The 72089-nt window shown below is 36.6% G+C and overlaps 4 protein-coding genes across 10 annotated transcripts; 2 read left to right on the forward strand and 2 right to left on the reverse strand.

Annotated features, from left to right (window-relative positions):
* The first annotated feature begins 1959 nt into the window (after nucleotides 1-1959).
* LOC115990161 lies at nucleotides 1960-12656 on the forward strand. Its single transcript, XM_031114017.1, has 4 exons — nucleotides 1960-2564; nucleotides 6429-6944; nucleotides 10388-10903; nucleotides 11831-12656. The coding sequence occupies exons 1-4, from the start codon at nucleotides 2142-2144 to the stop codon at nucleotides 12347-12349; spliced, it is 1974 nt and encodes a 657-aa protein (XP_030969877.1). The 5' UTR covers nucleotides 1960-2141; the 3' UTR covers nucleotides 12350-12656.
* A 3084-nt stretch (nucleotides 12657-15740) lies between these two features.
* On the forward strand, nucleotides 15741-22719 carry LOC115992938 (hydroxyphenylpyruvate reductase-like). 7 transcript variants are annotated; one of them, XR_004092728.1, is made up of 5 exons: nucleotides 15754-16340; nucleotides 17705-18236; nucleotides 19826-19940; nucleotides 21733-21944; nucleotides 22261-22719. XR_004092728.1 is itself a non-coding variant. In XM_031117187.1 (3 exons), exons 1-2 carry the CDS (start codon nucleotides 15918-15920, stop codon nucleotides 18221-18223), a joined length of 942 nt encoding a protein of 313 aa, XP_030973047.1. In that variant the 5' UTR covers nucleotides 15754-15917; the 3' UTR covers nucleotides 18224-18236; nucleotides 22261-22717. The 7 variants fall into 7 exon arrangements, 2 of the variants coding, with proteins under 2 accessions (XP_030973047.1, XP_030973045.1); XR_004092727.1 differs by lacking the exon at nucleotides 21733-21944 and having other exon boundaries at nucleotides 15741-16340; nucleotides 22261-22717; XR_004092731.1 differs by lacking the exon at nucleotides 19826-19940.
* A 377-nt stretch (nucleotides 22720-23096) lies between these two features.
* Nucleotides 23097-24493, reverse strand: LOC115988866 (dynein light chain 1, cytoplasmic-like). Its single transcript, XM_031112492.1, has 2 exons — nucleotides 24109-24493; nucleotides 23097-23761 (listed from the first exon to the last, which is right to left on the reverse strand). The coding sequence occupies exons 1-2, from the start codon at nucleotides 24244-24246 to the stop codon at nucleotides 23606-23608; spliced, it is 294 nt and encodes a 97-aa protein (XP_030968352.1). The 5' UTR covers nucleotides 24247-24493; the 3' UTR covers nucleotides 23097-23605.
* A 30197-nt stretch (nucleotides 24494-54690) lies between these two features.
* Nucleotides 54691-55230, reverse strand: LOC115990162. The gene has a single exon (XM_031114018.1). It carries the CDS (start codon nucleotides 55228-55230, stop codon nucleotides 54691-54693), a length of 540 nt encoding a protein of 179 aa, XP_030969878.1.
* Between the last annotated feature and the right edge of the window lie 16859 nt (nucleotides 55231-72089).

The raw sequence follows: 72089 nt of genomic DNA on the forward strand, positions 1-72089 counted from the left end.
TCTTTTCCCTTTGTGCTTTGTCTAGCTTTCCATGGTTAGTGGTTCTGAGGTTAGGATAGCTTGCCCCTCAATTTCTTTCCTTTTTCCCCTGTCATTGCTCTGACGATCTGGGCGTTCCCTCTTTTGTCCTCTACGATCGTCTTCATTCCTTCCCTTATCTCCTGGCCTCTTTGCATCCCTTATGGTTGCTAATGCGTCTTCAGCATTCATATATTCTGTGCTTTCAAGAGCGTCTCTGCCATTGTCTTGGGACGATTCTTCGTGAGTGAAGCCACGAACTCTCTGGACCTCAGTCTCGCCTTGAAGGTCGTCAGCTGCACCTTGTCGTCAACTTCGTCTACCTCCAAGGTCTCCCGAGTGAAGCATTGTACATACGACCTCAGGGTTTCTTTCTATCGTTGTCTGATGGTGAGTAAATGGTCCGCTGGCCTCTTAGGGCGTTGTCCTCCAATGAAGTGGTGTAAAAAGGCATTACTCAGCTGCTTGAAGTTATCGACAGACAATGTTGGCAACTTGGTGAACCATTCTCTTGTCGCTCCTTTGAGGGTGGTGGGAAAGGAACAACACAGTATCTCGTCAGGTGGTTGTTGAAGGCCTAGCGTCATTTTGAAGGTGTTAAGGTGATCTTGGGGGTCTTTAAGCCCGTCAAACGGTTCAAGTTGGGGTAGTCGAAATTTCGACGACACCGGACACTCCAGGACTGCCGTAGTGAAGGGTGAGTTTGTTGCCCTGACTATTCTTTCCACACTTCGGTTTGTTTTCTCCTTGATTGCGTTCCTCAGTTTGTCCATCTCCTTCCTCATCTCTCGAATAAGATCCGAACTCTGTTCATCTAGGGTTGTAGGTCTTCGATGGTCACTTCTTCTATGGCTATCTCCTTCGTCCTCCAAGTTGCCTTTGGATCGATTTTCCTCCTGTTGAAGCCCTAGCTTCATTTCCTGATTTTGTCTAGTAAGCTCTTCAACGGTGGCCGCTAGGGCCTGGACTTGCTGAGCCAAGGCTACAGAATCTTGATTGCACTCCATCTAGATGTTACAGTTGATCGGAAACTACGTTTTCGAATCGGAATACGAAAATGTTTTTCCCACAGATGACGCCAAACTGATGAAGCGTGACTTCGTCAGTCGAATTGAACGTGCCCAGATGGATCCAAATTCTCGCCTGGATACTTGCGTAAATGAGAAGACTGCTCCTTTCAAGGTGGTCACCGGTGTGGTGCCCGCCACAACGTCTCCGATGCTCAAGTCAAAACAGGAAAATGCTTTGTAAGATGAAACAGAATATCAAGATAACAATGAGTGTCTATGTACCTTGTGTTGGCAATGTGAGGGCCTTATATATGTTGCCTTGGATTATAGCCGTTGGGGTTGATGTTGTGGTGTTAATGCCTTTCTTGGTATCACCTCCCGCTCAGTAATTGGGCTTCAATATGCTCTCAACGGTCTGTACAGCTGGTTTTGTAACCGTCTGAGGCATTATTGGCGGCATTGAATGGTCTTGTTATCCTCGTCGGTGACGTGGGCACCAGTTTGGGCTCGTCTTAGAGAATGACTTCGTCTGTATTATTGAGTTCGTCTGCAGTTGATTTCGTCAGTCCCATCATCTTGTAGTGATTTCATTATGGGAATTATGTAAGCAAGGGAGCGTATAAACTGAATAGCAAATGGTATAAATAAATTACAATTTTAGAGATGAAGAAGGAAACCCATGGAACAAGAAAATTCCAAATAATGTTTAGTTTTGGTATATGTTCAAGTTATCCCATAGGTCAGGTGAGGGATATTTTTTTGTTGCTGTTGTAATTTTCACCTTATTAAATTATGTTCGGTTCTCTTTTTTACCATAACGGAAAAAACGGCATTGTCACTTCCTTTTTTCATATACTGTTTAACTTATGAGACTGTGAAGGAAATTACAGTGCTCATTCCAACGACACCGTTTTAGATCAGACGTACTTGCACTCAACCAAAAAAAAAAAACAGGTCCTCCTTTGCCAAATATCAATTCCATTCTCTGGCTCACAACGCACGTTCAAACTCAGTAGTATTCCATTTCTGATTCTCTCTTTCCATCACAACACTACGCACTCCACCATCTTCAACCATTTTCCAAAACCCTCGAAACCCTAACCCTAGCACTTCATGGAATCCATTGGCGTACTCATGCCCATCCCGATGAACTCGTACCTGGAGCAAGAGCTCCAGAAACGCTACAACCTCTTCAAGCTCTGGACCGCTCCGCAGAAGCCGCAGTTCATCAAGGAGCACGCCGACTCGATCCGCGCCGTCGTCGGAAACGCCTCCGCCGGCGCCGATGCCGAGCTGATCGAGGCATTGCCGAGGCTGGAGATCGTGTCGAGCTTCAGCGTCGGAGTGGACAAGATCGACCTCGCGAAGTGCAGGGAGAAGGGGATTAGGGTTACGAACACCCCCGACGTGTTGACCGAAGACGTCGCCGACCTCGCCATCGGGCTCATATTGGCTGTGCTGAGGAGGCTGTGTGAGAGCGACCGGTATGTGAGGAGTGGGAAGTGGAAGAAGGGAGACTACAAGTTGACTACTAAGGTTTCTCTTCTTTGCTTTCATTTTTTGCTCTCTTTTTTGAGTTTGTTAAAACGCGCTAGCCACATCTAAGCGATAACCCAAAAAAATTAGCTACTATTAAGGTTTTTAGAATATAAGAATTGGTTGAAATTGAATTTATTTTATGTGTAATTATAAACAAATGATGTGGGGCTCATGCTAAATAAAGGAAGTTGACAAAGTAGCCCCATTTTAGTAATGTTTGCACTTGAGGAATTTGCTAGTCACATCTGCACGATATTCCAATACAGTTAAGGTTTCCTAGTGATGATATACTTATGTATGATGTGAGACTTGTCACATATCCATGTACTGATTAACCAGCTGAATTCACAAAGTGCCACATTTTAGGAATGTTTTTTTTCTAGAGGAATTTTGGTAAACATGACTCAGATATATGGAATCTTGCTATAATGAAAGAAGTGGAATAGTCGGGTTTTTGTGGAGAGCTCTCTAAACCAATTGCAGTCCTTGTTGATTCATATATATATATATATATATATATATATTTGATTGCTTTAGGTCTTGGGGTTTTAATCATTGTTTTTGCTTTTTTTAGATACATTGTGGTCATCACTGTGAACATGAACAAGCAAATTACTCAATGATATATGTATGATGTGAGACTCAGCATACATTCACGTAATGTTTAACAAACTAATAAATCCATTCATAAGGTACCACATTTTAGTAATGCTTCACAATCGTTTGTTGAAATGCTTGTTCTTGATGAATTTGCTCATTTTGTTTATGTTTGGTGGCTTAAAAAAAAAAAGAAAAATTGTGTGTGTGATGGTTTTGAAGCTTTTGGAAAGATTTAAATGGTTGAGTAATTGGTTTGGTTCTATTTGTAGTAGTTGTTGTTATTTGCTGGAAATGTGAATAGGATAGAGGGTTGAATTGGTTGCTGAAATGCTTGTTGTTGATGAGTGTGCAAATTTTGTTTATGTTTGGTGCCTGTTCTTTGTTGAATGTGTGTCTAATGGTTTTGAAGCTTTTGGAATGGTCGGCATGGTTGAGTGATTTTTATTTTTTGTTTGTACTAGTTGTTATATGCTGCAAGTGTGAATAGGATGCTGTATTTATCCCCCAAAAGAAAAAGTGTGAATAGGATGCAGAGGTTGAATTGGTAATGATTGTGAAAGATTGTGACTGTATATGCCTGACTTGTCGAACTGGAATTTTGATTTGGTTGTTCCTGAGCTCGATAATGCTGCAGTCAAAGGGCCAGGGGTGCTTACACTTACCCAAATCAGAACTAAATTCCAACATTCAAGGAAAAAAAGAGAAAACTAAGAAAACATTTTATATTAAAATTTTCAGCTATTGTTGGGGGTCGATCCTTATTGCTTCCCTGTTTGTTTCTTTAGTTTCACTAAAAAGAATCATTGTAGTGATTCATGAAGAAAGAAAGAAAATGTTATTGATGTGTTCGAGACAATTTTTTTATGTGGATTGAGTCGAACTGTATTAGAAGTTGGCCATTTTTTTTTGTTTCTATCTGAAAAAAGTAGAATTTGATTTTGGGAGGCTGCTTTGCCAAAAGAATTCATTTCAAGTAGTGAAGTGGAATTCTGATCACAGTTCTTTTGTCTGTACTGAACTATCTGTACCCCAGAAGATTGTCTAATCAACAGAGCCTTGAACCGTAAGCCTAGAAGTCAAGCTTCCCTTCCTCTCTCAAGCTTAATCAATATTGTCGGGTTAAAGTGGATGAGCCTTGGACTACATGTCTACATTTCATATCTTTTGTTGACAGATAGCTCTAGATTATGAGGTTGTCAATGGTCTTTACATATAAGAGATAGCAACAGAGAGACAGAGAGAGAAAGGGGGAGATAGAGATCATAAGGTGGTCTGTATATCCTTTTTGGTTTCATTGATAAGTGGTGTTTAATATTTTGATGTCTATTGGATACTTTTTGTGATTGCATTACTGGAGTCCAATGCTAGTTATGCTATTGATTACCTATTAAAGCATTTGGAAAAACTAGTTTAGGAGAAGAAGCATCCTATTATTCATTTGAATTATAAACATTTTATTCAATATAAGCAGATTTTATGCAATAATATTTGAACCAACCTCTTGGACTGTGAACAAGGTACATCTGTATTAATGGTCAACAGTCTGTTTCTCATTCTTGATTGTGCAGAAGTAATTGCTTTTGGGTTAAATTATGTATGTGGCTGACCTTGACTAATTTGTTGAAGATGCATAACCGGCCACAAAAATTTGGGACTAATGCTTTGTTGTTGTTGTTTTCTTTGTATAAACAGTGAAAAGTACTCAGTGATTTTATATCTTTTCAAGTTCTCTGCTAAAGTGCTAAAGACATTCATTAATTTAATAATGCATTAGGCAGAAGGTTTTTCAGGGGAGAGTGCAGGATGCTCAAACTGATTTATTAGGGTGGTTTCAAGTACAAACAAATAACTAGCTGCATTATAATTATGTGACAGAGACGAGTAAGTTATTGATATTTTGGGATTGCTTGCTGCCATTTTGCCTTGCATTATGATACCATAGCTGCTGAAAATTGGAGATGGCTGTGTGTGAAATGGTAGCCATATGTCTCCTACACATAGAATGAATGTATTAGTTGTATTAGCTAAAGTGAAGTGGTATACTACATAAGCTTAATGACTTTAAACCATCTACAAGTCATGTAAGTCAGATTGCAACCGTATGTCTGCTATGCATACAGTTAACAAGAACTTATGTTTGAAACTTCAGTGTATGTGTATATCTGAAAGTGCAAGATATTGTATTTCATCTTGGCTAAATTGCTCAACATTTGTTCTTTAACTCTGTCAACTGCTAAGCTTGGTTATGTATATTTGGCCAAGCTTGAGATTGTTTAATAAGAGTTTTGTGTTCTTGGAAATTAGCCTTATCACACTTTTTTGTCCATGTTAGAATTCAATCCGCCTGCACATAGATTATGAACAATAGCAATTACAACATAACTTAAACTTCACTAATCGATCCTTCTAACTCACTAAGATGCTGGCATCAAATAAACTTGTATTCTCATGTGTTTTTTGAAGGTTAGTTTCTTTAGGAGTTAGGCCAGCAGTATTGCATCAGCTTACTGTAAATTGTGAAGAGCCTCATTGAGTGGGATTGATGTTGTTCAAGCTCGGCTTGTTAAAGAATAAAGCTTGAAACTAGGTTGGCTGATATATATGCTATGGAACTAAATCTTGAGTATTCATGAATTTTGTAGTGCCTTTACGTCTTGGCTTCCTTTCTATATATATGACAAGATTATGCGTCTACAAATTTTTTATATGACCCCAAGCAAGCTATATAGATGGATTTAGTTTGTGCCCTCTTTGGTAAGAATTCAAGTCCTTTATCTAGGCATTTCATATTATGAAAGTACTTGAGTTCAACCTGTAGCATAGTGAAATTATAGATTGGAGCATGATATCGATGAGAGAAATTATCTAGGCACACACAACAAGAGGTTAATAGCTGCTGTTATAAAATATGCGTGATCAGTTTTGACTCTTTGAAGGCAGTTAGATGTTGATATAATGCACATAGACTACTCTTGAGTAAGACATCAAAATCAGATGGAAGTTTTGTAACTGTCTGGCAATTAAATGTCATATGTTGTATATCAGAAAGCGTACTTGCCATTTGGTGAGATCTGCTTGATACTAGTTGTATGTTATAACAAGTTAATTATGCCTGTCATATTATGCATGATTCTTCCTTATATATTCATTATATTGCTCTTGACCAAGGACTCTACAATTCTATTGCCTTTTTACTTTTTTTCACATGCACTTCCTTCCCTTTTCCTTTTAATAATATCCATTTATTTCTTTATTTTGAAGTTCTCTGGAAAAACAGTTGGTATTATCGGTTTGGGAAGAATTGGAATGGCAGTTGCCAAGAGAGCTGAAGCATTTAACTGCCCAATCTGTTACTATACAAGAACAGAAAAATCAGACATGAAGTACAAATACTATCCTAGTGTTGTTGAGTTAGCCTCCAACTGTCAAATTCTGGTTGTTGCTTGCCCACTGACAGAAGAAACCAGGCATATCGTCAATCGTGAAGTCATGAATGCATTGGGTCCAAAGGGTGTTCTTATCAACATTGGGAGGGGCCCTCACGTGGATGAACCAGAGCTGGTATCTGCATTGATTGAAGGCCGGTTAGGTGGGGCTGGTCTTGATGTGTATGAACATGAGCCTGAAGTACCTGAGGAACTCTTTGGTCTTGAAAATGTAGTCCTCTTGCCTCATGTTGGAAGTGCCACAGTGGAAACTCGAAAGGACATGGCTGACCTTGTGCTTGGAAACCTTGAGGCTCACTTTTCGAACAAACCCCTGTTAACTCCATTGGTATGATATCATTAAGGAATGTGAAGATTGGTTGGAAGCTCGCCTGCTGCGATCTTATATTTTCTTCAATTATGTAATTATTTTTTTCCAGAACTTGTCAAATGCATCTCAATGGAAGAAAAAACCTTAATAATGTTTCTGTTACATGCAAACATTATAATCCGTATGTTTCAATGCAGGGCAGAGCTTTCTGACATATAAACATGCCTCTCCGAATCTCTTCTCCTTGATTACTCTATTCTTATTTTAGCGAGGCTGTGTTTATTAGTCCAAAACCTTGATATAAAGGCGTTTACTAGAGCAAATGATGTCAGTTCCTTTCCAAATTGTTTTTGGGAGTGGATAAACGATATGTAAAGACTGAAGAGGAAGGAAGCCACCAAGGGGTTAGAAGAAGCTATGTATTGAAAGTTGCAAACAGGGCAACCAATTTTTGTTTGCAGCCATTGCTACCTAATTTTGTCCGGAAAAATAAAAGCATCCAAATACCTTCTAACTCTAGGCTTCTACATTCATGCAGATAACCGAAACTTTGCTTAAAACATCGTCACTGTCCATCCATTTTGCATAGCTCCTGTGAGGTGTGACTCAAAATATGTTTTTTTTTTTTTTACCTGTCCAGCATGAAACTGAAGATTCCTCTGCAGTCACGCATGACAGATTGTAGCTGACTAGACCACCTTTCACGTTGTAACCTTCTAATAAAAGATTAAAAGTTTTCCCCATTGGGGTGTCACATCATCCCACCTCTCTAATGGTGTCACTCAAATTTGTTTAAACTCTCCATCGCGTTTCTACTTTCTGCATAATAAACTTAGAGCATCCCCCATATATTATAGGTTTGGTGCGCTAATTAATATTACACTCTCCATCCCATTTTGTTGGACTTCTACTCTATTTTGATATTTTGTAAAATACATGTACCTCTTTGAAGCCAATGATAATTTTTCTTACTTTTCCCATAATTTATTTTCCATTAAAAAACTTATCATTTATTTATTCACTAAAAAAAGGTAGATAGTGCTAAACAAGTAAAAATTTTGGTGCCCATTTTTTTTTTACTTGAAGAATGTAAGATTATTTTCATGGCCTGTATAGTACCATTGTTAATTGTTCATAACATATTTTTTTGCGTAACATGTTTTACATCTTTAAAAATGAAAATAAATTAAAGTTAAATTAATATGTTTTTACTCTAAACTATCACCTCAATTACACTTACTCCCTAAACTATCAAAATTCACAATCAACCTCCTAATTTGAAAAAGGTATTACACTTAACTCTCTTACGACTGTTGTGCTACTAACTCAAACGAAAAATGTATACACATGATATTTGCTGTGCTACACTTAACTCCCTAGTCCCTTCCATCTATAATTCTATTAACTCAAAAAAAAAATGGATGCACATGATATTCATATGGTCTTGTCTGACCTCGACCCCTTTGGAAAGAGTCACTAAATTTGTTCTCGTTTAGGCGAAGAAAGTATAATTGTTTTACCAATAGTTGAGACCCAATCGGGAGATGTTTCAATTTATATTACTACTAATGTGATCTCAATTAGAGATAACCAAATTTTCTTATTTGCCGATTTATTCAACGCTAGCATGGAATCAGACTTGCTATAAACGTGGGGATTTTTATCTCCAAAGTAGGATATGTTTCTCAAATTAAAGCCATGAAACAATTAGTTGGAAAATCAAAATTGGAATTGACATAATTTGTAGAATTAGAATTTAGAAGTTAGTGGTACTTTGAAAGACCAAAATGCCCCGTTTGATTTGTGTTGTCCCTCTTTTAAAATATTTATTTAAAAAAAAAGAAATTTTAGTTTATTTCTTGGCTAAAGTACAAATTCCACCTCAAAAAATTTGGAGGTCTTTGGATTCTACACATTGAAGTTTCAGATTTAAATTTTAATTCCTTGAAATTATATTAAGTTTTCATTAACAACCCTTCCGTCCATATTTTCTATTCTCACAATCCCAAATTGTTTGGCCTAATTAGAAAAACCCAATTATTTAGGGAAATATCATTAACTACCTTATTTCTTTGAAAAAAGTTAGAAATTTCCTAAATTACCCTTAAACAATTTTGTTTTTCTTTGTTGAAGTTTTTTATTTATTTTTTATTTTTTTATTTTTTATAATTTGAATAAAGATGGCATGTATAGTGGATTTCAAAATTTAGGTTTTGAAATTATATTAAGTTTGCATTAACAACCCTTCCGTCCCTATTTTCTACTCCCTCTATCTCAAATTGTTTGACCTAGTTAAAAAAACCCAATTATTTAGGAAAATATCATTAACTACCTTATCTCTTTGAAAAAAGTTATAAATTCCCCAAATTACCCTTAAACAATTTTGTTTTTCTTTGTTGAAGGTTTTTTTTTTTTTTTTTTTTAAAATTTTAATTTGAATAAAGATGGAATGTAGGAATTTTTTTTCTAAATAACAATAAATATTAAAAAATTTAGTTAATTGTCAAGTTTCATAACAATGTTGAAAACTAGCATCTCGAGTGTCTAAAACGCGAGTTTCAAGATAAAAATCGAGTTTTTATAGACTTGATTTCCACAAATTGAATAAAAACGCCGCTATAGGTCTATAAAACGTCACTATAGGGCTTAAAAACGCCACTATAGGACTCCATAAACGTATACTTAAAAAAAATTTGCAGAAAAACGCCACTATAGGGATTTAAAACGTCACTGTAAGACTTAAAAACGCCACTATAGGTGAAATTTTTTTTGCATGAAACTCGAGTTTTAAAGACTCGAGATCTGCGTGGCATTTTCTCACTCGCAAAGCAAGTCTTTTGAACTCGAGTTCTAATAGGATCTCGAGTTTCTAAAACTCGAGATGCTATTTTCCTTTATTATTTCAAACGTTGTCTAACTAATTATATATAATCTTTTTGCACTACTATTTTGCACATTACCTCTGGAATGTAGAGTGGATTTCAAAATTTAGGTTTTTAATTTTTTTTAATTTAAAAAAAAAATGCTCTCACAAATAAATTAAGAGCATAAATGAAATGTTAGTAAATTAATGATATTTGACTTTTTAAGCATAACAAAATTTTAGAACATCTCAAAATAAAATACAAGCCAAACAATTTGAGATGAATGGAGTATTAAATATCACCTAAGCATACCACATATGTTTAGTTCCTTCAATAAAATATTATCGCATCATTTTCACTACGCCACTTGGTCCTAGCGTTTTCCCATTTTAGCTACCAATGACGTAAAAATTAGAAAAAGTAAAACATCATTCACCAATGACACTGTTTTGATCTCAATCCATAATAACGATCCTCCTCAACATAGGAACGATCTCAATCCACTGTTTTGGTCCTAGCGTGTGTTGCAAAACCATAGGAACGATCTCAATCCACCAATGACACTGTTTTAAAATCAGACCTCATTGCTATTAAAAAACACAAATCCTTCTAAAAAACTCGTTCGATTCTCTTGCTCACAGCTCACAATCACAAATACACCATTTCCAAAACCTTGAGAAACCCAAATCCTTAATGGAATCCATTGACGTATTGATGCTGTGCCCGATGATCTCGTACCTGGAGCAAGAGCTCCAGAGTCGCTACAATGTGCTCAAGCTCTGGACGGCCCAGGAGAAGTCACAGTTCATCAAGGACCACTCCGCCACCATCCGGGCCATCGTCGGAGACGGAGGCCACGGCGCCGACGCCGAGATGATCGAGGCGCTGCCGAGGCTGGAGATCCTGTCGAGCAACAGCGTCGGCGTGGACAAGATCGACCTCGAGAAGTGCAGGGAGAAGGGGATCAGGGTTACGTACACCCCCGACGTGTTGACCGATGAAGTCGCCGACCTCGCCATTGGGCTCATATTGGCTGTGCTGAGGAGGCTCTGCGAGAGCGATCGGTACGTGAGGAGTGGGAAGTGGAAGAAAGGGGACTTCAAGTTGACTACTAAGGTTTGTGTTTTTTGTGTTTTTGTTTTTGAAAACTTTTGAATTTGATCTCTTTTTAAGGAAGTTTTTAATGTTATAATAATGAGTTTATGACATGCAATTATGGTTTTTCGAGTATAAGAATTGGTTGCAATTAAAACATGTGCAGAATATCCCAAAAACAAATAGTCAGAATTAAGGATTTTACCATGTAAGAATTCGTTACAATTAAGGTTTCTTCTAAATATAAGAATTGTGAATTGATTGTGATTAAAGTTGTTTTTTTTTTTTTTTTTTTGTTTTTGTTTTTGTTTTTTGTTTTTTGTTTTTTTTTTTTGTAATTATAAATAAATGATGTGAGACTTAGTAATGATATGAGACTTTTAGCCATAAAAATGGTTACAATTTGGGTATTTTTTGTAATGATATGCTTATGTATGATGTGAGATTAAGCATAGATACACGTAATGCTTAACAAACTAAATTCACAAAGTACCTTTTCTTTTCTTTTTTTATTACTAAAAAAAAGGAGAAAAGAATGTTCTTGAGGAATTTGCTTGTTCAAATGAATGCTCTTGAGGAATTTGCTAGACACATTTACATGGTATCCCATAAGAATTGGTTAAGTTTTTGATAACGACAAATGAATGATGTGGGACTCAGCATACTTATCCACACCAAAAAAAAAAAAATAGAAAAGGAAGTCCGATCTGGCAATTAAAACATCCTATGATGTATATCAGAAAATGCAATTGCCATTTTGTTTGATCTGCTTGATACTAGTTGTAATCCGGCCTGTCATATTATGCATGATGCTTCCTCATATATTCATTATATTGCCGTGGATTAAGATTTCCACATATCTGTTCATTTTTTTCTCATCCCTTTTTCACATGCATTTCTATCCTTTTTCTTTTAATAATATCCATTTCTTAATTTCTTTATTTGAAGTTCACTGGAAAAACAGTTGGTATTATCGGTTTGGGAAGAATTGGGATGGCAATTGCCAAGAGAGCTGAAGCATTTAACTGCCCAATCTGTTACTATTCAAGAACAGAAAAACCAGACACAAAGTACAAATACTATCCAAGTGTGCTTGAATTAGCCTCAAACTGTCAAATTCTGGTTGTTGCTTGCTCGCTGACAGCAGAAACCCGGCACATTGTCAATCGTGAAGTCATGAATGCATTGGGTCCGAAGGGTGTTCTCATCAACATCGGGAGGGGCCCTCACGTCGACGAACCAGAGCTGGTATCTGCATTGGTTGAAGGCCGGTTAGGTGGGGCTGGTCTTGATGTGTATGAACATGAGCCTGAAGTACCTGAGGAACTCTTTGGTCTTGAAAATGTAGTCCTCTTGCCTCACGTTGGAACTGCCACAGTGGAAACTCGGAAGGCCATGGCTGACCTTGTGGTTGGAAATTTGGAGGCTCACTTTTCGAATAAACCCCTATTAACTCCACTGGTTTGATATCGTTAAGGGATGTGAAGATTGGTTGGAAGCTTGCCTTCTGCAATCTTATATTTACTTCAATTGTGGAATTCACTGTTTCCAGAACTTGTCAAATGCATCTGGATGGAAGAAAAAACTTTAATAATGTTTCTGTCACATGTAAACATTAGAGTCTATCTTTCAACGAAGGGCTTAGGTTCTTGATGATTGAAATCAGGTAGGCAATATTGCACCATGTGCAATTGCTCTCAATGTTTGAGATTGAGAGTTAAAAAAACAATTTTCAATCTCAAAATTTTAATAAAAAGAGTTCAAATTTGGCAAGGATAATGTGTAAAACTCTTGTTTCACACTATCCTATAAAAAATTGTCACGTTAGTTTTTTACTTAAAACTCAAACCACTACACCTAATAGCACTATATCAGTCTTTTACTTGAGACTTTTTTTTTTGATAATATGATAAAAATTCTACTTTAGCCTAATAAAAAAAAAAAAAAAATATATATATATATATATGTGTGTGTGTGTGTGTGTGTGTGTGTGTGTGTGTGTCTCCCTTGGGAGACTTGAACCCCGGTCCTCCCCCTTTACTCCCCACAAACACTTATATTTGTGGAACGACTACTGCATCAAGAGTGTTCGGTGGTTTTACTTAAAACTTGAAATATGGTATTTATTAAGATGTTATCTTATGGGATCAAATGTATTTATGTTTTAGAAATATGATGATGTGACATGTCCTTATTAGATAGTGTAAACCAAAGGGTTTACACTAAGTTCTTACAGAATTTAATCTCATAAAACAAAGTTAGAAAAAATAAAAAAGAGAAATTTAAAAGTGAAGAAGTAAAAAAAATAAAATAAAATTGTGAGAGAAAAGAGAATAATTGCACATTGACAATACTGGATCCTAAAAATGTGCCTCTCTCTCTCTCTCTCTCTCTCTCTCTCTCTCTCTATAACTCTAATTTTCTTCCTTTCGTGTGTGTGTATATGTATGTATGTATGTATGTATATGTATATGTATATGTATATCTTGGGGCTGTGTTTCTATGGTCCAAAACTTTGATTAAAGCAGTTAGCAGAGGACGTGATGTCTTTTCCTTCCAAATTGTTTTGGGGATTGGATACATGATATGGGAAGAGGAAATGCATGGTAATTTGCAAAGAGTGCAACCAATTTTTTTGTTTGCAACCATTTCTACCTAGTTTTGTCAAGAAAAATAATCATCCAAATACATTCTAGCTCTAGACTTCTACATTCTTGCGGATAGCCAAAATTTTGCTCATAACATCTTCATCATGCACCCATTTGGCATAGCTCCTATTGAGAGGTGGAGATGGTGATTAGGTGTAGCTCAAAATAAGACTCCCCCCTCCCCCTCCCAATTCTTTTAATTATTTTCACATGAATTTATTATATTTTTACATATATTTATTACTTTTTATTCACCACTCACGGAAAATTTATGAAAAAGTTGTGTTTATAAATTTTCTCAAAAAAAAAAAAAAAAAAAAAAAAAAAAAAAGAGCTATGAACTTTTTGGAGCAATAACTGTCCCTACCTATAACAAAATAATCAATAACACCTAAACCCAGCCAGTCTACTATCTATAGTAGTGAAGGAAATGACAGTCTAGTTCAAGTTGTATTTGCCTAGAGGACACAACCAGGCTGAACCAGCTACACCATCTTCAATCCTATTCAGCCAGTGGAAGCCTGTGTTCTGAAATATTTTTATGATGTCTAATCTTTCAAAAGCTTGAAACTAGATTCAATTATCTGCAAAGGGCTTCGAAGATCACCTCAAATAACAATTGCAATGAAACCAATTTCCTGATGTAGGTAAGATTGGATCTGCGAGTTATTTTAGGACTACAACTTTTATGTCACAATTTTAACGTGGCATATTATAAGTGGCTGCCTATTATTTTCATGTCAACCAACTATTTTTTCTCCACCTTTCATAGCCAGTCACATCTTGGTTGAGGTAAAAATTGTTGCATAAAAGTTGTGTCCATAGATTTTTGCTTTGGTGCTCCCTCAATATGAATCAATAACTTTCCCTTGTTAAATAGTAAGAGCGTTTATTGATTAAAAACTAACTAGCATTTACCCAAAATCCCACTCTCCCTGTAGTAATTGCCTATAAGTAAACCCTTAATTTAAGACGCAAATGGTTTTGATTTGAGCCCTGAAATGGTTCACCTAGTCCTAGAGTAACTGAGCTAGCATTTATTTCCAAATTCCAATATAAATCATTTTCTGCTCCGGAAACTATTTCAACGAAATAGAGGGTGCATTTAAATAAAAAACTCATAAAGTATAGCATAAAGAGAAGTGCTATATTTATAATATTTTCACAACAAATTATAAATACAACATTTTCACAACAAAAAATAATCTATCACTTAGAATTTGTTATAAAAGTGTTGTGAAAAAGAGATTTACACTTACAAAATTGCCACTAACTGGCCTCACTAGTTCATACTGTTAAAGAAAATTCAGATAAGGGAAATTCCTATATCAGCAAGAGTGCTGATAAGGAAAATTCTCACATCAATAAGAATATATCGTGTAACAACAATATATCTGGTATTTGTGGCAGTGCAAAAATATCTTGGGATTAAGTTAATCAAATAGACAACTTAGAGACCACTTCATTTAAGGAAATATAGCTCATCTCAGCAATCTCATCAAAGGAAAATCTATCTTGTTAAATCTCTTATTAACATATGTAATCCCATGACACTAGAACTCTACCTTGTATAGATTTTGAGAATCTTGTATATATCTTACAATGTACGGCATTGAAATTCAATCAGCATTAAACAATTATTTTCGGCATTCCTCTTTTGTTATTTTAACTAAATGTAGTTAAAAACTTAAAATAGATAATTTAATTTAAGGTATTTTGAAAAGTAAATATGTAAAAATAAAAAGAAAGCAGTTTTCAAAGTAAGGCAAAATTTTTTACATGAATACTCTAAATTATCAATCACCATAGTAAAAATCAAGTCAGATATAAATTGCCTCGAGAAATAATAGATGAAAATCGTCGAAGTCACAAACCATTTTTCAAACTGTCAATGTGATAGGTGATTATTATTATTATTATTAATGAATGTGGTAGCTGATTATTTTTTTTTTTGATAAAAATGTGATTTAGTAGTGGGCCCAATAAGAAATAATAAGAATTTGCAACATCGTTTGTTCTTAAAAATATTATAAAATAATAATTTGTTACTATGTCATATTATAGTGGCTTTTTGGTATTAGTATTTAAATAACAGTTTTTACTTTTTAATATTTAAACAACAATAACACTTTTGACACTTATTTTTATAACACCCATACACATATTTACACAACATTAAAAACTAATCAACAATACCAGAAATTCCAACCAAACTATCCACTCAATGCAATCTTGGCAATGTCATTTTTACCCTGCCACTTTCACAGCCACTACCAACCACCGTCAAACCAAACACCAACTGTATATATTAACCGAAATTCAAATCCCAAATCCCCCTCAAAACCCTAAACCCTAACCCTAATTCCCAAATCCACAATTCACTTCCAATGGACTCCATTACCGTCCTAATGACCAGCCCAATGTCCGATTACCTCGAAACACAACTCAGAGACCGGTTCAACCTCGTCAAGCTCTGGACCTATTCCTCAAAAACCGATTTTTTCAAGCACAATTCCCATTCAATCCGAGCAGTAGTCGGAAACACCAAAATTGGCGCCGACGCCGAACTCATCGACTCGTTGCCAGAGCTGGAGATTGTCTCGAGTTACAGTGTTGGGTTGGACAAGATTGATCTGAGGAAATGTCAGGAAAAGGGGATTAGGGTCACAAACACGCCGGATGTGTTGACGGATGATGTTGCAGACGTGGCGATGGGGTTGATGTTGGCGGTTACGAGGAGGGTTTGCGAGTGTGACCGGTTTGTGAGACGTGGGTTGTGGCCGAAAGGCAATTTCAGATTGACTAATAAGGTTAAAACTTTTTGTTATTTATGTATTCATTCTTGGTTTTAATTGTTTTATTAGGGTTTCAGTTTTAATGAACAATTGGCATTTAACAATGAAATTGAATTCTGTGTGATATAGAAATCTTTAATATTTGGGAAATTACAAATTACACTTCTAAAGTTTTGGGGTGTTTGGATTTTACAATCTAAAGTTTCAGAATTTGAATTTTATCCCTTGAAGTTTGGGATGTTTGAATATTACATCTTGATGTTTCAGATTTTACCTCCTAAAGTTTGGAGTGTTTGGATTTATACTCCAAATTCAAGGTGTAAATTCTAAATACCTCTAAAATTTAGAAGTAAAATCCAAATTCTAAAACTCAGATGTAAAATCTGTAAAATCCAAATTTTAAAACTTCAAGGTATAAACTTCAAATACTCCAAAATTTAGGGGTGAAATTTGCAATTTACCCTTAATATTTCATAATTGTTGCAATTTTCAAGGACTAACTTTTCCATCAATCTCATTACTTAGGAATGAAAATGTTTAATACTCTTAAATTAATTGTTCCATAATTAAGATTTTAATTATAAATGGAATTACCAAATTTTGTGGAATTTAGTCTCCAGGATTTGCTTGTTAGCTATATATCTTCGATAGGGAGGAGGTAGTGTGAAGCGTTTTTTTATATTTTATTTTATTTTTTTTAAATTCTCTCTTATCCATGATTTTAATATGGACACTGGATATGATGTAGCATAGTTTTATGTTAATTGAGAGAGAGAGAAAGAGAGAGAGAGTGTGGTTACAATATGGGAGCTATGAAAATCGATTCTAATGGTGTATGCCTTATCAATAATAGGTAATTTAATTCTTGTTAATGTGTCTGTGTTGAAGAAAATAGGGCAGGGGGTGACTAGTTTTGGAAAGCCTACCTAGGTGTGATCACGTTAGTTTCCTACTTTGTAACCAATGCCTGAGGGGCTTAGATGGTAAGGGGGTCACTAGTGCTCCTTTAGCTGGGTTGAGCCATAGTCCAGCCTCAGTCTCGCCTGGGGATGTAGTGGTTTTAGGTGGTGGGAAGCAATGGTCCTTGAGAGAAATCAACGCCACATCTTCACCACAAGGGTTTGAACTCAGAACTCACCCCATATCAAGACTTTAATTGCTAGGCCACCCCCTTGTCAAACATGATATTAGAACAGTTTACTAGATTCCAAGAAATGAATCAACAGAGGCATTATTAAAATAAGATGTAGAAAATGAGTTTGTGTTAGATGTACTAGAATACTTAGTGTGGCATTTACTTGAATGGTGACTTGAATCTACTCTTTCAATCTTAATTACTTGCTAAATTATGTATATATTTATTTTTGTTTCTCTTTCAGTTCAGTGGTATGCAAGTTGGAATTGTTGGGTTGGACAGGATTGGTTCAGCAATTGCAAAGAGAGCTGAAGCATTTGGATGCCCTATCAGTTACTATTCTAGATCTGAGAAACCAGAAACAAATTACAAGTACTTTTCGAACATTATTGACTTGGCTGTCAATTGTCAAATTCTTGTTGTTGCGTGTGCTTTGACAAAAGAAACCCACCATATTATCAATCGTGAAGTCATTGATGCATTGGGTCCAGAGGGCATTCTCATCAACATTGGACGAGGCTCACATATTGACGAACCTGAACTTGTGTCTGCACTCCTTGAAGGCCGTTTGGGCGGGGCTGGGCTCGATGTCTTTGAAAACGAGCCAGAGGTTCCTGAACAACTGTTTGGGCTTGAAAATGTAGTTCTCATGCCTCATGTGGGGAGTGACACTGTGGAAACCGCTGATGCAATGGCAGACCTTGTCATAAAGAACTTGGAGGCACACTTTTTAAAAAAGCCACTCTTAACTCCGGTAGTTTGATATTATTAAGAAGGTATGTAGTTATGACTTGTTGGCGATCTTTTGCTTAGTGGCACCATATATATTTATATAAACATTTATGTTTTGCTGGGATTTCTCTGATAAAAGGCAAATGAAATTTAATGTAACAGTTGCATGTTTCAAGATTTTGAGCATGGGACTCATAGTTTGATATTATATTGTTCTTCTCGTTTGATGAACTGCAAAATTTAGGTTCTTTGGTTTTCCCCTTTTCTTTTTAGTGCGTCTTTTTTTTTTTCCTAATTTTTTATGAACTTCACTGGAAATTTTATGTATGAATTGGATCCAATGTTGGTAAAAGCCCATGGTGCATTTAAGCGCAAAGGCCTCTTAGAGCCCAGGCACAAAGCGCAAGCACGCCCCTAATGGAAGTGGAGTGCACATTTTAAAAAAAGTAAGATAATCAATTTGAAATTAATTAAAGACTGCAATTAGCAGTCGTTCACTTTCTCCCCTAGTGAATTTTTGGGTTTGTGCAGTTTTGCTAATTTGTTTGGCTTTCCATAGTACGCCACCTGTGTATTTGGGGAGCAGCTTGTAAATAATTTAATTTCCTTGTAATAAAGATTCTTATTAACTATAAAAAAATTGAAATTAATTAATAATGGAGAATGTAACATCAAGTGATCAACCAACAATATGAAATTGAAATATGACATTCTATATAATTCTATTGTGCTTTACAAAATATACAATGATATTTGATAGCCATGATAAAAAATGAGGACATTATGTATATGGTTGAATCACAATTATACCCAAAAGGCAAAGGCTGAAAAGCACTATAATGTCAAGTAATTATTTCTATGCCTAATAAAAGCAATGCAATGCAATCCTGAAAGTATATAATCATTATTCTCATTAAGTGTAGGACCATTATTATTGTCATCACAAGATTTGTAACCCTCATTGTCTTCCTCATCTACTTCCTGTAAATTTATAGTTTCTCCTCATCATCTTCCTTGTATATTTTATTTAAATTTAGTCTCTCTCATGAGGAGGTGAACTATAACTTGAACCCTCATTGTCTTCCTCATCTACTTCCTGTAAATTTATAGTTTCTCCTCATCATCTTCCTTGTATATTTTATTTAAATTTATAGTCTCTCTCATGAGGAGGTGAACTATAACTTGAACCTATTGCCCTCCCTAGTGACCTTGTTCTTGCTTGAGTCTCCTTTGGTGAGAATGTGTGGTATATGGAGTGTGGTCCCGAGTAGATTTGTACTTTCTATAATTTGTAAAGGCGTGGAGGGGTGGGCTTAGATGTATGATATCATACCATAAAATTGACTTTTATATAACAAATCCATGGTGTATATCAACAAAATTCAGATCTGATAGCTGCATTTCATATTATTGTTTTTATAGAAAGCCCTGAAAAATGTGCATTGAGCTAAGAGGAAAAAGCTCCTAAATGTGCCTCACTTTAGAAGCATAAAATGCTGAGCTTTTGGATCTTTGTGCTTAAGCAAGCTTTTACTAACAGTGAAGGTCTCAATATTTATTTTTTTGGAGGCCAATGCATCATTAATGAGAAAATTTCACTTTGGATTGTCCCCCTCATAAGCGGTGTCTACAGGGTCTTCAATGGACAGAATTTTGAGCACCTTGAGGCCATCAAGTTTGTCACCTATGCTGTCTTTCAAAACTTCAATGTGTTCATCACATTTAGGGAAAAGTAAATACAAGGAAAGGTAAAAAAATACAGTTACTTGTTTGGCAAAAATCTGAATTGGATCGCAGTCATGCATTCTTTTTCTTTCTAATTTTGATGCAGATAGAATTTGAAGGAAGCTTAAGGGCAGTACGAAAGCTCAATTATCTGTGCTTGAAATTTTCATTAAAAAATAATGACACTACTGCTTTAAATTGTGATAATTTCATTGTCTGGTTTTTAGATAAAGTATAAGTCTTGAGTATATCCAAACAAAAAATTAATTGAGCATATGCTCTTAGCTATATATGGAAGTACCTTTATGCTCTTAACTCACTTTTAAGTGCATTCGTTATTGGCTTCCAAAGAGAACCTCATTCAGATTTACATATATCTAACATTATTTCAGTTATGTTTGTTACTTATTTGAACGAGACCTGCCTTCTTCGTTAATGGCATTTTTAATGCCATCAAGTAAAGTCACAGCATATAAGCCCCTGATTTTAGCTTGAGCACAGAAACCTAACAGAAACATGTAGTCCTTCACCTTTTTTTTTTTTTTTTTGGGATAAGTAAGAAAGATGTATATTCAAAAAACTGCTTTACGCAAAGAAGCACAAAGCATATCAAAGATTATAAAAAAGAGAGAAAAGCAAAAACAGATAAAAGAAACTAATTACAAAGAAAAAGAGAGCTAAGGAACAAAGGGAGAGATTCACTAGATGTGAGTCTCCAAGCCCTAGACCAATCAAAAAGGGAAACAGTAAAAGAAGCAAGCAACTGGCCATCAGATCTATCCAAGTCCTCAAAACTCCATTGGTTACGTTCTTTCCAGATACACCACATCAAACACAATAGAACTAAATTCCAAATGTTAGATGAGGGCTTCCCCAACCAATTCCACCAGCCAAAAAGGAAATCTGCAACTGATCTTGAAAGAACCCGTGGAATCCCAAATGTTCTAAAGACAAAACTCCACAAACAATGGGCCTTCCTTCCCACAATGTAGCAACAAATGATCTATTGTCTCCCCACAACAACAACACATGATGCACCAATTAACAAAATCAAAACCCCTACTCCACAAATTATCACCTGTGAGAATCCTATCCCAGGCGACTGTCCAAACAAAAAAAGAGACACGCCTAGGTGCCTTGACCTTCCAAATACCTTTCCAGGAAAAAACAATGGAAGAGGAACCACATAACTCATGATAAAACAAGCGGATATTAAAATCCCTATTGTTTGTCAACTTCCATCTCATATGATCAGCCTCATCCACTGAAGGTAAATTGGCAGTCGAGAACCGAAAGAATTCATCCACCATCTCCATCTCCATCTCCCAATCATTAGGAACCCGAATAAAATGAACATCCCAACGTCTCCTGCCCCCCACTACTTGCCTTATCAGCAAAGAATCAACAGAGGCAGCTCTGTTAGTAGCAAGATTGTATAAGACTGGATAAGTCAAATGAAGAGGAAGATCCCCACTCCACTGATCTGTCCAAAATTTCACTCTATTTCCCACCCCAACCTAAAACTAGATGTGTTTGCTAAAAGCATCCCACCCCATCCGGATACTTCTCCACAAACCACACCCATGAACGCCCCTTCACATTTTCTAATGGACCATAGGTATCTTAATGACTGATGCATAAATGCATGAATACCTCAAGCAAGAACTTGAAAAAAAGTTCAAAATACTTAAACTATGGAACTATACTTCATTGACTGAATTCCTGAAAGAGGACTCAAATTCAGTGCAAGCAGTAGTAGCAAGCATATGGAATGGTGCTGATGCTGAGCTTATTGATTCTTTGCCTAAATTGTAGATTGTTTTGGCTTACAACGTGGGGTTCGACAAGATTGATTTGGTGAAATGTAAAGAATAGGGAATTCATGTTACAAATACACCCAATGTGTTAACAGATGATGTTGCAGACATGGCAATAGGGTTGACATTGCGGTGTTGAGGATTTTTGTGGCTGGTTGTTTTGTGAGGACTGGGGCATGGTAGAAAGGGGATTTCAAATTGACAACAAAGGTTTGTGTATTTTGTGTGTGTGCGAGTTTTTTTTCCCAATTTTTTCTTTAGGGCTGGGGGGGTGTTTTGGTTTGGATTGGTTGTTGAGCTGTAAGTGGTTTGAAACTTGAATTTTCCTGATAATAAATTTCTTTTTTATCTGCATTTCCCTAGTCTTTTGGTTTGGATTGTTTGTTGAGCAGTATGTGTTTTAAACTTGAATTTTCTTGATAATAATAATTTCTTTTTAATCTTTATTTCCCTTGTGTACATACAGTCTTACTGTACTGGAAGTTTCTTTTTCCATTCTATTCATCTGTTTGTTTGTCCTTTTCAGTTCGGCGTCAATCAGTTGGAATTGTTAGGTTGTGCTGGATTGGTTTAGCAATTGCGAAGAGAGCTGAAGCATTTGGTTGCCCCATCAGTTACTGCTCTAGAGCTGAAAAACAATATCCAAATTGCAAATACCATTCCACTATTGTTGACTTTGCCTCAAATTGTCAAATTCTCATTTTGGCATGCAATCTCTCAGATGAAACCTGCCACATTGTTAAGTGTTAACTGTGAAGACATTGATGCATTGGGGGGCCAAACGACATTATCATCAACATTGGACAAGGTCCACTCATTGATGAAACCCAACTTGCTTCTGCATTGTTTGAAGGCTGGCTGGGTGGGGCAGGACTTGGCCCAGTTCATCCTGCTTCCAATGAGGAGAAAAGTAAATCCAATCTGAGATTGAAGACTTGAGCCCATGGGAATTATTAAGCTTTGCCCAGGCTGCAAGACCATGGGCCAATCTATTGGCCTGTATATATATATATATATATATATTTATATATATACATGGAAAGATAGATAAGGATGAAATCACTTTATATCATATCAAGTTAAAAGAACCTGCTCCTATATATTATTAAGAAAAGAAAGCGGGTTATCATGATTAGAAAATGGACCTTATGCGCTTCAAAATATCTTTATTAAGATTGCAAGAATTTATTAGAGGTGCACCTGGTGATGATACTATAACCTATGCATTAAGTCAATGCCGCTATTTACAAGTTTTGTGGTACCTTTCATGTCATTGCCATTATGCTAAATAGATCTGGTATATAATATATATTTACCACAGCTATCACAACCCAACCAACATTCAACTTTCAAATTGACTGCTAGATTGAAACTCACCTGCATTAGATAGATGCCGATGATTCTATCATACTAATGAAAATCACAAAGATCGATTTCAACCTTAATACCATCCTATTTTACAACACATATATTTACATTTTCATGGGCTTCTCAGCAACCAAAGACAGATTTGAAGATAAGGAAGTGAAATAATTTAAAGAGCAAAAACATCAGGACAGCCAAGATATGCACAGAAATGGGACACAGCAAAACACCCCAACATGGCACCACAACTACAAGGCCCTCAACAAAGAGAAATTCCAAACTTCTCCCCATTTGGCCATGGTCATGCCCATGGCGTATGGATACATTTATTTTTGATAGTTTCTACTATTTTAACCCATTTATTTCTGTACTTATAGCTCCTTTTTCTTCTTCCATTTCAACCAACACCACAAATTTTGGAAGAAGTACCGTCAGAAAAATGTGGTGCACTTTTTCCTCCATCTTCTGCCTTTCACTTGAACTTGGTTGACACACTGATTTTAGCCTCAGTGAGAGGAGGAGGAAGCAATCCCTTTGAAGATGAGGAAGTTGAGAGTCTCCAATTTAAAGTAGATGAAGGATCCTTCAGAATGAGTGAAGAAACACCCAAAATTTTTACCCACCACGCACTGCCATCCACTCCCATAGTTCTTGTCAAAATCCTGCCAATTGTACAACCATAGATTTCAACTTTCAAAAATTCATAAAAAAAGAAAAAAGAAAAAAAGACAGATCTCCACATCATCTAATTTATTTCTTATTCTTCTTCTACTCTTTGTTCCAATATACTATAAATATATGGCACCAAAAAAAAAAAAAAATAAAAAAAATAATCATTCCAATGATACCAGGGAAAAAAAAAGACTTTCATAATGAGTTATGTCATGTTAACATGGACTAGCCAATGGCCATGCAAAAGAAAGAAACAAGCAAAGAATAAAAAGGAATATATGACAATAAATGAAAGTACTTTCTATGTATTTGAGAGAGACTGAGAGAGAAATAGTACCTTTTTGATGTGTGCAGCTATGGATTTGCAGTCAACCACATCATAGTGATCTAAAGCTTGAGAAGCAGAGGCCATTGCTTGGATTTGCATCTTTAGTGGCATGTCTGTGTCTTCTATCATAGCTTTTCCTTCCAACATCTTCTTCTACTTTTCTTTTCTTTTTCTTTTTTTTTTCTTTTTTTTTTCTCTCTCTCAAAAAAAGAAAAACTCAGTTTGGAATGGGATAAGAGCAATATCTCTCTTTTAACCTTCAAAACCCAGAAAGATTCTCTCTTATCTAACGTGTAAAAAAATGGTACATACTAGATGATCATAGAAGAAACACAGTCTTAAAAAGACAGCTGCCTAGAAGCCTCTCTGTCTTCCAAGTGTATAGGACTCACTAATGAGAATGCCATTTTAATATTCCAACCTTTAGGTCCTCTTTTGTCCTCACCTTGGAGTGCTTTTTGACATTATTCTATACGGATTCATGAAGCATCACAGTCACGAGGATAACGATGGAATATGGATAAAGCCGGTGAGGCTTATAATAAAGCTCGGAATTTTGTTTTGGTTTGTTGTCCAATGAATGGTGTAGGTTGACTATGAATTCAGTGAGACTCGTTTAACCACACTAAACAATAAACATGACCTCTATTTAAGGCTGATGTTATATTCGGATATTTTCAGCATCTACATTCCGTGTGCGATTGACAAAAATTAATTTATTTTGAGCTTATTTTATTTTTTAATTTATTTTTTCTATTATTTATGAGTCTTATTATATTTTTTTGGTACTATTTATAGGTCTCACTATACTATTTCAGCTAATTTTTACTTTTATCTGTAGTACTTTCAGTAAAAAGTTTTTAGTTTCAACAAAATATGCGGATCTTAAACAGATTTTCTATAGTTAAAATTAGACTGTTTTTGTCCTTTTATTTAGTTGTTGAATGGATCTTGCTGTCAAAGGCATACATATTATTCTTATGTAAGTTTGTTGGATCTGAATTCTAAACCAATTTAGGCTATGAACAATCTATTTGTGTATTAAAAATCCACATATTTATGAAGCAGTAAAACATTTTAGTTATGGTTTTGATATTTACTAACCATATAAAAAGAGGCAATGTCCCTACAGTGCAACTATGGTTTGTTTAAGTGGCACTGTACCTATATATAGTAGCTAAAGCGTTTTTGTTTTTTTTTTTTTTTTTGTTTTTTTGTTTTTTTTTTTTTTTGTTTTGTTTTGTTTTTTTTTTTTTTTTTTTTTTCAGTCTTCCATTTGTACTTTTTTTTTATTTATATATAATATTTATAAGAACCCGCATATATATATATATATATATATATATACCAAAAGGGGGGTAAGTTACAGACAAAGGGGGAGAGTGCCGTTTTGGGCAGTCTCAAGGCGGAAGCATAAATAGGTTACAAATGTATTTCTATTACAAGTGTAAACTAGGGGAAGGGAGGAGAGAGCCATTTGTTTACAAAGTATTTCTATTACAAAGTAAAGCTGGAACTTTGAGGTAGTGTATAAACTGGACCTTCCAGGTTTTTTGGACCTGTTGAAGACTGAAGCAAAGGGTTCCTTTTATAGCTGGAGGAAGCCTTGGATTCTTTCAGGAGATTGCGGGAATCACGGAGGGTAAACTGCTTTTACTCTGGGTGAATTTCTTTTCAGCCGAAAGTAAATAGTAACCTCAATGATTCTGTCAGGGTATTGTTTAGTGAACAGTAATGGTCACTGTTCATGAACAGTGTTCTGTCCCTTACTTTTCTGAATAGTGATTCTGCACAGTGTTCTGGTACTATGTGTGAATAGTAGTCTGTCGGCAACTTTACTGGTGCGGGTACTGTTCCTGGAATAGTAATCGGGTTGCAAAGGTGGTTCTTGAGTTATTCTGGGGCTTTTGGAGCTATTCTGGAGCATTCTGGAACTTTCTGAAGAGGCAGGAGAGTTCTTTTCTCCTTCCTTTAATTTCTTGGTATTTAATCAGTATCATGGCTGGATGGGTAACCATCAAAAGGATCCCATGGAGGATCATAATCACAATCATGCTTATGATACTTGGCATATTGATTACAAAAACCACAGTACAGGATAGGTTCATAATCTGCCTTTTGTGTTACTATCTGTCTGGGCTCAATGTAGTCAATTCTTTCAGTATGGAGGGCTGTGAAGTATGGCCTGGTGGTGAATACTGAAATTCTGCCAATATTTCCAACAAAATGATAATTTTGCCATTGCTCATTAGTGACATCTAAAATCTCATTATTGAAGTAACTTCTCCAGCAATCAACGAGAGCATAAGGGTCTTCATAAGAGAGGTAAGAGTCTCCTTCATACCAAGGGCCATTATGGGTGTACCCATTGATGAGTACAAGATGGATCACAGGTTGGACATTCATCCAATTGTTAATGTCCCATTGTGGGAGGGTACTCCAGCATCTGATGGAAACAAAATGACTTTTGATCTCTGAAACAACCTGTTGTATAATCTGGGGAAATTGGTTGATCTGATTATGGCTCGTTAGCTTGATGAGCTTGATAAAGCCATATTCAAACATCTGTGAAAGCCAACTTGGATCTTCTTCAACGGACCAATCTTCATAGTTGATTATTAGGCCGGGGAAGGGATGTTTCTTTTCATAGACCCTGTGGCTGCTTCCAAAGTATTCTTCCCAGGTTGACTGGATGAAGGCATTGTCAATATCATCTGAGTCTTCACCATAAACTAGGAAATGGGTGGTGACCAAAATTCTGAAATGCTTGAACCATAGGTCACATGATTTAGACATAGCCTTGCTTCCCAAGATATGAACTTGTATGTCAGTAGGCAAGTTGGCAACAACACTTCTTAGTTGGTTTTGAGTCTTAAGACTAAACCTAGCATAATTGGTGCCCATAATAGTCGTTTTATCCATTGAATGGATATCCTCTTTACCAAAGAGTTGACTAAAGGAGATTCGGCTTATTTCAATTTCTGCCTCAAGATTTACTAGGTGTATTTCTAGTGCTCTGAGGGTTTTTTGAAAAAGGCGATTGTTGCTTTGGGTAAGGCTCTTTGAAGGTTATCAAGGATAATTCTTATGGAGGGTGGAAGTTCTGTGTACACCCCATTTGTGAATTGGAAATTCCTAGATAAAACTTCTTGTAAGGTGATGGCCACATTACCATTGGAAAATATTATTTTAAATGGAACTTCTTCTTGAAGGGATGTTGCTTCCTTGGGTTCTGTTCCAGAAGAAGCGCCTTCATGCCTTTGATAAGGAAAACCCTGGATGGGAGCTTTTCCTTTGTTCCTGCTTGAAGAAGCCATTTTTCACTTACTAGTGGTACAAGTAAAATGAGATATTTGCTTTTCCTCCTGCCATGTATTAACAAAATGGTTATTTTTAAAAACATTTTTGTTAAAATCATGAGATGTCATGGAGCAAATAATTTTGTGCTGAATGCATGAAATGGGATATGATGAAGGTATATGAAACTGATTGAGGTTCAAAGAATCATCATTTGTGAAGAGAAAGGAAGATACAGAGTGATCAAGGTTCTTTTATTGATTTAGATTTTCTGAAGAAATTTCGGTATTGACAAGGTTAAGGGTCTTGGTGATAGAGACTTCCTGGAGACTGTTGATGTCCTTAGGTTCTGGGCTCCTAAGAAACTTAAACTTGACTGGTTGGCCAAAAGGATGGGTAGTGATTCCTTCACTATCCGTGATGAAAGGATACAAAAGACACATGAAAGGGTTTCCTAAGATGACCCTATCTATCATGTTCTTGACAAGAACAAATGTGGTTTTAAAACACGCATTGTCTTGGCAAACATGTGCTTTTGAGATTTTGAATTCAATCTGCATTTTTCCTCCACTTGCGGAAGTTAACCTTTCTTTGGTTTTCCTGAAGTATTTAGAGGGAGTGATTCCTTCTTGAATGCAATTGAGATCTGCGCCTAAATCTATTAAGGCTACTACCTTAAATTGAAAATCTTTGCTGATGACAATCCTGACTTTGAAGTGCCATTTTTGGAAGTTAATTCTACTGATGGTTTGTAAGAACGACTCATTGGTTGGTTCTTGTTCCATATCTACAGTAGGGTTAACTGTTTCATCTATTTCTTCATCAGAAAGGTTCTGTAATGAGGTGCCTTCCTCATTGCCTTAATGAGAAGTGTTTTCTAATTGTTTGACTCTCTGGTCTATGAGATTGTGATCAACCCTAAGGATGGTTAATTCTTACTTAAGATTTCCCACTTCTGATTTGGTATCCTTAATCTCTTTCTGGAGATCTTGGACAGTTATCTCTTTCTTGGATTTGGTAAACCTATTGTAAATTTTTTCCAAATCAACTTTGGGTTCCTGAATCCTTGGTTTGGATGTACTGGTTTCCTTAACTAGGGTTTTGTAGAACTCACTAAGCCTTTGAGCTTTGGTGACTAGGTCTTCGATCTGTTCTATGAGATCTAAGAGCAATTCTTCTTGCTTAGAAAGAACATTGACAATGTTATTTCTGCAAAATTATCTTTGCATGGGATGGCTTCATCTGGACTACTAGAGGTGCTGGTCGAAACTTTAGGAGAGGATGATGACTGGTAAATCTGACAGATTTCTCGGTTAATAGAACTATTGGGAGACTCACTTTCTGGGTGGTCAAGTTCTAAAATCTTGGAGATATCTTCACTAATTAGGAAGTTGGTAGGGGATTTGGTCTTACCTGGACATTCTTTCTTAAAATGTCATTTTTTTCCACAATTAAAGCATTTTCCTTTTGCTTTAGGTTTGAGGTTTTCTATGGACTTGGAGTTTCCTTTCTTATAGAAATCATCGTTTTTGAACTTCTGTTTTCTATACTGTCTGGAAACTATTTTCTTCCTGTGGAAATCTTTAGAGGTTTCTTTTCCTCTATATTTGGATATCCTTTTCTTAGGAAGGATTGGGGATGAATCTTGAATCTGGTCATCTACTTGGTCTTTCTCCTTTTCATCTTCTGAGGAGGGTCTACTAGAACTACTAGAGAATATGTGAGCTTCTAAGACATTTACTTTAGGTATAATATTTGGTGAAGGGGAGACTGATTTCTTTACTTCTTGTGATAGATTCCTAATACCTGTTGGTTAGTTAGGATTTGCTGGAAGTTTGGTTGTGACACAAGACTTTTTATGCCGTTTGAAATGTTTCTCAAAGTATTCAAAGAAAGGATAATCACTGGACACCTCTTTCATGAATAGTTTCCATTTCTCCAAAACTTCTTCTTTTTGTTCTCTGGTATGGTTGGCTCTATAGGCTTCTCTCTTGGCTCTGTTTCTTTCAAAGTTAAAATCCTTGGTTAAAGCATCTATATCAGGGGTGAACTCTTTCCTTAACACTAAGAGCTGATAGTCATATTCAGTTTCTTGCTGAATAGGATTTCTCATATCAGTTCCTGATGGTGAAAAAGGCTTTTGACTATCCTGACTAGTGCTGTCTTCTTCTTGATCAGCAACTGAGTCTTGCTTGGCTGTGTAACAAGGGGTACTAACTTGGAAATGGGTTTTTACACCTTGGAATTCTGGTTCATGTCCTAGGTCTCTTCTAGATCTGGGAGCTAGGTTTCTAGATGAACTACAATGGGATGAAGGTCTGTCTTTGAGAAAGATAGCTGGCTGCTAAAGGGTTGGCGTAGATCTAATGAGGATCTAGACCTGGTATCCTGGTACAGATCTATTGGAGATCTGGGCCTAGGTTCAACATATTCTAAGGGTGTCCTATACCTAGATTAGTCAAAGCTAAGTCTAACCATTCCATCGGCTAGCTGTTGGACAAAATCTAGATCTGGGTTCCTAACTGGGTTTTGGATCTATAGATGATGATTTTCATTATCTATAGTCCAATGTGCTGGGAATGTGACTTCAGATCATTTCAGCGTTCTGGGTACCTGAACTGTGGATCTAATGTCTGGGGTTTGGATAAGGGTGGTTTCACCAGCCTTTCTCTTGTCTATGGCTTGGATAGACATGTTTGTTCTCATGCACTTATAATACACTCTGTATATAAGGGCAAGTTGTCTGGTTCCATGTAACAGGAGAGTTCCATGGGTTTTGATGTTAAGGGTGAGGACCTTCAAGGTGTGAGGGTCGGTCATCAAGTGCTATAGTGAGATTGGGGAAACAATCAAAATGGATTGGTCCGCCACTCAAACTAGATTCCATGGTGCCTAAGAGGCTGTCATTAAACCTAACATGACGAGTGTCTCTAAGGGCCATAAGGATTGAGTTGTTCAACCCTTCTCTGATCAATGGTTTTACTCCTACTTGGACTAGACTAATATGGAGGAATTTATGATCTTTTTCCCTGTGAGCTTTCACTGCTGTAGGGGATAACAAGTATCATGTTTCATACTCCTTGTTGATGCTATAAACTTGCTCTATAGTCCTAACATGGTAGTTTGTTTTGAAAGTCTTTTTCAAAGACCACGATGATGACTTATAGACCTGGTTTGTGGGTACTTTTGGTATGTTCCAATCTCCTAACTTCTGATCTAGATCTGAAAGCTGGTACGACTCCGAATTTATCATTCCATCATCTTGTGGAATCTCAGGGAGGGATGTACTGCTAGATCTAATGTTGGTGGATGAATCACTCCTTCTAAACATCCTATTCATCATTCTGGATTAAAAGCCTAAGAAATCAATTACAACCTAGACTACCTTTATCTTCCAATTTCTGGATCTAACCTTAGATCTGAAACAGGGTGTTCTCACTGAGACTGATGCCTTCTGTGAATACTGTTACTACTTACTTCCGCTTATTCCTATTCTGGTGTTACAACAACCTTTCCGTACATACCCTAACGCTCTCCTGGCTTGATGGGAATTACTGTTTTGGCTTAGGTTTCAACACACTTAGGCCGTTAGACTTACTGGGCAACAGGTAAACACAGAACCGGATTGATACTTCTCAATACTACACATTTGCAACAAATTTTGGGTAAGAAACAAAGATAGGAAAAAGAAGATAACTAGAAAACAATTGATTAGCTTAAACAGGTAATCACAAGATAATAAAGAGAAAGAATGAACGGGAGGCTCAGCCTACCACCAAAAGAAAGAACAGTAAACACTGACTAAGATGAAATAATAGATGAAGAATGATATGTATGGGAGTGGAAGTGCTATCAGAAAATAGATGTAAAACAAAATAATGTTTGTGAGAGATAACATACTCAAAATAATGTATAACCACAAAATAATGGATAACTATGGCGGTTGAACTGGCCAACTTGACTGAATAAAAACAATAACTTACAACTTACTATCGGCCAAAACTTGGCTCTGATACCAAAAGGGGGGTAAGTTACAAACAAAGGGGGAGAGTGCCGTTCTGGGCAGTCTCAGGGTGGAAGCATAAATAGGTTACAAATATATATCTGTTACAAGTATAAACTAGGGGAAGGGAGGAGAGAGCCATTTGTTTACAAAGTATTTCTATTACAAAGTAAAGCTGGAACTCTGAGGTAGTGTATAAACTGGACCAAGTAACTTCTATAGCAATCGGCAAGAGAGTAAGGGTCTTCATAAGAGAGATAAGAGTCTCCTTCATACCAGGGGCCATTATGGGTGTACCCATTGATGAGTACAAGATGGTGTTCAGGTTGGACAATCATCCAATTGTTAATGTCCCATTGTGGGAGAGTACTCCAGCATCTGATGGAGACAAAAGGACTACAAAAGGGGGGGGGGGTAAGTTACAGACAAAGGGGGAGAGTGCCGTTCTGGGCAGTCTCAGGGCGGAAGCATAAATAGGTTACAAATGTATTTCTGTTACAAGTGTAAACTAGGGGAAGGGAGGAGAGAGCCATTTGTTTACAAAGTATTTCTATTACAAAGTAAAGTTGGAACTCTGAGGTAGTGTATAAACTGGACCTTCTAGGTTTTTTGGACCTGTTCTGGAGCATCCTGGAGCTGTTCCGGAATTTCTGAAGAGGTAGGAGAGTTCTTTTCTTCTGACTCTAATTTCTTAGTTTTAATCAGTATGATGGCCAGATGGGTATCCATCAAAGGGATCCCATGGAGAATCGTAATCATAATTATACTCATGATACTTGGAGTATTGATTACAAAGACCACAGTACAGGATAGGTTCATAATTTGCCTTTTGAGTTACTAACTGTCTGGGCTCAATGTAATCAATTCTTTCAGTATGGAGGGTGGTGGAGTATGGTTTGGTGGTGAATACTGAAATCCTACCAGTATTTCCAACAAAATGATAATTCTGCCATAACTCACTGGTGACATCTATAATCTCATTATTGAAGTAACTTCTCCAGCAATCGGCAAGAGAGTGAGGGTCTTTATAAGAGAGATAAAAGTCTCCTTTATACCAGGGGCCATCATGAGTGTACCTATTGATGAGTACAAGATGGTGTGCAGGTTGGACAATCATCCAATTGTTAATGTCCCATTGTGGGAGAGTACTCCAGCAACAGAACTTCTACCTTTCATAAGAATTATCCTTGATAACCTTCAAAGAGCCTTTACCCAAAGCAACGATCGCCTTTTTCAAAAAACCCTCAGAGCACTAGAAATACACCTAGTAAATCTTGAGGCAAAAATTGAAATAAGCCGAATCTCCTTTAGTCAACTCTTTGGCAAAGAGGATATCCACTCAATGGATAAAACGACTCTTATGGGCACCGATTATGCTAGGTTAAGTCTTAAGACTCAAAACCAGCTAAGAAGTGCTGTTGCCAACTTGCCTACCGACATACAAGTTCGTATCTTGGGAAGCAAGGCTATGTCTGAATCATGTGACCTATGGTTCAAGCATTTCAGAATTTTGGTTACCACCAATTTCCCAGTTTATGGTGAAGACTCAGATGATATTGACAATGCCTTCATCCAGTCAACCTGGGAAGAATACTTTGGAAGCAGCCACAGGGTCTATGAAAAGAAACATCCCTTCCTCGGCCTAATAATCAATTATGAAGATTGGTCCGTTGAAGAAGATCTAAGCTGGCTTTTACAAATGTTTGAATATGGCTTTATCAAGCTCATCAAGCTAACAAGCCATGAACAGATCAACCAGTTCCCCCAGATTGTCCAACAGGTTGTATATATATATTGTTATACTGACACAACAAATTTCATAATATTTTCATAATTATTGAAGTGTCAATTTTTTATAAGTCAAAATTGAATATTCAAATAGTGTGTAAAATACCTATGAACGATTAGACCCTCAATTTACAAATTACCAACACAAGCTTATAATCAAACAATATATATGCGGAATATGAAAATAAGCTAAAACAGAATTGGTAAAACAATCTAAACCAAAATTAATCACAATCACAGCAGTAATTAAAAGGCAAAGATTAAAGGAAAAGAGATGCAAACACAAAGACAACACAACGATATGTTATCGAAGAGGAAACCGAAGTCCTCGGTGAAAAACCTCTCCGCCGTCTTCCAAGCAGTCAATAATCCATTAGAGAATATAGTTGGGATACATGAATAGCAGAAGACCCTCTAAGCCTAATCTACCCAGTGCACCTAAGCACTCCAAGCTTCTTGCTCCAACAAGGTTACGCTGAACCTTGTCTTCTCTAGCTTACCAGATCCCACAATAGCCCATTGCATAAACCAAAATGAATTAGTCCCTTCTGAACTGCTTCCCAAGCACCAAATAACCTCCTCACAGATATGGGTATGGTGAGATAAAGATTTGGCTAATGTACATCTCAAGGATGTATCAATGAAGAGGGTGAGAGTAGAGGAATTTGGAGAATCAAAGGATGAAGATTGTGGATGAGTCAATCTTGTTTTTTTCTAGGGTTTCTCCCTCAAAATTCTTTCTAGAAGTTCTCTACATTTCGTAGGTATAAGGGTATTTATAGTAGAGTGTGTATGGAATGCGAAGAGTCAGTTACAACCAAACAGGGTGTTCTGGGGACTTGAGCTCGCGATTGGAACGAGTCGTGAGTTTGAGTTGCTAGCTAATTGTCTGGCTAAACTGGAAGTTTTGTCCTATAGTGTAATAGTTGGCGTACCCTTCAGCCCCCCTGCATGCTTCACACGTGTGCCACTTCTAATGACTCGCCAGTTGTGAGATCTAGTCGCAAGGCCCTTCTTGAGTGCACACTCTTGAGCTTTTCTTGACACTCTCTCACACACTATCCTTACATGATTCCCACTTAAATACAGGGTTTCTAAATACTGAATTACAAGCAAATAGCAAATTTGGCATAGAATAAAACCAACTAATGATTGAATAAATTCAACCTTACAAAAATAAAATAATAAAATATGAAACTGTGACCTACCACAACTGAAAATAAATGTTTTGTGAAAATGTTGTGACACTTGTTGGGTGAATATATGAAAGCTATGGTACTTTTGATTTGTTCAATATGTATTGTTTATTGCTTTTTTTTGTTTTTGTTTTTTTAGTCATCGATTTATGCTTTTTTTTTTCTATATATAAAAAGAGTGAATAGGCTCATGAATAATGTTATGAATAGTATTTTTGGCTTAGTGACTTGCTTCACCCCCTCCCTTTTTTCTTCAAATTCACCAACTTGGTTTGAGCTTTATTTTTTTTTTTGAGGATATTTATATATTTACTTTATACTTGTAATGTAAGTTTACATTGCATACACACAAAAAAGTAGCAAATATTATATACATTTAATAAACTCTACTGTACACATTTGGTTTATTAAGTCTTTTTTTTTGTTTTTTTTCAAGTTTTGAACAATTGCTACAGTGTCACTTTGGTTTGTTCAAGTGGCACTGTAACTACAGTAGCTACATCACTTTTTTTTTTTTTTTTTTTTAAAGCTTCTGTTTGTACCTTTTTTTTCTTTTAAATATTTATAAGAACCCGTATATATATTATTATATTGACATAATAAATTTCATAATATTTTCATAATTATTGAAGTGTCAATTTCTTATAAGTCAAAACAAAATAATAAAATATGAAACTGTGACTAACTATAACTGAAAATAAATGTTTTGCGAAAATGTTGTGACACTTGTTGGGTGAATATGTAAAAGTTACAGTACTTTTGGTTTGTTCAATCTGTACTGTTCATTGTGCCTTTTTTTTTTTTTATAATTTTTTTTTTTTTTTTTATTTTTAAGTCATCGATTTGTGCTCTTTTTTCTATATATAAAAGAGTGAATAGACTCATAAATAATGTTATGAACAGTATTTTTGGTTTAGTGACTTGCTTTTTTTTCCTTTTTTTTTTTCAAGTTCACCAACTTGGTTTGAGTTTTTTTTTTTTTGAATTTTTTTTAAGGATCTTTATATATTTACTTTGTACTTGTAATATAAGCTTACATTGTATACACATAAAAAGTAGCAATTATTATATACATTTAATAAGCTCTATAGTGCACATTTGGTTTATTGAGTCTTTATCATTTTTTTTATTTATTTTTTTTAAAGTTTTGAACAGTTGCTACAGTGTCACTTTGGTTTGTCAAGTGGTACTGTAGCTACAATAGCTGCAGCGGTTTTTTATTTTTTTAGTCTTCTGTTTGTACTTTTTTTTTTTCCTTTTAAATATTTATAAGAACTCACATATATATTGTTATACTAACATAACAAATTTCATAATATTTTCACAATTATTGGGGTGTCAATTTCTTATAAGTCAAAATAAAATAATAAAATATGAAACTGTGACCAACACAACTAAAAATAAATATTTTGTGAAAATGTTGTGACACTTGTTGGGTGAATGTGTAAAAGTTACAGCACTATTGGTTTGTTCAATATGTACTGTTCATCATTTTTTTTTAGTCATCGATTTGTGCTCTTTTTTCTATATATAAAAGAGCGAATAGACTCATGATTAGTGTTATGAACAGTATTTTTGATTTAGTGACTTGCATTTTTCCTCTTTTTTTATTTATTTCTATTTTTTTTAAGGATTTTTATATGTTTACTTTGTACTTGTAATGTAAGTTTACATTATATACACACAAAAAGTAGCAAATATTATATACATTTAATAAGCTCATAAACAGTGTTATGAACAGTATTTTTGATTTAGTGAGTTGCCTCTTTTCCTTTTTTTATTTTTATTTTTATTTTTATTTTTTATTTTTTATTTCTTCAAGTTCACCATCTTGGTTTAAGCTTTTTTTTTTTTTTTTTTTTTTTTTAAAGGATCTTTATATGTTTACTTTCTACTTGTAATGTAATCTTATATTGTATAAACACAAAAAGTAGCAAATATTATATACATTTGCAAAAAAAAAAATTGTACAAATTTTGCAATGTGTACAACATTTGCCAATTTTTATGTGTTTACAATATAAATTTACATTGTAAGTGCAATGTGTATATATATATATATATATATATATAAAGAGTGAATGGGAAAAGTTACATTAATTTAGCTACAGTAGTTTTGGTTTGTTCAACTTTCACTGTTTTGCTGGCCTTTTTTTTTTTTTGGTGAATGCATAAAGTTGCAGTATATTTGCTATATTATTTTTGGTTTGTCCAATTCACGCCGTTTCAGATTATAATAAAATATTAACATCACAAATTGACACAATATTTTCACAATTGTTAAGGTGTTAATTCATTATAGGTCAAAATAAAATAATAAAATAATAAAATATCATACTAGAACTAGTTACAACTAAAAATAAAAGTATTGTGAAAAAGAAGTGCTATATCCACAATAATTTTCACAACACTTTCATAACAAATCAAATATGGTAAATTGTTATTGGTTCTAATTTAAACTTACCCATGAAACTACTTTTTTGCCTACCAATAACAACTTGTAGTAACCTACTACTTATGATTTGTTGTGAAAATGTCATAGACATAACATTTTTTTGTGTGAAAAATGTTAAGACATCTTGATGTTGTCACAATATTTTCAAAACTGTTGAGCTTTCAATTCTTTACAAGTTTAAATAAAATATAACAAAATTATAAAGGTATTATGAAAATGTTGTGTCATTCTGTTGTGTGTTTAGAAATTTTTTATTGGTTTAATCAACTTTGTTGAGCCAAAATTCACTATTCTACATACAATTTTCTTGGATTGACTTTTTGTATTTATATATTTTTTCTTTACACACTATTTTAAGTAAAAACACATAGTTTTACACACAAAAACAAAAACTTAGGAAATTTTTTTTTTCATCCTTTATGTTTGGGGTAGTTTACAATTCCTCCTTAAACTTTAAAAGCAAGCAATTTTTTCCATAATATTTTGGAAAAGAGCAAATATGTCATATTGTTATTCTTTTAGTTAAACCCTAATGAAAGCTTATGATTTTTAAAATATTTTATTGTGTAATGTCTAAATTACTCCCGCTAAATTTTAACATTCTAAAACTTTTCTTTACGTATATTGAGTTTTAAATGATAAAAATTCTTAGAAAATTAGAATGATGATATTAGGTGCTTTATTTGTTATCTAAAGAATGTTGATTTTCTAGGTTTAAATTTTCAAAACTTATAATTTATCTAATGAAAAATTCGATGACACATGCCTTTTGTTATCTTTTTTATTTATTATTTATTTTTAATTAATTTTTTTTAGCAAAATTCAGTTGTTTATTATTGGAAAATGATGATATTCGTTATTATTCTTAGAAGGTTTTAGAGAGTAGATATATTCTCTTTAGTAAGCAAGTACTAAAAAACTATTATAGTTAAATAAATATTTATATGTTAAATAGCTACCCTAACTTTGTAGTTGATCACCTTCTCAAAAAAAAAAAACTTTGTAGTTGATCAAAATTCTTAAGTGAATGAGATTAACTTTTTACGACATAATTATCAAAATTCTTAAAGTTAATATCTCTTTTGATTAATGTAAATCTCTATATATTTTAAAAATCAAATGATTCATGTCTTTGTTTTGTGATATAAATAAAATTTAGAATTGACCTTAATTACTACTTTTTTTCCACGGCAAGTACGTGCCTTGCACGTGCTGCCCTAACTAGTATATAGAAAAAAGGATAAGTTAATTAGATAGTTCGTGAACAAGTTCGAGCTTGCTTGACAAGTAAATGAACCAAACTTGAACTTGCAACCTATATATATATATATATATATATTTATATACACATACTAATAGCCAAAACTCAGAGAAAATTTAACTAGATTTTGATTGGATTCTCAATTTTAAATTGAATTAAATTCTAAATTATAATATATAAAATGAGAAACTATTACATATTTCAAAAAAGTATGATTTAAAAAAAGTGTAAGCTATTATTATGTATAATTTGATTATCTTCTAAAAAAAAATGTATAATTATGATTATTTTTAATTTTATCCGTGCATACACACTAATTTGTTTAATGATGAACTTAAAATCAGCTTATATTTAAAATAAAATTAAATAAATAAACCTGAACTTTTAGTGTTCAATTGAGCTTGGTTTATTTGTAGCTCTATTAAGTGGTTGTTTAGATTAAAAAAAAAAAAAAAAAAAGAAGAAGGTGGTTGTTACATGCCAAGGACACATAAGGCTCTGAGCCAAGCCAGGGCCGGACCAAAGCCCATTATGTGAGTATATATACATACTTTTCTCCTGGATGAAAATATATAAATGCGATATTTTCTTAGCTAAAATATCAAGAAGAATATAGATTTAAAAAAAAAAAAAAAATCAAGAAAATGGGATCATGATACCGTGATTTGGACATGCTAGATTCTTACAAAATGGGCACTTTTTTTTTTTTTTTTCAACAAAATCATACTCTAATCTATTTGACTTTTCAATAAATAACAAGTTAACAAACCCCAAAGATCAAAATAACCAAAAAAAAAAGAGAACACTTTCTGAACTGTTTTTCAATGCCGACCAGCCTGCCTGCAACCATTACAAATTTACAATAGGATTAATTAAGTTTTTTTTGGATAGGCTTAATCCCAGGGGCGGCTCCACGTTGGCTCCACGTTCAACTGGCAAAAATAAATTATATAAATTTTTTTTATTTTTTGTTTTAACACTTAAAATAAAAATTTGAACACTACTCTTTTTTTTTTTTTTTTTTTTTGAAATAATATGTCCAAAATATTTTCATAACAAATTCTATATAGCAGGTTGTCATTGGTGGGGGAAAAATTAATTTTAATGATAGGTTTAAATTAGAACTTATAACAATTTACAACATAGAATTTTATGTGAAAATGTGGTGGTTGTGCACGTTTTTTTTTTTTTTTTTTTTTTTTTTTTTTTTTTTTTTTTTTTTTTTTTTTTTTTTTTAAGCACATTGAAAATAAGCTTGAATATTATATATTCCTCTTAAAAAGTTCTTGGTCTTTTATAATTAAAAAAAAAAAAACCCAACAACAAACTAATTTGATCTAAAATCTAGGGAGAATAAAAGTTAAGTCTAGCAACAAAAGTAAAAATTTGTCGATCTTAGATCTCAACAAATTTGAAATAAACTAATATATAAAAGAATTCTAGGCAGTAATAATTAATGTTCACTTAACAATAACAATTAATATGTTTATTGTACTTAGAAACAATATATGATTTTTAAGATTTAATTTTAGTAACAATAATTAGTAAGTTTATGATAAAACACCAGTGCAAGCCACAAAATTCTTACCTTCTATACTGTGAATTAGAGTGTGTTTGGGAATCTTGGAAGCCGATTTTCCTTGATTTTGTTAAATTGGGAGGTTTGTTTGGAGAGGTTAGGTATAAGGCTAAGAGCATGAGACATACGAGACTAGATTTGTGCGGTGGCTGCATTATTTCTAACTAATGGGGTAATCTTTTAAGCAAGAATTCAAAAGAAATAAAATTACTCAACCAAATTGCCAATAAACCCGCATAACGCACCTTAATGACAACCTTTGAATCATCTAGTCTCCTAATCCAATTGAGGGGAAGTTCATATTTCTTTCATAATACACTCTAATTACGTTTCTGAACCACTGGTTATGTAACTTCGAATTTTCTTGATTCCCGCATCTAGATAAGAAGTTTCATAAATTGATCTATTTTTAATCTAGAAGTTTCATAACTTGATCCATTTTTAATGCGTCTCTTTAAAGTAGAATTCATCCTTTATTTTTTTATTTTTTTTGTCAATTTTAATTTTGTCCAAAATAATTATTGCTAATTGCCTGAAATGAGAAACAAAAATATTTTGATAAAAATGTTCCTTGGTAATATCATCATGACTTTTGAAATCGTGTGTGGTAGAAATACCAAACCAAATACTGCAAGCAGTACAGGGTCCTGGCCAAGTACTGCCAATTTCAAATTGAAGCCATGGTTATCCAACTGAATTTCAAAGGCCATCGACGTCGCCAAGTATGCTAATTTCATGCAAAATAAATTAATTTGTAATACTTCAATAATCTTTTATTCATAAGGAACCATGTGGATAATAATTAATTATTACAATTAGCGTGTGTTTGAATACTGCTTATTTTGCTGAAATTAGAAAATTATTGTTAAAAATATTGTAAATAAAAGTAAAAGTTAGTTGAAATAGTACATTAGAGTCTATAAATAGTGTCAAAAAGTGTAGTAGACTCATAAATAGTAGGAAAAATAAACTAAATAGTGAAATAATTTTCATTTTTAATCTTAACGTAAATGCACACTAGGTAAAGTTGATGCAGGATTATTTGTAGATCAGTAGTGAACTTTGATAGCAATGTATTGATTCCAGTTAACTCCGGTACGTCTCGTGCACTGCAAGTATGTATTTCTTCATTAACAAGAAACACAATTTCGTTTGCCTTGTAATACTTTTGCTGAACAAAATATTCGAGACCCTTGTAAATTTGATGGACGGTTGAATTATATTCATGAAAACAAGCAGAACGCATTGACCATTGATAATACTCTGTTGCATTGATCAACAACTTATACGCCTCTGCAGTAGTCTCATTAACTTTGGCTGCTGTCAACTCCAAGCCAATCCTAGGAAGACCAGTAAGATTTGCACTGAAGCTGCGAAGATCTGACTCCAAAATTGAGGTGCAAACATCAGGAAACTCAGTTTGGGTGCAAGTTTTGGTTATTAGGGGCTTGCCAATCTCATTATTGGCTTTTGCAAAATGGTGATTTGAAAGCAAGAGAGAAAGTACAACCGAAATCACTAGGAGACGCGAGGAAACAACTTTCATGGCCATTTCTTACAACACAATGGAGGAGCCTATGAAATTCGCTTGGCCTATTTGTATACTGTAGAACAGTTCGAATTTGGTTAGGATGAGTGTAAAACTCATGTTTTATACTATCCAATAAAAGATTACCACGTCATTTTTTTACTTAAAAGGAAAACTCAATATATCTTACCATATCAAATAACATCTTATCTAGTTTATAATGATCACATAATTAGGATTCGTTTGAGAGTTCATAAGAGAATGGAATGAAATTATCATAAAGGAATGAAATATATTTAAGGGAAATGAATGAAATGAAATTATGTAACCCTGTTTGAATGTTTTTAAAATAAATGAATGGAAATGAATAGAAAAGAATGGAAGGTAAAGTAACTTTGTTTGGAAGTAATATAAAGAAAATGAAATTGGATCATTTTATGACAATATTACTATAAGATTCCTATTTTAAAATAAAGGATTAAACATATATAAGTATTTTAGGAGTTTTAGTAAAAAATTCATTAAATTTAATTTCATTCCCTCCAAAACCTCTTAATTAATTTTGAACAGAATGAAAATTTGAAGTTTTAAGAGAATAAAAATGAATGAGTATTTTCCCTTATCTATTCCATTCCCTTTTACTCAAACTCCCAAACATGGGAATGAACTTTCCATTTGCTACATTAAAACTCCCAAATAAGGAAAATGAAGAATATTTTTAAAATTATAATTTTTATTCATTTCAATTCCATTCATTTCCCTCCTCACAAACGAACTGTTAGTGTCTTCTTTTCTTTTTACCTTTTTAGATAGTTTACATGGAAGTTGAATAAAAATACCCTATACAATTTTATTTTCTACCAATATGGTATACCATATATTTGTTTTACTTTACTTATAAAACAACTATGAGTCTATGACTGTATTATAAAATACCATATATTCTTGTCCTCGTTTTGTGCTTTTTACCTTGGTATAGCATGTCTTTATTATTCCTTCCTTATTAAAAGTCCTTTGTGCTTCTCTCTCTCTCTCTCTCTCTCTCCCCTTTTTTTTTTTTTTTTTTTTTTTTTTTTTTTTTCTAGTGAGGCTAAAAATAAAGCCCAAAAATTTGTTGGAATTTGTTTGGTTTGTTGTCCAATGATGGTGTAGGTTAATCACACTAAACATAGTGGCGACTCTAGGAACTTTTTTCTAGAGTTCTAAGAAACTTAAATGATACAAAATTTAATAAAAAGAGAACTTCATAAAGTCTTACAATTTCCTTTTATGAGTTTTCTTATTTTGAAATTGTTGCATAATAGTTTCATTATCAATACTGCAAACTACATCTCTTGCAAAATTTTAGATTAATCAAAATTTTCTTGGTCTTTTACTTTTAGTTTGTAAGGGCCTAATATATTGTTAAGAGGACCAAAGTTTAAGGACAAAATTTGACTACAAACTTAATTGTACCCTTAAAATACAATTTTCACTAAAAAATTAACATGACTACATATTTTAAAAATCTAAATGCTGAATTGCATGACCTTTATGTTTTTAAAACACGTGTTTATTTTCATGTCAATAAGATGTTATTTACTATTCAATCCATAAACTTATTTTTAGGTATAATTTTAGACTATAAAATCTTAAAATTTAAACATTTGATTGATGACATAACTATTGATATTTGATCTTCTTGAAATTTTGCAAGCATGGAGAATATAAGAAGAAAATGTAATCCAATGTTGGATTTGTCAAAATTCACCTCCAATAAATTTTTTCTTTTTGAGTAGAGTTGTAGTTTTAGTCTATAACCAAGTTTATTTTCAAACTTTAATTTCCAAGTCAGGGTGGATAAATGTTATAACTGAGTTTATTTATTTTTTGGAGTAGAGTTGTAGTACTTTTAGTCTTTAATTTTTGATAGCTCAATGAGTGTGAAACATTAATGTTTGTTTAGACCCCCAATTTTAAATTATGACTTAATTGCTTTTACTCTAACTTATCTAAGTGTGGAATAAGAGTAAAGCACACTCAATAAATCGGTAACACTACTTTAAGACATAAGCAAGTACAATGAGCAATAAATGTAAAGCTTAAAGAGTAAGGAAAAGTGATGCAAACACAAGATAACACCAAGACGTGTTATCGAAGAAGAAACTGAAGTACTCAGCGACAAACCTTTTTGTGGCTCTCCAATCTGAAATCGATCCACTAGTGAATAAGTTGGAGTACACGAATATCAAAAAGACCCTCCAAGCCTAATCTACTTAATGTACCTGAGCCTTTCAAGCTCTTGCTACTAACAGACTTCTTAGAATCTTGTATTCACTAGTTATTCAGATCCCGTAATTCCGCCCGATTGCATCCGCCACTCAATGGCTTCTTCCAATGCTTCCCAAAGGCACCAAAACTTCTCTCAACACTCAAGATGGGTGAGGTAAGTGTTTGAACTAAAAACCTCTCAAGGATATGAATATGGAGAGATAAGAGTAGAGGAAAACCAAGAGAATTTGTGTAGATGATTGTGGGTATGACAATCTCTAATTCTGAAGTTTTTTGCTAGATTTTTCTCTCTGGAAAAACACTCCTTACAATTTCGTGGGTAATGAGGGTATATATAGTGTGTGTAAAGAATTTAGGAAAGCACTATTTATTTTTGCCAAATAGAGAGTTTCATAGGTACCTCGCGAGATGGCTTTTCTCGCGAAGTACTCGCGAAATGACAAGCTAGCATGACTCTTCAGCTTCTAATCATGTGCTTCACATATGGCCTTTTCCCAGGAACTTTTACTCGTGAGCTTCTCGTGAGCTAGTCACGGAAATGCATTGATCTTTATTGCATACTTGATTCTTCACCAATCTCTCACACTTATCCTTTACAATTAAACCCACATAAATACAGGGAAATGATTGACATAAATACAATCAAATTTGGCACGAAATTAAAGCGAACAAAGGCTAGTTGGAAATCACAACTTTACAATTTCCAAGTCAGGGTGGTCCTACGTCAATGTGGAGCCACCTCTAACTAAACGTGGCCTCCATAACATTGACTTATTCGTATAATTTCAACATTTACATTTTATCGTCAAAATTAGGTTTTCTTTTTTTTAAATACTTTTAATTAATTATTTAATGTATTTGTAGACAAAGGCATACATATTACAAAAAATATATAGTATTATAGTAAACTAGTTGCTAACCCCTTGCTATGCACAAGAACCTATCTATTTGTGAGGTAAACTAAAATAATTTTATAAAATCTTAAATTGATTAAGGAATTACACCATTGCATGATTTTCTCTTGTATGATTTCAATTTGTGTTACAATTTAATTAAGAAGACATTGCTTGAATGTGTAATGGTTTACAAAAAATTTTCCTGCAAAAAAATAACTCAAAAATTCAGATATTAAAACTTCTGAAAGACCAAAAAATATTAAAGAATCAGATGATTCACTACTTAGAAATTATTGAAACAAAACAAAATATATATGACTATACAATAGAGAAATATAAGAGAAAGATGGGTTACATTCAAAAGAATAATCCATGACTGTATCTATTGAAAAGAATCAAAAGATTCAAAAGATAGGTTACATCTCAAAACTTCCAAAATGCCATGTCAAAAAAGATATAGAATTAAAGAATAAGTTATTGAAACAATTCAAAAAATATATGACTATTCAAAAGAGAAATATAAGAAAAAGAAAAAAGTACATGAACCCATAAAGTAATAAGTTTTAAATTTTAACGGGTCTAAAATTTAAACGAACCTTATCAACATGTGGCCCACACTAAAAAGTGTTGAGCAGGAGCCCACATTGAAATAATGAAAGCCATATCTCCTCTTAATATAACCTCCTCTTAATATATCATATATAAGCTTTATGCCTAAGAAATTAACATACTTTCATATCGTGAGGTGAAAATAATGAAAGCCATATCTCCTCTTAATATAGCCTCGTATATAAAATTTTTGCCCAAGAAATTAACATACTTTCATATTGTGAGGTGAAGCAAAGACATATGCAGTAGCAGCAACTTTAAATTTCAATTATTTCAAGCTTTTGTATGTGTAGTCTCTTGACTTGCAAAGGGAAAGTGTTGATTTATGCTAACTTTTTGTTATTGGTATTCTTTAGAGCTGTAATGGTTCATAGGTCTAACGAGGCTCCATTAATATATGTGAGGCTTCAATCTCACCCAAATGACAAGCAATAAAATAAGACAATTCATGTTCATCTTTCAGGTTTATTTTATAAAAAAAAAAGAAAAAAAAATTGTTATGCTTTCAGGTAACCACCAATTCGTTGTGTTAACTCAACATCATAAAGTAACTTTAATTTAGTGATATGGAAATGGTTTATCATTTTTTATGTTGCAAAAAAAAAAAAAAAAAAAAAAAAAAACCTCAAGCTAACATCACTAACACTACTACAATTAACCATTTAAATTCAACTGTATCCTCTATATTATTAAATTATTAATATTTTCACATTTTTCATTTTTAAAAATTAAACATATAATGTTTTAATTAAATATAAATAGATGAAATGTTCCTTATAAAATTGTACTAATTTTTTTTTTTTTTTTAACATTTACACTTTCTCCAACGTCCTTTCTCATTCTTTTCACATTATCATCTTCTCACTACCCTTTACCTTAATATCACTCTTCATCTTTCCCTTTATTTTGTCTATTCTTATTCTTATCTCCTTATTATAAAATTTTTATTCTCTTTTCTATTCTATATTTCTATGCATAATTTTCCTTCACAAAAAAAGTTATTTCTCTCACTCATTTTTTTTGGTGGATTTTTTTTCTTTCATCTCTACTTTAAGTTGATAATTTTTTATATTTTTTTAGAACTGTACTTTGAGTTGATGCAATTTAGTTTTGTGTGCTTTTTCTCTCTCTCTCTCTCTCTCTCTCTCTCTCTCTCTCTGATTATTAAATGTTATCTTATTATATTATAAAGAATTAAATATAATATATAAGAATATAGTATTATTCTATTATGTAGCATGATTTGGATAATTTGGTGTTTATTGTTATATCTTTAATTTTTAATTTTTTTCTTCTCATTTATTTTATTCCATATTTAAATTCAGCCACATCCTCTGAATTATTAAATTATTTATATTTTCACTTAAAAATTAAACATATAATATTTTACTTAAATTCAAATAAATACAATTTGACCTCATAAAATTGTACTCATTATTAAAAAAAAAAAAAAAAAAATTAAACTCTCTCCAACCTTTCTTTTTCCTTTTACCTTTTCATCTTCCCACTATCCTCTACCTTAATATCGTTCTTCCTCTTTGCCTTGATCTTCCTTTTTTTTGTTTCTTCTTTTTCTCATTTTCTTATTATAAATTTGTCATTTTCTCTTTTATTCTATGCATAATTTTACCTCACAAAAAAGGTTATTTCTCTATTTTTCTCTCTCAATTTTTGGTGGATTTTTTTTTTAAAAATTTTTCTTGCATCTTTGCTTTGTGTTGATAAATTTTTGTATTCTTTGGAATTCTACTTTGGATTGATGTGATTTAGTTTTGTGTTTTAAGTTGCTTTTTTTTTTTTCTTTTCCTTTTTGATTGTTAAATGTTATCCTATTGCATTATAAAGAATTAAAGATAGTATATAAGAATATGATATTATTATATTACATAGCATGATTTGGATAATTTAGTGTTTGTTATTATATCTTTTATTTTTACTTTTTTCTTCTCATCTTAGTTTATTCAACATTTAAATTCAAATACATCCTCCATATCATTAAATTGTTTATATTTTCTCTCAATTTTTTATTTAAAAAAAATTAAGTATGTAATATTTTATTTAAATTCAATAAATAAAACTGTCCTAAAAACCAATGCCAATTTAAAAACACTAAATTAAAAAAATATAACTAATGACAATATCAAACCAAATATAACACAAAGAAACTTATGATGCATATTTAATGCAATAGAATTGTGGGGGCCCGAAATCTGAGGTCCCAGCCCACTTTGTATTAGAAGCCCAAGCCCAGGCCGAGGAGCCTTACTGCTAAGGACGCGCAATGAAAGCTTCTCGAAGGTCCACGGATGTGGCCGAGGACGACTTTACGCCCAACATCTTACAGAAAGGCTTGAAGAAAAGGAAAAATTCAGTACAAGATAAGCACAAGGGGGAAGGCTGCCAACGCCTTAATGTGGAGCCCAGCGCCTGACAAACCCACACTCATATCCTGCTATCTAGCCTTCCCCAACCACTCTGACGTGAGGATTGATAAGACAAGTGACCACCCTGAACAATGAGAAACGGACACGTGGGTGAAGAGTGGGAAGGAAATACTAGTATAAAAGGGAAGCTCGTCGCATTGACAGGGGGGAAAAATGGGGGGGCTTCCTAGGAACCAGAGAGAAGGGGGAGAACGAACTCATAAAAAGGAGGATGGTGAGGACGAGACGCTTCTCGGACCAATTCCGAGGAGATAGATCTTCACACCCTATCCGTGTAAGGCTTAGCCACTCAGGCCAGACCCATCTTCGGATGGGCTTTCATGAAAATCCCGACGAAACCGTTGCCCAACGACCAAGGTCTAGCCTTTTCCAAACCCACTCTCTACAAATCGTATTGTTTGGACCCTTTACACACAAGCCCAATGTCATCCTTGGGTCGTAAAAATCGTGTCCTTACAGTTGGCACCGTCTGTGGGAAAGGCTTGCACGTTGGCGCAGGTGGCGGTGGAGTCAACTTTCTAGCAAGCAGAGGTTCGCGGAGTTTCTTCCATCTCCGGCGACATGCAGTTGTTGCCTTGACATAAATTTCTGCCAGGGGCTACGCCTTGCAGTGCCAACGGCGCAGACAGCTCCAGGGGCTTCTGACCTCAAGCCGGCTCTCCCCGCCCTGGCCTAGGGGCTCACGTTCGAAAAATAAACAAGCAAAAAAGAAATCTTACAAGTTTTGGACAGAACCAAGGCCTTGCATGGTCCTCGGACTCAAGCCTATGGGGAAACCAAGTACATAAAAGAAAAACCACAAGTTTTGGACAGAACCAAGGCCTTGCATGGTCCTCGGACTCAAGCCTATGGGGAAACCAAGTACATAAAAGAAATCTTACAAGTTTTGGATAGAACCAAGGCCTTGCATGGTCCTTGGACTCAAGCCTATGGGGAAACCATCGGACTCAAGCCTATGGGGAAACCAAGTACATAAAAGAAAAACCACAAGTTTTGGACAGAACCAAGGTCTTGCATGGTCCTCGGACTCAAGCCTATGGGGAAACCAAGTACATAAAAGAAATCTTACAAGTTTTGGACAGAACCAAGGCCTTGCATGGTCCTCGGACTCAAGCCTATGGGGAAACCAAGTACATAAAAGAAAAACCACAAGTTTTGGATAGAACCAAGGCCTTGCATGGTCCTCGGACTCAAGCCTATGGGGAAACCAAGTACATAAAAGAAATCTTACAAGTTTTGGACAGAACCAAGGCCTTGCATGGTCCTCGGACTCAAGCCTATGGGGAAACCAAGTACATAAAAGAAAAGCCACAAGTTTTGGACAGAACCAAGGCCTTGCATGGTCCTCAGACTCAAGCCTATGGGGAAACCAAGTACATAAAAGAAAAAACTGTTATTTGAACATTAAATTTTATCCGAGGAGAACTCCCCGTTAACAGTTGGGTTAATCCCTAAACTGCACGGATCCCCCAGTCTACCCTCGGATCCCCAACACCAAAGGGATTGATGTAATATAGTGCAATATATTACCCAAAAACACAATCGAAGTCCCTCGCTATTCGGCTACCCTCTCGGACGAATTATTCAGAGTTCATCGATCTCGGTCATTTGTTTTGCATGCATCGCTCAGTGCTCGGCCGTTATTCCGGTTAGTTTCCAGAGTTTAATTTACTGATAATTACCATTGTGATACTTGATAACATCGATAAGTTTAAAGACGAGCGTGTATTTAATGTTCATGCACTAAGTAGTTGTTGCAGAAAAGAAAAGTATTTAGAAAGAAATAAACTTATCTTTTATTAAGACAAAGAAATAGTACAGCGTACAATGAAAAGCTGAAATAAGCTTATACTAAAGCTAACTACATGAGTAAAAAGAAAAAAAATACAAGAGAATGAAGGTAAAGCCGAAGAAGAAGCACAGATGAGAGGTTGGCTGCTGTTCCGAGGAGTTGTGTAAGAAAACCATTCCTCAATACTTTTATATGCCCATAACTCAGGCAGCCAAAGAACCCAACGTGGGGCCTGCACCGTTGAAGAAAAGGTGCAGAGAGCACCCAACCTGAGGCCTGCACCGTTGAAGAAAAGGTGCAGGGAGCCAGAAGTTGAGGAGCCCCCGCAAAGGTTTGCCTGCTACAAGGCAGACGGCGATGATGGCGGAAATTCCTTCTTCTGACATACCAAAAATCTGGCATGACCAGAACCTGCTTCGGATTTTGACTAAAAGAGGGAGGAATACCATCTTCCCCCTGTCAAAACGGAGGACTGACTTGAGTCTGTGCCATCCTTGTCCATACCATACCACCTTGAGGATTCGGTGCCTCTTAAGCGTGCGGAGACCTTTCATCCCTATCCACGCCTCGAACATCTTGCTTTGAGGCAGAGTGGCACTAGAAATGAAGATCACGAATATGAAAGAAGAAGTATGATCCTGAAGAAAACAGGAGAGTTCATGTGCAGATGGAGTGACCCCCTGCCCTATTTATACACAGAAGTAAACCGGTGGCATTTAATTCATGCAAGTTTCCAAGGAACACTACGGACGAAGCAGACTTGGCTCAATTTCCAACTTCATCCTCAGCCGTAGGATCTGAAGATCCTCGTGAAGGCGCGCCTCGAGTACCAAAATGTCAGAGGACCCTGCGTGAACGAAAAATAAAGAAATGGCCCTTATCTTGACACGCCTCCCATGTAAATGAAAAAATACAAATAATAGTGGAGTACTGAATTTGGGCGAGCCATAATGTGGGCCCAACATCACCAAAACCCTCCTCCCCAACTGAAAAGCCGGACAACAGGATTTTGAGGGGCTATTGTGGGGCCCGAAATCTGAGGTCCCAGCCCACTTTGTATTAGAAGCCCAAGCCCAGGCCGAGGAGCTTTACTGCTAAGGACGCGCAATGAAAGCTTCTCGAAGGTCCACGGATGTGGCCGAGGACGACTTTACGCCCCACATCTTACAGAAAGGCTTGAAGAAAAGGAAAAATTCAGTATAAGATAAGCACAAGGGGGAAGGCTGCCAATGCCTTAATGTGGAGCTCAGCGCCTGACAAACCCACACTCATATCCTGCTATCCAGCCTTCCCCAACCACTCTGACGTGAGGATTGATAAGACAAGTGACCACCCTGAACAATGAGAAACGGACACGTGGGTGAAGAGTGGGAAGGAAATACTAGTATAAAAGGGAAGCTCGTCGCATTGACAGGGGGGAAAAATGGGGGGGCTTCCTAGGAACCAGAGAGAAGGGGGAGAACGAACTCATAAAAAGGAGGATGGTGAGGACGAGACGCTCCTCGGACCAATTCCGAGGAGATAGATCTTCACACCCTATCCGTGTAAGGCTTAGCCACTCAGGCCAGACCCATCTTCGGATGGGCTTTCATGAAAATCCTGACGAAACCGTTGCCCAATGACCAAGGTCTAGCCTTTTCCAAATCCACTCTCTACAAATCGTATTGTTTGGACCCTTTACACACAAGCCCAATGTCATCTTTGGGTCGTAAAAATTGTGTCCTTACAAGAATCATCATCAAATTTTGCAAAACAATAGGTTGCCAATGAGAGAGAGAGAGAGAGAGAGAGAGAGAGAGAGAGAGAGAGAGAGAGAGAGAGAGAGAGAGAGAGAGAGAGAGATTGTAAAGAAAAAAACAATACAAAGTAATAAATAGTAGATAAAGAAAAAAATCAAACGTTAATTAGTAACCGTTAATTGGAAAACAAAGAAGCGATAAGGAGAAATAAATAAAAAATAGAGATGACCATATAGAGAATATTAAAAACTTTACAATGCAATAAACTAAATTGTTACATTCACTTAAAAAATTAAATCAATAATCAACAATTAAATACAATCATAGTACTACATTTAAACTTAAAATTAATCAAATTCTAACCATGGAAACCATATTTCTAATCATAACTAAAGAGGATATGTTCTCCAGTAATAATAGGAATAACATAAGAAATAATATTTTAAAATCCCTTATCAGTCAGTAAATATATGACAATGGTAATAAATATTACAAATGAGATCATTGAAAAAAATGATAAAACTAATTAGTTACCACTATTATTAAGGAGTAGTAATCTATAGTTTTACGTATCTAATGAAGTGGAATATATATAGAGTTTACTTTAGGTATATGTAAAGATTCACATTAAGAAAAAATTATATGTAAAGGCTTAAAAAAATGAATATATAAGGTTTTAATTAACTTAAAAGATAATGAAAAACCAATTGTTAATAACTAAAACAACAACAACAACAACAACAACAACAACAATAAATATATATTTAATAAGACCACTCTAAAAAAATTATCACGCGTAATGCGTGGATCTACAACTAGTTTTACTTAAAATTCAATACATTCTATCATGTTAGGACATATGTGTTTCATATGTTAAGAACATATGTCATGATTTTATGTAATTAGCTTATCCTTTGCAAAACGTACTTTACTTGTAATTGGGTAGATTTAGGATGTTTTTAATACTACAAGAAATAAAGTTTCAAGATCAAGTGTTGAAGTCATCAAGTCTATCCAAGAAACAAGCTGAGAAGTGCAAATTCATTAAAGCTCGACAGCTGAATCTATTGAGCTTAAGAATGTTGTTTCAGCCTGTGTGTTTGACATCTTCTCGATAGCTGCTCGACACCTCCTATCTATCGAGGTTTAAGAATTTCAGAATTCTGATATGATTTTCTTAGAATTCGTGAATATGTCTTTGGGTCTTCTTTTCTCCTGACCTCAGACATATAAAAGGATTGTTTTAAGGGCCGTCAAATGGTTCTCAAGTTGCACAAGCATTGAGCAAACTCTGTTCAAGCAAATTGTGACCGGAGACGAAGTTCTTGCCCTAGTTCATCTCTTTCCCTTGAAGAAGTTGCTGTGTATGTGCACCGTAGGGTTTTGTAACCAAGCATCTTCTTGATCTTCATTGTGTGGATGAACTGAAGAACTTTGCAGCCAACAACTTTCTTAGTTGGTGATTGAAGTCGCCTACTGGGATCCATGTAATTGGTTAGTCACGTACTTGGGAGTCGTGCATTGAAAAGTAGAGATTGTCACTACAGAACAAGTCCAATTGGGTATTGGGATAAGGGTTCAACTGTAGGTTGGTAAGGTACTTGAGATTCCTTTACTTGTAATTGCTTCTTATGATAATAGTGGAGTTCCAGAAATGGTGACCTGAAAATCACCTGGTGAGGTTTTTGCCGTGTAGGTTTTCCCCATTAGTCAACAAATCACCGTGTCATTTATTTTGGAGCTTCGGGAGTGATGACCTGAAAATCACTCGGTGGGGTTTTTGCCGTGTAGGTTTTCCCCATTAGTTAACAAATCACTGTATCATTTATTTTTTGTTGCATATTTAGTTGTTTGGTAATTTGTTTGTGCTACCACGTGCTTTGCATGATAAATTGATTAATTAATAATTTGGCTAATTAACTAATTAATTTCAATCACAGGGGTCAATCCGTTTTTGGCCTATCATACCACACCTAATAATATTTCAATAAACTCCCAATTTGGTTGGATTTATATATGGGTATTATAATTGATTGAGTGTGGCTGTGTTTATTCTTAAATATGTGATAAGATGATATGACATTTTAGAATTAGAGGGGTAAAACATGAGTTTTACACCACGTCCTTACAAAATTTAATCTCTTAGTATATTACATTTTTTGTCTATTTCTATTTCAGTACGCCTTCAACTTTGATGACTTGTTTATAGAGTAAAAATGCATGTGGATTATAAATAGAAGGAAGGATACATGCAAGAAAGTCGAAGGGACTGATTCAGTTAAACAAAAATAAATGAATGGAAATAAATAGAAAGAAATTAAAAGTAAGTATTCTTATTTGAGAGCAATATAGAGAGAAATGAATGAAATTATTTTATGACAATATCATTATTAGAATCCTATTTTAAAATAAAGGACTAAATTGGTATGAGTATTTTAGGAGTTTTAGTATAAATGTTATTAAATTTAATTTCACTTCCTCCAATTTTTCCCAATTTTGAGGGGAATGAAAATTTGAGGTTTTGAGGAAATAGAGAAGAATGAATGTTTCCTCCTACTCATTCTATTCCCTCCCACAACTCCCAAACAAGGGAATGCATTTTCCATTCCATTCATTAAAACTTTCAAACAATGAAAGGGAAGAATATTCTTAAATTATTATTTTCATTCATTTCCCTTCCCCCAAACAAGCTATTAGTGTCTTCTTTTCTTTTCTTTTTTACATAAAAGTCAAATAAAAATCCTTTGTACAGCTTTATTTTCTACCAATATAGTATACCATATATTTTACTTTCCTTAAAAAATAAATATTACTGTGTTATAAAATATCATATATTCTTGTCCTCATCTTGTGCTTTTTAAGTTGGTATAGGCGTATAACATGTATTCATTATACTTTCCTTATAAAAATACTATGTGCTTTTCCTTTTTCATTTCTCTATACGGATTTATTATCCAAGTCATGAGGATAACGATGGAAGGGATTAAGCTGGTAAGGCTAAAACTAAAGCCCAAAAATTTGTTGGAATTTGTTTGGTTTGTTGTCCAATTGATGGTGTAGTTTAACCACACTAAATGCAGTGGCAACTCTAGAAAAATTTTTTACTGTGGTTATTAAGAAACTTAAATTATACAAAATCTAATAAAAAAATAACTTCATATATTAACAAAAAGAATGAAGATACATAAAGTCCTAGCTACAATTTTCTTTTATGAGTTTTCTTATTTTGAAATCGTTATATGATAGTTTCATTATCAATGTTGCAACCTAGATCTCTTTCAAAATTTTAGTTTAATAAAAATTTTCTTTATGCTTTTACTTTTTATTTTGAAATTGTTGTATCTCCCCAAATTTTTGGTCTAATTACCTCAAACCATAATAAAACACAGGTGCAAACCACAAAATTTTTACCTTTTATATTGTGAATTAGAGTGTGTTTGGGAATCTTGGAAGCCGAGTTTCCTTGATTTTGTTAAATTGGGAGGTTTGTTTGGAGTGATTACGTATGAGGCTAAGAGCATGAGACTTTTTTGTTTTTTGTTTTTTTTTTGACGGACTACATATTTGTGTGGTTGGCTGCCTTATTTCTAGCTCAGGGGGTAATCTTTTCAAAGGTAATTGACCACGCCAAGTATGCTAATTTCAAGCAAAATAAATTAATTTGTGTTACTTCAATAATCTTTTATTAATTCATATGGAACCACAAAAAAAGATATGGACTACAATTATTAAAACTAGTGAAGTTGATGCAGTATCGTTTGTAGATCAGCGGTGAACTTTGATAGCAATGTATTGGTTCCAGTTAACTCTGGTACGTCTCGTGTACTGCAAGTATGTATATCTCCATTAACAAGAAACACAACTTCGTTTGCCTTGTGATACTTTCGCTGATCAAAATATTCGAGACCCTTGTAAATTTGATGGACACTTGAATTATATTCATAAAAACAAGCAGAACGCATTGACCATTGATAATACTCTGTTGCATTGATCAACAACTTATACGCCTCTGCAGTAGTCTCATTAACTTTGGTTGCAGTCAACTCCAAGCCAATCCTAGAAAGGCCAGTTAGATTTGCACTGGAGCTGCGAGGATCTGACTCCAAAACTGAGGTGCAAACATCAGGAAACTTAGTTTGGGTGCAAGTTTTGATTATTAAGGGCTTGCCAATCTCATTATCAGCTTTTGCAAAATAGTGGCTTGAAAGCAAGAGAGAAAGTACAACTGGAATCACTAGGTGGCACAGATCAGAAACACCAACTTTCATGGCCATTTCTTACAACACAATGGAAGGGCCTTTTGAAAAATATCGGCTTTGCCTATTTATATTGTAGAAACTAACTAGTTCATAATAGTCAAATAATTAGTTTCTATTTTTTTTAATACTTTTTTTGGATAATAATATGGAAGAAACAAAGGTTTGCCTCAATATCTTCTAAGTGTACAGAAATTATTATCAGATAGCAATTTTTAGCTGGAACATATCGTCCAACCCTTTTGTCCTCACCTTGGTGTCTTTTGACATTATTATATAAGGATTTATCAGGTATCAGTCATAAGGATAACTATAGAACTGATAAAGCTTGTGAAGCTAAAATAAAGCCCAAAATTTAGTTGCAATTTGTTTGTTTTTTTGTCCAATGGATGGTGTAGGAACTAGTTTGCCTCCGAATTTAGAGCCTCATTTAACCACCCTCAACTACATTCTGCAGTCAAAATAAGGTTATTTTTATCATTTTAATTAGTTATTGAATGGATCTGCAGTCAAAGCCATGCATGCATGTTAGAGAAGGTATATATTAGCATCCTACTTTGGTATTTCAATCCAATAGAAAGTGGCGTAAGTACACATCATCATTAATTATCTGCTCTTGTTGAACATTGACATATATAGGGGATGTGTGAGAATTAAAAGGTCTGTTTGTTAGTTTATTTATTTATTTATTTATTTTTATTTTTAATATATATATATATATATATATATATATATTCCTCAAGGTTTCTCATTTTTAACCCATTTAATAATATTTCATAGTATTAGCTCTCTAAAGAGCTCATATTATTATGTCATATAAGTTTTTGAGATTTTACAATTTCACATGTATGTTATTATTTTAATAAATACTTTTAATCAAATCTAAATTCTATTATATATTTAAAATTTTCATTAAAATTTTGACAATATCATATTTTCTTCAAATATTGGAACATATACGTACGTTTTTAGACCTCTTAAAACATAAGTTGTTTAACTTAGTTATTTAGCCAAGTGATTACTTAGATAAATTATTCAGATCTAGGTTAACACATTCAAATCATATCATGTAAATAATGTGGAAATATAAAGAACACACAATATGATAACCCAAGAAAACCAAATCGGTAAAAAACTTGGGGATGATTTAACCTAACTATCCTCAAGATAAAATAGATCCACTATGAAAGAATTGAAGTTTGTACAATAAGACTTAGACCACTAACATCCTATTGCTACCTTGAGTAGAAAACTTACTACCACGACCATGTGACAGCTCCGAATCCATGGACTACTTCTTTCCTTGATCCACTGCAACCACAAGTTGTCTTACTTGTGATTTTGAGACTCCACTCAAAGGTTTCAGATCTTCTTTAAGTTCTTTATGCAGCAACTGAAGCGATCACCAAGTTCTTGACATGAATCTTGATCTTAATAACCCTCAGTGTGTGTGAAAGTAAACACCTCTAGATTTCACAAGAGATTCAACACACAACACATCAAAGACTTCTAAAACGTAGCTAGGGTTTTTCTTTTTATACTTGGAGTAAAACATAAAATCCTACACGTCAAACAGGCTTGGGCTGAGTTGGAAATTCTGCAGAAAAATTAATTTGCACGAGGTTCGATCGATCGAGCCTTGTAGATTTAGTCCAATAAATTCTGCAATCACTCGATTCCAACTTTACAAATAAACACTCTTTTAGCAAGCCTAAACCTAGACTCTATGTTTTGATCATGGTTTGCTAACATAATACATAATAAAGTTTTAATACATTTAGTTCCTAAAGTCTTAGAACCTAATAAACTCCCCCTTTGGCAATCCGTAACAAAACACATCACAAAAATGAAATGCTCAAAGTTACAAATAGCCCATTCAAATTTAAAATGCCCAAATACAATTCAACCTAACTACTATCTATCAGTTGCTAGTGTAGACAGCAGCCACGACTGAATTAACCTGTAAATTCCTGAAACACTCAACAAACACATAAATGCATGTGTGGAAAATTCAAGTAATCCAATATAAATTTTTGATTTCACAAAACATAAAATAAGACATATACCATGAATAACCTCATAATATAAATCAATAACCAATGTAGCATATGTGAAATAAGAAACAATAAAAGAAATAAAAAACAAAGTATCTCCCCCTAACATATACAACCCATAAAAGATAAATACATTAAAGGAAAAAAAATTAAATACATCAAAAGCCAAAACAAGGTACATCAAGCTTCTAGATAAAATCTAGCTCCAAAACAAAAACTCCCCCTATCAACATGCATATGTACTCCCCCTTTTTGTGACGAATTGCGAAAGCAATCATGACTCATCATCAAAAGGTGGAGGCTGCGGAGTAGATCCTCTAGTACTTGCCAAATCAGCTCGTAAAGCCTGAAACTCAATGAGCACATCCAAAAGAAATTGACCATGCGCTGCCTAAATGGTCATGACAGTGTCCAGCATACTCCGTATAGAAGTATTGCTTGATGAAGAAGCAGGAGGCTCAACAGCAGTTGTAGGGTCTACAAACTCCTTAGCAGTGGGGTCACTAGATGTAGGAAGCCTAGATGCACCTGTAGAAGACTCAACTCTAGGGCCTTTAGAGCTAGCTTTCAACTGAGTTGCTCTTTGCCAAAGAAAGGTGGCACCTATAGGAGCTATGATATGTATGGGCTCTTACGCAGGAAAATCGTCTAAACCTAAATCTAACAAAACCCTATGAATAAAAACTGGAAGGAAAAAACCATGAGATTTTGCACTATTCCTATGAACCTCAACAAGAGATCGAATGAAAAGAGTAGGAAAACTCATAGTAGCATCAGTAACTAGGGCATACAAAAATGCACATCTCTCAATGGGAATAGTGTGAAGATGAGAGATAGGCCAAATAGAATGACAAGAAATCCGGAAAAATAAATAATTGAGCTCAGTAAGCTCATAAGAAGTGACACGAGGATCAGTACCCCAACTAATGGTAGTACCGGTAATGAAAGACATGATGCCATCAAGAGGAGGGGTCTTAGTGTATGGGTACACAGGCTATTGTACCAAAGGTACACCAAGAGTAGAGGCCACTACAGCTGGAGTAATGATATACTCTTCACCCCTTATCCAACTCCTCACATACTAAGTGTTGGAATCATTAGAGTGGATAGAGAGGTTCGAATAGAACTCTCTGTTGAGGGCCATTTGTGAGAATCCAGGTGGAAAGAAAGAAAGCCCAATAACCAGGGCAACAAAGCAGACAGCAAAACCATTAGGCTCAAGTGGCAGGAATAATGGATCACAAGCCCAAGAAATAAAAAAATGGGTCTTGAGGTGGCAAGTGGGCTTGAAGAAGCCCGAAAAGAGAGAAATAGCATCCCATGAGTAGTGTATGAGGTAGAAAAGCGAGAAAGAGCCGCCGCAGGCCCAAAGTAATGAAAACTAAGAAAGTAAGGGGTTTATGGGTAAGAATAAGGTTATTGGGCCGGGGAAGCCCAATGAAGTGAGTAAAAAGCCTATAGGAATGCAGAATTAGCAAAAGGACCGAGGAAGCCCAAAGAAAGCAAGCGGGCCAAGGAGGCCTAAGGGAAAAGTCAAAAGGGAAGTAGGAGCCCATAAATAAAAGCAAACTAGTGGCCACGCCAAGCCACTGGGAGAAGGAATAAACAGCTAGCCTAAAAGAGGCCCAGCAAGATTAAATCATTACAGTAGGAATAATAGAACGATATTGCAAGAAATGAGGGAAACCAAGGAATGGGCCAAAGAAATGTAAGGCCCATCATCAAATAAAGCCCAACTCTTGAGGGGAGTGGGAAAACAAAAAGCAGCCCACGCGAGAGGTCAAAGAACACAGACGGCGAGCCTCCAGGCCACGGCAGATGAATGGGCAGTAGGCAAGTTTTGGACACATATGAAATGAAGGCACGCGTAAGGCCCAGGCACCACCAGCTTGTACCCAGCTAATACAGAGCATGGTGAGGTCCGGGGGTCAGAGATTCAGAGGGCATGGTTTGGTGGTAGGGAGAGGGGAAAAATCTATTTTGAAGGTTCCGGCTCAAGCTTTTTCGAGGAGGTGTCCTGTTGGGATGGCTTACTACCCAAAAGAGGCAAACTGAGTTGGAACCATTAGATGCATGCCATGAGGGATAGGGAGAGAGAAATAACCCAGACCGTAGTAGGAAAGGGTGCCACGGCAGACTAGCAAACAAAATACTCTTCCTTGTTTGGCGATGGGAGGGTGACACATAGACGGAACAGTGATGGTTGGCCAGTACACCCAGACCAGACAAAGGGAGTTAAGGGTTAAAATAGTAAAATCGGGTCACGGCAGGTACTATAAAAGGAGGGTCTTGTCGTGAACAGAAAGAGGAGGAACAACGGAGACTTTGATTAAGAAATAGAAAACTTAAAAGAAATAGCAAAGAAAACGAGTGAAAAGAAAGAATGGAATAGAGAGAATTAAAACGGTGGGCATGCACCGGTAGATTGGTCCCTTCTCTCCCTTATGAAATCAGGCCCTCTGTGAAAACCTCGAGAGTATCTACGCAGAAAAACCACTCAGACCCATTTCCCTCAGGGCGATTAATCTCCACGACAGGACTCTTTCCTGAGAGATTGACCACATTGAGAAGGAACGTTCTTCCCTTTGTGGCTCTGCTCCTGCGGATTGGATTTTTGATCGATTTTCCCTAATATTCTGACTAACCCATGCGTATTTACATTTGATGTCCTCTGTTATGCTTTTTTTTCTCTTCCGTAAAAAAGAAAACAATTAGTATTGCTGTTGTAATTGATTTTAGGGGCTATTTGGTCAATTCCCCATTAAGTGGCTAGATATTTTCTGTTTATTTTATTATTATTATGTCTACCTACTACGATTTTTCTGAAACAGTTTCGCTTGCCGTGAACATGTCCCTGGCAGACTTGGTCTAGTTTGCGCACAAGCCGGACCAACTTAAGCTGAAGCTAGGCCGGTCCCGACTCTCTTATCTAGAAAACTTGGGCTTAGTGCAGTAGGAGGCAGCCCAACACCACTAACACAGCCCACCCCCTTACAATTGGCGACTTCACTGGGGAGTTGGGAAGCAGATAGGGGTTAAAAAAAAAAAAAAAAGTTCCCCTCGCAAACAATGCCACCAAAGTCCAGGACGACATGGAATATGAGTGCCGTACCCTCGCAAGCAGAATCTAGGCCAACAACGCCTCACCAACAGCAACTTAACCAAACGGAGGGTGCCAACAAAATGGGGGCTGATCCTTAGCCTCAGACAAGAGTCCCCATGGACAATGTCAACACCTTTATTGAAGTGTTGCAATCACTGCAGCACTTGCAGCAACAAATGATGGAAGAGATCCGTCAACTAAAGGCTGACAAAACAAAGGAGAAAGGCAGCCAGCATGACCTAGAGCATGCGGTAGACAGAGAGGAGACACTAGCAGGAGGTGTCCCACGGAACGCAGAATAGCACTTCATTACTATGGCTGAAGTAGTGGCTCTCCTGGAGTAAGAGAGAGCCAGAACACCAAAGGAGAGGTTTTTCGCAGGTTTTTCGCACGAAGACCTCCACTCAACAAACCATACCCCGAGAGGTATGAGCCAAGGGCCTTTGCACAATACGATGGCAGGAAGGGAAGTGAGTTGAGCACGTGAGCAAATTTATTGATAACCTTGGCCCTTACGCAGCAGACGAAGACTTATGTCTGTGGGAGTTTTCAAAGTCACTGTGTGACCGGGCATACACCTGGTACATCGGTTTAAAACCAAGATTGATCCCAACTTGGGATGACATGGTGGATGTATTTTGGACTTAGTACTTCCACGGAGAGGAAACAGTAACACTCGCAACCCTACAAGTGACCAAGCAAAGGAATGGTGAGGACTTGATGAAATACATCAAGCGGTTCAGGGACATAGCACTTGACTGCTACGACCACTGTGAAGAAAGGACCTTAGTAGAAATGTGCATGACCATCATGATTCGGGAATTCAGAGCTGTCCTGGAAAATCTAAAAATTTCCCAGTTCGCACAGCTATTGCAGAAAGCTAGAAAGACGGCTCAGTCTGTAAAACCCAGTTCAGACAAAAGAAATGTCCCGCAGGCTATGGCGGTGTCCACTGGTGAGCGGAGAAGGAAAACAGAGGGGAGGGAGTATGATACGCCCCTACCCTAGGGCTGTACACGGTGCGGTGCGGCTGGTTATGGGGGGAATTTTTGCACCGCACCTATAGGGTGCGGTTTCCCTCATGCCTGACCGCACCTCGCATGTAAAGGGGCAGCAACCGGTCTACTCCAGTTTCGGTTCACCTTAACGGTGCGGTGCGGTTAGTTCGGTGCAAAGTTAAAACAAACAAATAAATTAAAAATAAAAAATAAAACAAATCAATCCTCAAACAAGCCACACGGAATTATCAAACAACCCAAATAATCAAAAAAAAAAAAAAAAAAAAAAAAAAAAAAAAAAAAAACATGTTCTATATATATATCTAATTTCCACAGAAAATTTTCAAACAAATTCCCAATATTTATAGAAGCATAGCAAGGAGCCAAGGAGAGGTAGCCTAGGTATTGAGCATTATACAAATTCACATACCTGTTATTGAGCATCAAAACATACTCTAGAAATTTCTATATAATAGCCATGACAGAGGAGAGAAGAGAGAGGAAAGCTTGGAGAACACTGCCATCAATCTGTAGAAGACGCTGTTGGTGAGTGGTGGCGAGCGGCGCAGGTAGGTGGGAGAGAGGCGGAGCTGTTGAGAGAGAGATAGACAGAGAGAGAGAAGAGGCGAATGAGAGATAGTGAGGAGAGGTCTGTGTCTAACGAAGGATTTTTCAAATTTAACCTAACCTATAAAAAAAACGACGTCGTTCCTGGCGTTCCTTTTTTTTTTTTTTTTTTTTTTTAATTTTTTATTCTAACACTAAAACGACGCCGTTTTGAACCTGATAGTAAAATTTTTAAATGGTTCCAAAACGGCGTCGTTTTGAATCAGATTTAAAAAAAAAAAAAAAATTAAATTAAATGAAACGGCGTCGTTTCTAACTAAATTAATCTACACCCTATTTTTCCTTCTTCTTCCTTTGCCTCTTTCAGTTTCACGCCTCTCTCAGTTTCACGCCAAACTGGTCCTCTCTCTCTCTCTCTCTCTCGCTCTCAATTTCTTTTATTTTAAAACTGATGAATGATTATATATTATATATGTATAAGTTAAAAAAAAAAATATATATATATATATATATATATATCGGTTCGGTTCGGTTTGTAGATCTTGCTGCCGACCACCGCACCGGCCGACGTTGGTAACGGAAAAAGCCTACCGATCATCACGCCGAGAACCTTCGGTGGAGCTTTCGACGGTCGGATCGGTGCGGTTTCGGGCAGTTTTGTCGGCGCCGGTGAATTCTTGAACAGGCCTACCCTACCCTTACCATGTACTCCTAAGGAGTTGGATGTGCTGCTAGACAAATGGATAGCGAACGGGATCTTTAAACCCAACCAGGTTTCTAGAGAGCCCACAAAGGAAGAAAGGAGAGATCCTCGCTCTTGCCGCCTGCACAACTATGTACAACATCCCACCGTAGAATGTTGGGCGTTTCGCAGGTTGGTGCACCGCAGGATTAAAGAAGGCATATTGGAGTTAACCCAGCAGGAAGTCCAAAGAAACCCACTCCTGAACCACAAGGGAAAGGGTATAGCAACAGTGGTAATATGCGTAGACCCAGGAGAGGACGAGGAAGAAAACTTGGCCCTGCCTGCCACGGTGATTACCACTCTACAGCAGAGTGCCAAGTTCAAAAATCTATTTGACCAATTGGGACTTATAGCAAAAGAAAGAAAAATAGCCATAGAGGCTTTGGTGAGTATCGCCTCCGGGGCAGGGGTGGAGCGCTTGTCAGCAGAAATACCAGAAGACAGAGCCCTCCTACAGGAATCAACAGAAATCACATTCAATAGTGAGGATATGAAGGTGGGACACTCGGATTACAGAAGGCCTCTCTATTTAGCAGCATCCATAAATTAAATTCCCATCAAGAGGGCCTTGGTGGATACAGGTGCTTCCGTAAACCTCATTCTGTTGAGCACCTTGCAAGCAGCAGGAATTTCAGAAAGAAAGATCCAAGTATGCCCGATGGAAGTAATGAGGTTCGGCGGGGGAGGTGAGTACACCGCAGGCCACATTCAGTTGTGGTTGAAAGTAGGCCCTATAACTTCTTTAGCTCGTTTCCATGTGGTCAAAATGGAAGTATCCTATCATGTGCTCTTGGGAAGGCCTTGGTTATACAAACATCGACTGATCCCATCCACCTACCACCAATGTGTGAAAGGAAGACTGAATGGCAGGATGATACGCATAGCTACAAACCCCTCGCCATTCGAGCAAGCAGATGCCCTCGCCATTCAACCAATAGGCTCCGTATGTGGAAAACTCGGTTTCAAAGCCGCGAGGAACCTTTATGCCTAGGTGGGAAGATGTCCAAGATGACCCAGAACCCGATCTAAGGGAGCTACTGGCGCGAAAGAAGAAAAGAAAAGAAGCGCCTGCCGCAGAGCCAGACGAAACACTTTAGTGCATCAGGGTCCGAGGCCTTGATGGTAGGATTGTGTATAAGTTATGAAGGCGCGTGGGGCCCACAAGTGAGATGCAAGTGGGTCCCACCCTAAAAGGGCAACACAGGAGTTTGACCTAGGGTTTGATTCACGAGAACCAAGGCCTATCTCAATTAGTGCAAGCCTGACAGAAAAGGAGAAGTCAGAACTGATACTGCTGTTGAAAGAATTCAAAGACGTTTTTGCTTGGGATTACAGTGAAATGCTAGGATTGGATCCCGGGTTAGTTGCGCATACATTAAATGTAGACCCAAGGGTCAAGCCGGTGGCCCAGCCTGCCAGGATATTTCACACAGAAATAGAAGGGCAGATAGTCAAAGAGGTGCAAAAGTTGCTGGCCGCAGGATTCATCAAGCCTATTCAGCACCTTCGTTGGCTATCCAACATAGTACCAGATAAGATGCTGTGTAGATTTCAGAAATCTCAACAAAGCCTGTCCAAAGGACGAATTTCCATTGCCAAACATGGATTTACTAATAGATTCCGCTGCAGGAAGCGCCATGTTTTCGTTCATGGATGGTTTCAACGGATACAATCAGATCAGAATGGCACCAAAGGATGCAGAGAAAACTGCTTTCAGAACACCCATGGGCAATTTCTACTACACTGTGATGCCCTTCGGGTTAAAAAATGCAGGAGCAACTTATCAACGAGCAATGACGGCCATATTCCACAATATGATGCACCAGGAGCTGGAAGACTATGTGGATGACATAGTGGTTAAATCAAGAAGGAGAGAAGAACACTTTTGCGTGTTAAAAAGGGTATTCGAAAGATGCAGAGCTTTTAAATTAAGAATGAATCCCCTCAAGTGCGCATTCGGAGTGTCCTTTGGGAAATTCCTGGGTTTCCTAGTTCACAGCAGGGGCATAGACGTGGACCCGGCCAAAGCCACGACCATAGCAACTATGAGACCTTTGGCCACAATAAAAGAGTTAAAGAGCTTCTTAGGAAAAGTCTCATATATCCGGAGATTCATCCTTGGATTGGCATCAATCACCTTTGCCTTCACCAAGTTGCTCAAGAAGGGGCAAAGTTTTGAGTGGGGGGAAGCGTAGCAGATGACCTTCAAAAGGCTACAATAGATAATGATGAACCTCCCCACGGTGTAGGCCCCTATCCATAAAAGACCACTGCTACTTTATTTGGCCACCAACTCGTATGCTATCGGTGCACTAATCGCTTAGGAAGATGGAGGTGGTGTCGAGCAACCAATATACTACATCAGCCGCGCCTTAAAAGATGTAGAAACTCATTACCCAAGGGCAGAGAGAGCATGCCTGGCCATTGTATACGCCTTGCAGAGGTTGCATCACTATTTCTTGGCCTACGAAGTATGGCTGTTGACTAAGTCCCATGCCATTAAAGCTCTGTTACAACAACCGATCCTTTTCGGCAGAATATCCCAGTGATTGCTACAGTTATTATAATACGACTTGAGAATGGAGACACCTAGGGCAGTGAAATTTCCCACTGGACGATGAAATTTCAGGGGAAGTAGCCATGGCAGAAGAGGTTAGAGAACAGTAGGTAATGAAATTTGATTGGTCTTCTACTACCCATTCCAGAGGGGTGGGAGTAGTTTTGTATCATGAAGAAGACAAGGCAGTGGCGCTGTTATTTAAGCTGGAATTCCCTTGTTCAAACAACACGGCGGAGTACGAAACCTACCTAATCGGGCTTGTCATGGCCCTCGAAATGGGAGTCAAACATTTAAGGCTATTGGGAGATTTGAACTTGGTTGTCTACCAGGCCAAGGGAAGTTTTTCCTTAAAGGAGCCTAGCCTAGCCTAGCCCCATACAGAGCAATGGCCTAGAGGATGGAAGAAAAATTTTCAACCTTCGAAATATAGCATGCTTCAAGAAACAAAAACCAGTTTGTGGACGCATTAGCCGCACTGGGTTCGCAAATAACCTTCAAAGGGAATAGCACTAGGATAGAAGTCAGCAAGAGGGAAGAAGCCATCATCGAGGTTTTGAAGGAAAAGTTCCGAAAGGAGCAGGGTGAAGGGGATTGGCGAATCCCCATAAAGGAAATCCTGATAAAGGGAGACGATGCAGCAGAATTAAAGATACTAAAAGACTAAGCCTTGGTAAGAGAGGAGTTGTATCGCAGGATGCCAAGTGGGGTCTTATCCAGATGCGTGGGGTAGGAAGAAGCCCAGAGAAAATTGAAAGAAATACACGACAAGACTTGCGGGTCCTGTGGAGAAGTCAGTCTTTACCGCAGACTACAGAAGGCAGGCTTCTATTGGCCGAGTATGGGTAAAGATGCAGATCAAGTCCAAACCCAGTGTGGGACCTGCCAGCTTGCGGCAGACAAGGAGGAAAGTTACGCTGTATTCGTCAGCGAGGATTAGAGGAGCCCTTTTAATGCAGTACCTAATAGAAGGCATCCTGCCACAAAAGCACAGTGAAAGATACAAGCTTAAGAGGTTGGCAACACGCTACTTCTTGCATAACATGGTCCTTTTCAAAAAGGGATATGATGGGGACCCTTTGAGGTGTTTGGGCCCTGAAGAAGCAAAAGAAATGATAAAGGAAGTACATTTAGGGGAATGTGGTGAACACCAGGGGAACAAAAAGCTTTACAGATGCCTATTACAGATGGGCTACTACTGGCCAACCATGAAAAGAGATGCGGTAGAATGTGTAAAAAAGTGTCACAGTTGTCAGGTACAAGCCAACTTGATTCATACCCATCCGCAGGATTTACATAGCATGGTCACCCCATGGACCTTCCACACTTGGGGGCTAGATTTAGTAGGGCCAGTCAACCCACCATCACGTGGATACATATGGATACTAGTGGCTACAGAGTATTTTACTAAGTAGGCAGAAGCAGTGCCACTCCGTAAGGCCACAGGAGGAGCAGTGGCAAATTTCATCAAAGAAAATATAATTGTAAGGTTTGGGGTGCCTTACAGGATCATCAGTGACAAAGGCACACCATTTGTCAATAGTGATGTAAGAAAGATGCTAAAGTTCTACCAGGTCAAGTACCACCGATCATCACCTTATTACTCTTAAGGGAATGGGCAAGCAGAGGCAACAAACAAAACTCTCATAAAGATCATCAGTAAAATGAGCTAAGAGTATACGGGAGGATGGGCGACGCACCTGCCAGATGCTCTCTGGGCTTACAGAAAATCACCAAAGTCAGCCATAGGCCTCTCGCCCTTTTCCTTAGTCTACGGAACTAAGTTAGTGAGCCCGACAGAAATAATGACACCGTCCCTAAGGGTCATGCAGAAGTGAGAAAAGGAAAAGGAGGAAGAATTCTTCGCGGCAGAAAGGTGCGAGGACCTTGAAGGGCTTGATGACAAGAGAGAAGAGGCCCAGGAACGCAACCGAGATACAGATAAAAGATTACTGAAGCCTACGGCAGGATGACCAAGGAAAGAGTATTCGTAGAAGGACAACTTGTGTTAAAGGTGGCAGACTATGTCAAGCGAGGCCTGGTAGGACCATCTAAGTTTGCAACGAAGTGGGAGGGACTCCTTATGATAAGGAAAGCGCATCAAAGTGGGTATTATCGCCTAACTCAAATAAATGGCAAGGACTTGATGGATCCCATCAATGGGAAATGGCTGAAACGTTATTATGCTTAGGGAAAAGAGTTATGTGGTTGTCCCTTTCTTTTGTTAAAAAACTTTTATGTTTCCATCACTGCTATTATTCCTCCAAGTGATTATGTCACAGAAGAAAAAATTGTAACATGCTTTCATGAATATGTAATGAAAAAGTACGAAGTATTAGCACCATGTCATAGCAATAGTAAAAGAAGTAGCAAGGTGTAGTATCATGATTACAAACCCAAACTGTGGCAAACACACACCAAGTAAATACTATAGGAAACATATAAGTATTCTGTGCGATATAACAAAAACAGGAAAATAAAGAAAAGGGAAGAGAACTGCGTCATCATCAATGGATTCCGGAAATGAGAGTCTGGTCTCCAAAACAACTGGGCCCACCAACGCCGGAAAGAAGGCGCTCGCGACGGCCCTCCAAATCTGCCACCTCTTTCTTCAGAAGCTCGATACGGGCATCTATAGCATCAACGGCTGGCTGAACTCTTCTCATAAAAAGGGCTCGGGCAACTTCACGGAGGTGATCAAGAACAAATTCCACAGCAAAAGCTACGTTGATAAGCTCCTGAATCGTGGCCCTCCACTGTAGGATTCTCTCGGTAGAAACAGAATCAATAAAGCTGTGCTCAATGTCGTTCAGTACGTATCGCAACATCTTCAAGAAATGCTCCCTAGCAGAACGGCCAAGACGAAATTCTTGCATAAAATTGCCACGGCTGCTGTAGATCATCACCAAGTGAGAAACGCAATTCTCGGGAACTCGAAAGCCATAAAAATCCACGTAAGGAGGATCAGAAGCCCAGAAGTCTGCTGAGCCAAGGTTATTAACCTCCGGCTGGTCAAAGCGGACAAAGAAGGTTGCAGCATCATCGGGGATGACGGCGGAATTGCTACCTACCTCAAACTAAGAAGGGGTAGTAGGAAGTGAACTTATATATAAAAAAAAAAAAAAAAAACGCAAGGCAAAATGAGAAGCCGTGGTCTAGGAAGAGAAGATTTACAAAAAAAAAGAAAAAAAAAAGAGAATATAATAAAAGGGAAAGGAAACTTGCCAGAGCTACCAGGAATGGGGGCTGCGAGTGTAGCGGAAACAAGTACTGTAGGTACAGTAGAAGCAGGAGCAGTAGGTATGGCTGAAAAGGGTGTTGAAGGTGCGACAGGAATGGGTGCTACGGGTGTGACAGGAGCAGGCATTCCCACGCCTGCTGCAATTCCTGGCCCTTCAAAAGTCTCTACAAGCAAAGAGATAGGCGTGCAAATGAAATGCAAGTACAAAAAAAAAAAAAAAAAAAAAAAAAAAAAAAAAAGAAGGGGAGAAAAGATACATACCCATGAAGTCAGGCTCTGGCGAAGCACTCTCCTCTTCATCGGAATCAGAAATCCTCTTCTTCAGGATGGGCGCATCATCGAGATCCTCAAGAATGTCATCGGACCCCTCAGAGGATAAGTCTGTATCAGGACCACGGGTAACGGAACCGGGAATGGAGGAAGGAGTAACAACAAGGGAAGCACCACCCTTTGCAGCCTGGGAGATAGCTGCAAAAGGGTCACTGGTGGAAATAAGAAGCAGCAGAATAGAGGGAGCGGTCTTGGTTTGAACAGCGGTAGGAGAAATGGCTCTCTTTGGAGGAGTGGGTGTCTCGACGGATAGAGGTGTAGTCTTACCAACCCCTTTGGTATGAGTACCCTCTTCTCTGGGTATCGGCTCGACGGAAGGGGTGGGAGTTTTGGCAGGAACCTTATGTGCAGCGGTAGAGAGAGCGGGTGTTGCGAATACCACATCGACCCCATCGAAAAAGCCTTCCATAGGTACACCCATGGAGGCGGAAATCTCCTTAGCAGTAGGGCGATATATGGATAGAGGTTCAGGCTCCTCCTAAAAAAACAAGAAAAAGGGGAAGAGGGCGAATACAAATACTGATGTGAAGACCAAAGGAGTTATTAACAATAAGAAGCGAAACAAAAGAAACATAACAGAGAGAACACGTGCGAAAAAGAAAAAAAAGGAGTGAAGAAAAGAGATGTACCTTAGATTCGGGCTCATCAAGCAGAATAGGGTGGGTAACTGACGAGTCCTCCTTATGCTTAGACTAAAAGAAAGGAGGAAGAGGAAATTAGCAAGGTTAGCCGCAAGAAAGTTAAAAGGTATTTTCTTTCAAAAAAAAAAAAAAAAAAAGGAGAGATAACTTACCCTCTGCTCAGCAACAGACACAGGATGAGGGGTTGTCTTCCTTTTGCTACCTCGGGTTCTGCTAGCTAGGGAAGCACCTGTAGGTGGTAGTGGGGTGGCAGGCTTGGATTTGCTGGCAGATTTAAGCTTGGCAGGAGCTTTCTTACTCGATACAGAGATGTTTATTACTTTGACATTTTTCTCCCAACCGGGAGGATAATCGCCAGCATGCCAGTACCATCCTTTTTTCTTTGCGTCCCACTCAAAGAGGCTGACCAGTTCTATCTCTTAGCATACGCCAAAACAGATTTGGAAGGGAGAAGCAAATGAGGGTTAACCGAGATGACCATACCAAGCCAATCAGGGGGAATAAGAGAAAAGCCACAGCTACCCACTAGCTCATTCACGAATGTAGTCATCACTGCCTGCCAATAACCATGCATGGGAGGAGTACAGAGGCCCTCCCTTAGTGAATCGGGAACTGTAATGGCACTGAAGCGCTGCCTCCAAAATTCAAAGGCAGTATGCCACAGGAAATGGCGGACTGAAGTAGGAGATTCCATAAGGAAGTAAATGTCATCGGGGATATCCTGATCTAACCCAAACTGCCTTCTTACTCGGTTAGCACGATAGTGAACGAACCTAATGCCTTCATCGGCTAGGTAAGGCAGCCATCCAGCATTAGTGGCCGCCAGATAAGTAATCCCTGTTTCATCAAAATTAAACCAAAGGGGTAGTAGTTCCAATGGTGTCAACAAGCGAACCCATGGCAGAATCTATACATGTATAATTTGCACCCAAGTTTCTATAGGCCCTCAAAGAAAAACCAACGCCCTTATCAAAAGACTCAACAACGAAATAACCAATGGGCTTCAAGCCAGACCAGCGGAAAGCAAGTGGAAAATCAGACTCAAACCTACCACAAAAGTCAGTAATTATCCTCGGACATGTCTAGTACTTATCTCTAGCAAAACGGGCAAGTATACACTTTGCCAAGTATTGAGCACAACGCTTAAATAACAACTGTTACAGTATGGTACAGTGGACGGAAGAGGTCACTATATGGCAGGACCTGGCCTGACTCCCGTCACTATGCAGAATATCTAATTGGACATACAGATGCCCCAAGAACATAGGGGCCAACGGCAGGCTCACCCTAGCAGAGATTTTGATGGCTAAACGAAAGTACAAAGGCTTTATGGCATAGTGGGGGTGGGACCCAAAAACAAATTTACAAAGCCAAAACGCAACAAAAGCTACGCGGCGAGAAGCTACAGAAAACTTAGAAGAAGAACTAACCCAGTATGATAGCTTGGAATTTCCGGCCATCCTCTTCCTCAGTTCGACCTCAATAGCCTATTCTTCCGGGGAAAACTCTAGAGTGGCAGGATCGGCATCACCAAGAATAGGCAAAAGTAACTAATTGGCCACATCTTCGAGGGTAATGGTGAGTTCACCGCACGAAAAAGAAGAAGGTGTGAGTGGTGGTACACCACCGTCGGACCAAATGTCGAAGGTTGAAAGGTCTCGGAAATTCGACAGGCAGCGAGATGAGACGATAGCTTTCAAGACGCCGGCTCGTTGCAACAACCCTATGAAGCCCGTATCAGATAACTCACTGTCGACCCATTCTCTCCAACCCAAGGCAGTGCCAGACCCAAATTCGAAATGAATGGGTACGGGAAGTGAGATGCCTTGGCGAATGGCTAGATCAGGGATTGAAGATGCTAACGGAGCCCAAGAGACATCGGGGTTTCACTGGCCAAGGGCAAGCCATACGCGACCCGGCAGCGGCGGCGCATAGTCACCAGGAACTTTTGGAAAATGAGGGTGGGCTTCATACCACAGATCGATCAAAGGGGTGCACTCACTGTTGGGGTCGCGTCGTGTCTGCCCAGTAGACTGCTTCGAATTTGAGTGTTCCGTCTCCTCGCCTACGTCATGAATGGTGGGAAAGTCGGAAGCGATTGCTTTCCCTTTACGACGGGAAGAGCCTTGGCTTTTCACTGACGACATGGTAAGAAGACTTAGTCGGAGAAGATGGGTACTGGTGTTTGAAAAGGAAAAGATAATGAAGAGTAAGAGACGGAGAATATGTGTTCTTGGAAATGAAGGAGTTTGTGTTTAAAGTGCAGAGGGATTCCTCTTTAAATACTCAGGTCATTAATAACGGCACGAAGGAAGGTGACGGGTCAACCATCAGAATGGGATGAAATTAATGAAACGACGACTATGCTTAGAGAATAACTGCCAAACTGGGAAATTCGAAGAGACAACCCTGTTCGCAATAGGAAAGAAAATATATATATATATATATATATATATATATATAAAGGGGTCCACTGCTTAAAAAGACCCGCGAAGAAAGAAGAAAAAGATGAGAAGAGAGAGGACATAAACATCTTTTCATTCACATATGAACCGCAGGAACGTTTCATATGTTCAGGGGGCTAAATGTTGAGGGCCATTTGTGAGAATCCAGGTGGAAAGAAAGAAAGTCCAATAACCAG

This window comes from Quercus lobata, chromosome 5 (assembly GCF_001633185.2).
Source record: "Quercus lobata isolate SW786 chromosome 5, ValleyOak3.0 Primary Assembly, whole genome shotgun sequence".
In the NCBI taxonomy this organism is placed as follows: Eukaryota; Viridiplantae; Streptophyta; class Magnoliopsida; order Fagales; family Fagaceae; genus Quercus; species Quercus lobata.

Bases quoted from the DNA above. Each gene is read 5' to 3' on its own strand.
- LOC115990162 (XM_031114018.1), bottom strand. From the start codon at position 55,230: ATGGCCATGAAAGTTGGTGTTTCTGATCTGTGCCACCTAGTGATTCCA.
- LOC115992938 (XM_031117187.1), top strand. From the start codon at position 15,918: ATGGACTCCATTACCGTCCTAATGACCAGCCCAATGTCCGATTACCTC. The intron at 16,341-17,704 runs GTTAAAACTTTT...TTTCTCTTTCAG, and splicing joins ATTTCAGATTGACTAATAAG to TTCAGTGGTATGCAAGTTGG.
- LOC115988866 (XM_031112492.1), bottom strand. From the start codon at position 24,246: ATGTTGGAAGGAAAAGCTATGATAGAAGACACAGACATGCCACTAAAG. The intron at 23,762-24,108 runs GTACTATTTCTC...TACAATTGGCAG, and splicing joins TAGCTGCACACATCAAAAAG to GATTTTGACAAGAACTATGG.
- LOC115990161 (XM_031114017.1), top strand. From the start codon at position 2,142: ATGGAATCCATTGGCGTACTCATGCCCATCCCGATGAACTCGTACCTG. The intron at 2,565-6,428 runs GTTTCTCTTCTT...TTTATTTTGAAG, and splicing joins ACTACAAGTTGACTACTAAG to TTCTCTGGAAAAACAGTTGG. The intron at 10,904-11,830 runs GTTTGTGTTTTT...CTTTATTTGAAG, and splicing joins ACTTCAAGTTGACTACTAAG to TTCACTGGAAAAACAGTTGG.